The sequence below is a fragment of the Miscanthus floridulus genome, chromosome 8 (genome assembly GCF_019320115.1).
Source record: "Miscanthus floridulus cultivar M001 chromosome 8, ASM1932011v1, whole genome shotgun sequence".
NCBI lineage: Eukaryota > Viridiplantae > Streptophyta > Magnoliopsida > Poales > Poaceae > Miscanthus > Miscanthus floridulus.
In genome coordinates this window covers 209,725,067-209,797,155 of record NC_089587.1, presented here as the reverse complement: position 1 = coordinate 209,797,155, position 72,089 = coordinate 209,725,067, and the positions used below count along the sequence as shown (strand labels likewise).

General features: G+C 47.0%; 4 protein-coding genes across 4 annotated transcripts; all 4 read left to right on the top strand.

Annotated features, from left to right (window-relative positions):
• Positions 1-25,346: 25,346 nt before the first annotated feature.
• Positions 25,347-28,426, top strand: LOC136474796 (uncharacterized). Its single transcript, XM_066472359.1, has 3 exons — positions 25,347-25,722; positions 27,481-27,640; positions 27,789-28,426. Exons 1-3 carry the CDS (start codon positions 25,365-25,367, stop codon positions 28,003-28,005), a joined length of 735 nt encoding a protein of 244 aa, XP_066328456.1. The 5' UTR covers positions 25,347-25,364; the 3' UTR covers positions 28,006-28,426.
• A 25,491-nt stretch (positions 28,427-53,917) lies between these two features.
• On the top strand, positions 53,918-55,024 carry LOC136474795 (PLAT domain-containing protein 3-like). The gene is made up of 2 exons (XM_066472358.1): positions 53,918-54,119; positions 54,230-55,024. The coding sequence occupies exons 1-2, from the start codon at positions 54,030-54,032 to the stop codon at positions 54,698-54,700; spliced, it is 561 nt and encodes a 186-aa protein (XP_066328455.1). The 5' UTR covers positions 53,918-54,029; the 3' UTR covers positions 54,701-55,024.
• Positions 55,025-59,084: 4,060 nt separating this feature from the next.
• Positions 59,085-59,426, top strand: LOC136470571 (uncharacterized). Its single transcript, XM_066468373.1, has one exon. The coding sequence runs from the start codon at positions 59,085-59,087 to the stop codon at positions 59,424-59,426; it is 342 nt and encodes a 113-aa protein (XP_066324470.1).
• Positions 59,427-70,458: 11,032 nt separating this feature from the next.
• Positions 70,459-71,779, top strand: LOC136474794 (uncharacterized). The gene has a single exon (XM_066472356.1). The coding sequence runs from the start codon at positions 70,472-70,474 to the stop codon at positions 71,465-71,467; it is 996 nt and encodes a 331-aa protein (XP_066328453.1). The 5' UTR covers positions 70,459-70,471; the 3' UTR covers positions 71,468-71,779.
• Positions 71,780-72,089: the final 310 nt, after the last annotated feature.

Sequence of the window (72,089 nt, the reverse complement as noted above, 5' to 3'; positions counted from 1 at the left end):
TAGGTTGCCAGATGATCAGGCTACTCCATGGCATGGAAGGTATCCCACCATGCGCTTATGGACCCCAAAAGCTATTGCGTTGCAAAGCGCACCTTCTGCTCATCGGCCACGTCGAGCAGCAGAAACTTCTGCTCCAGAATGCGAAGCTAGTGCTCTGCATCCAGGGGCTCATCAGATGGGGTAAAGGTGGGTGGGTGAGTCTTGAGGAAGTCCTGGTAAGAGGATGGTTCCTCAGGATAGCGGGCACCACCCCCGTTCCCACCGTTGCCCCCGGGGCCTCCGAGGGCGAGGCCCACGACAGCTTGTGCCATTATATCCATGGCACGAGCTGACTCTTGGTGAGCAACCAACAACTCCACCATCATCTCAGCATGGGTCATCAGAGGCGGCAGTGGTGGAGGAGGAGCCAGAAGTTGAGCCCCATGGCTCTCCCCGTTGGGCTCATGGCCTCGGCCACTCTCGTCATGGCCCTCGCCAAGACCGTGAGCCGCCCCCGCACTGGTGCTCCCATGTCCAGACCTTAGATTTATCTGTAAGAGATATGAACCATCCATAAGAACACCCTCCCGGTTAGAATCAAGGGATTAGAGAAATGATAGCACAATTATTAAAGCATTCCTTTAGTTAGTCCTATCAATTTACTACTCAATTATACGTGAAGGGCGGATTTCAATTTGAGTAAGACACTATTATTATGATGCATGCTTCGGCCTATACGTTCACTCAAGCCAGAATATAGCGACATTCGTAAAACTTTTTGGCACATCGCGCACTCACTTTTCGTATACTAAGCGATTTCTTACGCAATGTAAGTCAGTGTACCTACAGAAAATTGATTAGATAAAACCAGTGCCGCTATCCTAGATAGACCATATTGCTAGGGCTTATACTTATTTAACTCAACTTAATCGCATCCTACTTTTTGCAAAGCTTTTGTTAGTCAAATTTTTAGTTTTTTTAAAAAAAATAATGAAACACATGACCATTATTGGCTCTGGTATCATCTGTGGTAGAACCGCCCAGAATAGCATACTTACGGAGGCGCTCGTCTTCCACCAGACACTAAGCACCCCGAAAGCAAGCTACAACGAGCGGTATCCATCGGGCACACCTCAAGGGAGAACTTGAAAGATTCACATGTTTCCCAAGGATCCAATAATGAGAATGAGTTACAATACTAGTCCATTTCATACATCAGAGTTTCTTAAAAAGTACATTATTACAATACCAAATATCAGAGTGCGGAATGATAAGCAGCGGAATTTAAAAATAAACATCTAGCGATAGGGACGAGGATTCATCTGAGCCCACCAGAAGCATCCTCCACACAAGGTACATCTCATGCATCACCTGCAACAGGGGTAAATAAACCCTGAGTACACAATGTACTCGCAAGACTTACCCGACTAGTGGGAATAATTTCCCAACTCCAAGGAATATGAGAAACTTTATGGCTTGCTGGTTTATTTTTAGCAGAAAGCAATACTAATAGTGAGTCCTTATTTAGGTTGTTATTATTGGTTGCGTTAAGTTATTATCTATGCAGTCTATATAAGCACTTATTCTACTTTCAAGCAAGAGTTGAGTAATCAGTTCTATTTCATCACCTTCCATCTTTCAGTTCTTACTACGATGCTAGAGGTAAGACAAGTCATACCGACTCGGCGGCGATTCATAAACCAATGTGCCCAGCTGGGTGCCCCAAAAACACATGCCCCGCTTATACCTCAAGCACAAGCAGGGCTAACTCATCACTCTCCTGTCCCGGGTGTCTACGTCCCCGTCCAAACTTGGACTACAAGCCCCCACTCCCGAGTCCTGGACTCAGGGTGGTGCCAGGACCTCCAGGATCTTCGCCTCCAATCAGTCAGTCCAGAAAGAGCTGGATCTACGATAAGTGAGTAACGAGTCTTCCCTGCTCCCATACCCAAGTATGCGCTCGGGACAATAGAACTATGACTTGCCTAGTGTCCATTGCAATGACCGGTCCTTAATCGACACGGACAGAGAAAAAGTGTAACCAAGTCATGCCCTATTGACCACAGGACACTACCCCTTACACCCACCAGTACCTAAACCATATCCCTACCTGGTCACCATTTTTCTTTCCACCATTTTATCATGAGTGATCATATTTTATCACCTATTTGCGAGTAACGGCAGGTTACTCATGCTACCGATATCCTGAGCATAGCAGCTACTCGACTTGTACTAGTAGGACTCATGGGTAGATATATTTATGCAAGTAATTTCCTATAAAATGCATGTAACTTAAATGCACATCACATATATATATTCAGTGATCATTAAAAATAGGAGTTATGCATCGGGGCTTGCCTTGGGCAGGCGATGGGTCAGTAGGGCCAGCACCAAACGGCTCCAGGGCTCCTTCCTGCATGAGGATCTCCTCCTCGTACTCCTCAATGACCTTGTCGTACTCCTGTTCGTCGACGGGCACGACTTCTACCAGCTCGTGATCTACATGCATGAAGTGATGATGCAATACTTAGTAATCTAGCAACAACAGCTCTTAAAATAAAGTACCTCTGTCTAACTACTACGCTGGTGCTACCGACCACGGTATTAAGGTATCTATTGCTATCAACAACAAGTATGAAGCATGGCATTTATCATTATCGCAACTACAGCTATCCTTACTCCTAATGTTGATTTACGCTATATACAGTAAATCAAGGATAATAGCTACTCTACTTATCAACCTACCCTAGGGCTACAAATTTTACAGCGAGTACCTACCAACGTAGCAAGCCTACTGTAAAATTCTTATATCTATAGCTATCACCAATATTCCTACAAATATTAACCTACATAATATTAGCTCTCTAGTTTTGAATTTATGACCCAACCCTTATCATAGCTAACTGCAATCTAATTGTACTAACAAGTAGATGGTATTTTTGTGAACCTAACAAAATTAGTCTCACTATTTTTGAACCACTACACAATTTACTACAAATTACCAAAGTTCAGCTAAAATCTTTATTGAATAAACACTTCCTATTTTACTGGAAATTGGAAAACGCCATTCTATTGCGTGGCCCACTGGGTTCAGCTCGGCCCACCCTGGCTTCCCGCTCGCGCGCAGGCGCAGAGACTGGTGCGGCCCGCTCGGTGTCACGCGACGCGGCCCATCGCAGACGACCCACAGCGGAGCCGCGCGTGGCTGGCGCATTTAGCGAATAAGCCCCCATTCTTTACCCTATTCTCAAAACTAACATGAGCACTATTACACTGAGTCACAGATTTTTCAACTGCCACCCCTCCTTTCCCTTCTTCACCGCGACGACGTCCCCTGGCACCCGTGCGAGCATCGGCGCGACGGCGTGGCACCGGGCGGCCACGCCGGCCACACCCGACCCCCAATCCCAACCTAAGGAGCCGATGCTCACCTTGACTTCAACGCGCAACGATTGGAGGCGATACGGCGAACAGGGACGCTGTCCCGAGCTCCCTCCCCGACGATGGCCCTTTCCCTCCAATGGCGGACATGTTCCCATGAGCCACAACCTCAACAGCGTGAACCAACTCATGGGTAGGCAACAGAGACTCACCCCGTGCTCACCGGTCACGGTGGCTTGACCAGAGACGGCTCGAGTGGGCCTAGCCACGTGCACCCGGCAGGCCTTGCGGCGGCAGCTATGGAGAGACTACGGTGGCAACGCTGGGCAGGCCGTGGTAGGGCAAACTAGGGCACGCACATGGTAGAGTGGAGCAAGGCGAAGGTGCAGTGACAAGCAATTGGATAGGGGTGGACGTGGGTAAGCGAATTTCACGGTGCGGCTGCGGGTCTTAAAATGACCAACGACGATGGAACGATCCAACTAAGCATGGCAAAGGCCGGCAACAGCAGTGAACACATTCGACATGTGGCTAAGTCCGCACTCCATCCTAAGGCACGAAATCTGTCTGTCTTTGTAGATGCTACGCTGCCTCGGCGCGGCCCGACGATGGCGGAACAGGGGAAGGTAGGCACGATGACTTGGCGCTATCGCCGCAGAGGCTGGTAGGGCAGAGGAGACAATGGCGTAGCATGGCAGCGGACACTAATGCACTAGCGAAGTAGGCAGCCGCCCCACACATGTGCAACTGCATGGCGTCAATGGCAATAGTGCCGAGCAGGCGGTGCTCGTGAGCGCGCCTGGCGAGTGGCGACACCAGCTCGACGAGCGGAAAGGCGCAAATAGATGCAACGGCGCAGTGCGCGTGCGTGTGCGCATGATGTGCCATGCAGCCACGGCAGCGCGAGCTACAACATGGGACCCGGCAGCTTTGTCGATGCGTGTGAGGGTAGGGCACGGGTAGGCGTTCAGGATGCAGCACTACAGCAGCGGTGGTGCTAGCTGCGCGCCCGCGCGTGGTGGTAGGCAGCCGTGGCCCATAGCGCAAGGGCCATGCGCGTGCATACACGCCTAGGTGCGGTAGTGGGAGCGCAGCTGGCATAGCACCGCGTGCTGGCAAGCCAGCAGTGGTGCCTGGTCAAGCAGGGGGGTGGTGACCGCACCCGGAGATGGACCATGTGTCGTGCACGTCTTTTAAAGCGGCCCAAAACTCACATCCGATGCTACAACCGCCCAACCAGTTGTTCTACACAAAAAAGGGTACCTAAGGCTAGCCAATCATGCCAAAACATCTCGCCACTTCTTAACCCAGTCTCTCTACAAACTTTGCCGAACATGGGTTCGTGGACCCCTTTTTAAACCTACGCGAAATGACTTAAACTTCGAACGGTTTCGCGTCGAATTCCAATTTTGACCTACTGGGTATACTAGCTAGCGAACCTCGCCCTTGACCACACCTATTTCATCGTCGCCTATGAAGTACGTACTACAAACTCTATCAAAGTTCGCATAAATGTGCTGTAGCATTTTTGTTCGATAAAAATTCGCTTAGAATACTAAACAACATGAAACGTAACATCAGTTTCTTGTTTCGGATAAACGTTTCAAGTGCTGAACATTGATTTATGCATTCTGTTACACACTATTGCACATAAGTATGATGCTCATGTAGTGTTTTAGCAAAAACAGTACAATCTAACACTGAGGGTGTTACAGTGGGCAGCCTGTCATTCTTCCAAACTGTCTGCAGACCCTGACGGGCAAGTGAATCTCGACCACGTGGAAGAAAATAAGAGGGACATTGCAGCGATACTCCTCTGACTCGTCCCTAGTGATAGGACTGAGATAGTACTGGAGCTCCGGAGCATCCCAAGGACACCAATGCACCTGAACATTTCATAATTGAGTTAGGCTGTGATATAGTGTAGATCGAACAAGACACATGTATGATAGCAAAGAGAGCGTAACCTAGTGCCGTGTCATGACGTCAAGACCATCCGTGTACTCCCTGTACTTACGCCTCGCATTCCCTCTAACTAACTCTGATTCTATCCAGATAAACAGAGCTGTAGGGAGTGTATCCTGCCCGTTCCATTGCTGCATTGAACATGATAATGAATTAGCCATTAATAAACTCATCATATATAACCATATCGAAGAATATAATGAACCGAAGTACTTACCGGTAAACCAGTACTAAGGGGCCTCCCAACAGGCCATCGTTCCCAACACCAAACCTGGAGTAGGTACGAGCAACCTCCAAGGTTCGCATACCCTGAGGTGCGACGACAGGCAACACATAGCTATCGATACGTCCATGCCAGGACTGCGTTGCCCCAGTTATACGCAGCTATGTTCTCCTACGACTGGCGTAGTATGTCAAGGAAGATCCAGCTGATGGTGTTGCTTGAGGCATCTAGGAAGAGGAAAGCACCAAGAAAGTGCCAGAGCCACACTCGAGCGAACCTATCGATCTGAGCCTCCTTTGCCTCTGGGTCCAAGTAATCAAAGCGCTCCATGATCTAGGACGACAAAACACCAGAAGTTTTCCTAAAATTTACCAGAGAAAATGAGACCTGATGGCTGCAGGAAAGCAATGCAAGTATTAAATAGGCTTCAATTTCTCACTTATTTTTCTTCGAAGCCACGTCATCTGGTGGAAGAAAGCCAGTAAACCGATCCACCAGCTCCCTCCAGTGATCATTGTCAACTATCCCTGTCACTGGAAGTCCCCCCAACCGAAGGCCAAAAATAGCCTTCATGTCCTGCATGGTCAAGGTCATCTCGCCATAAGGTAGGTGGAACGTGTGGGTCTCAGGCCTCCACCTGTTATAAGAATAGAACGATTGTTAGTTGCCTCAAATTTGTTACAAGAAAGTTTACGTACAAAGAATGCACTCACACCTGTCTATAGCTATAATAAGTAGTGCTGGGTCAAGGGGTGGAAGACCGTGGTTGACAACACGAACAAGCTCGAGGAAGCCGACACGCCGTATGTACGGTGCATAACGCTCGTCCCACTAGTATGCCCTGGTATACGTGCGGGGCCTCAAAGTAGGCAAGGCCACCTCTACGTCGTTGTCACTCAAGATGTGTGCTCGGTGTTGGTCGTCGTACTCCACCTCAATAATGGGGTACAACGGGTGCTGTGTGGGAGGGACCATCCTGTTATAAATTGATAAACTAAGCGTTAGAGTATTCAAATTAACATTATGTAGCATTGCAAAATTTGAACTACTTGTTATGAAATACGAACATAATATGAAATCACATGTATATATTCAAAGTAACATTAACAGACATATCACGCACTAGTAACATAAACAACTTCACTAGAAATATAAGCATTTGACGAAACTTCATGAAGTCATCAAAAGCGACGTATCACGCACTAGTAAGTACCAATATTTATAAACTAGTATCTATACCCAAAATCCCTAACTAAATAACTAACTATAAACTAAATAATAAATACCTAATCAATCCCTAAACCCAAAATCCTAACTATACTAGAACACACAACCTCAAACCTAAAAACTACCTACGTAAATCACAAACAAATTCACCAACCCAACTATCCTAAATTTGACAAACTATCATAAATCAATAACAATCATAAAACCCTAACTATCCTAAATTACTAACTATCCTAAATCACTAATTATCCTAAATCACTAATTATCCTAAAATAATAATAATCAAAATAACATGAAATCGAGAGGGAGGGACCTTAGGAGCAGGCGGCCTTGACGCGTCGGTGTTCGTGGCGCGGCCAGCGTGGGCGCTGCATGACGGGAGAGGCCGGGCGCGGCGTGGGCGGGCGGACGCATGCGGGCACAGGCGCGTGTGGGCACTGGCGGCGGGCGCTGTGCGGCGACGGGGCGCGTGCGGCTGGCGGTGGGTGATGCGCGGCGGCGGGCGGGTGGGCTGGGGTGCGTGCGGGCGGGCGGGTGGGCTCATGCGCGATATTTATTTGGCCCTACCGTGCCATGCTCCGTAGCGCGGCAGTGCCGCGCCAAGATCGGTGGCGCGGTAGAGCCCTGCCACGTCACCGGTCACGATTCTGGTCGTCGCCACGTTTGCCCACTGCCCTGCCACCATGCATGGCGCGGCACAGGCATTTGGCCGCGCTAGAGCAATTGGCGCCACCAAAAGTGTTAGTTTAAAAAAACAGACAGTGTTAGATTTAAAATTAGTTTTCAAAAAGTGTTAAAATTAAAAATATTCCCGTAAGGCAGGCGCATCACAGCCACACTCCCTAGAACAGTAAGATTTAGCTACTGACTAAATAATATATACATATAGGATATTGTTGACACAAAAATATGACAATGTGATCAACACATAGCAAGCCGGAAGATCTGAGTGGAACGAGACCAGAGATCTGCTTGGCTTCAACATAGAACCAGTCCATTCTGAAAACCCAATGATGTGATAGTCAATTTGACCTGCAATTGATAATGAGAGAAAATCTTATCAGTAATTTAAGGTGGAACATGTCAGTGTTGCACCAAACAGTTCCAAATATACGGCTAGATAGCCGATTCAATGAGGCTATAGACTAAATAGTCGATATCCAGCGTATCCATGAAAAGAGTATAACATGCGAGCAAATCGATTGTCTAATATAAATGAATCTACAAACAGTTTGAATATAATCTATTATCATCAACAGCGAGGTTTGATCGGATCGATGCAGCTATGATAATGATAACAAACTAAAGCCAAAAAATCTATATATATTGACAGATTCATGAAAACATGCTATATACGTGAGAATATAGGTAAATCGGCTAAAATAGCCGATGCTGCCATAGCAAACAAACAGAGTACATATCTTAATCATGAACAAGACCACTAATCGATAATTTCTAATCTAAAGTCTTACCAGTGAGGTTCGACCGGATCGATGCAGCTATGGTAGTGTCATTAGATTAGATCTCATTAACTAATGAGTTTATTCAAGATTGAAACGTGTCTTTGAATACATACTATGTTTGATTGGAATAGAAATAGAATAGCCGATCTAGCGGAATTAAGCCATCAATCATAAAATTTAAAGCATGACCAGATTAGAAGATGACCAATTAAGATGATATGATGTCGATCTATCTCTATCTCAATCAGGTGATTTTGTTATAATTAAGAAAACATTAATTATAACAAGATCGATAGCTGGTGAATCAACCAAAAACAGCAAGGAAATCCTACTAATCTTAGCAGATTCGATAACTGGTGGTATTGTATTAAACAATAAGTTATTTAACACAAGATTGATAACTTTGATCTATATTATGATTCATAAGAGATCAATCAGCTGATGCAGCCTTACAAACTACGATACAGATCGATAACTAACTTATATTATGGACCCTAATTTTCCTTGTTCATAGAGTCTGACGCATCTCTCTGGCGCCACTCAAGTATAGCCCATTGATACCGTCTACTGTCGTCATTCATAAAATAGCCGATCATAACATTACATCTAAATCAGTTGATACCGATTCTCATCCAATCGATTCCTTGATAACACAATTCTGGAAGCTTCGAGTTCCCGCATTCTTCTTCCCAAATTTTGGTGTAAATAGATATGAACACATATCTCAAGCACACTATGATCAGCCGCAAATAATCAATACAAACAATGATCACAATGCACTTGTTTCTTATGATAAATCATTTTGAAGCACAATATTTAAACTTTTCCATTTAATTTCTCCTATCCATGCTAGTTCATCAATCAAGGTGTGCTATAGTTCAAACCACGTTGCGAGAATCAAGTATATTTAGCTCACTACGCAAAGCACAAAACCTTGACTCAACGAGCAACTTAGTGAAGATATTGGCTAGTTGCTTTTCAGTGCTCACATGGCGAATTTTGATATCTCCTTTGGTTTTGTGGTCTCTCAAGAAATGATGTCTGATGTCTTTGTGCTTAGTTCTTGAGCGGCTTAGGGGATTGTTGGCGAGATTTATGGCACTTTCATTGTCACACAAGAGTGGGATTTTAGTGAAGTGACATCCGAAATCTTGAAGAGTATGCCTCATCCAAAGTAGTTGAGCACAACATGCACCAACTGTAATATACTCAGCCTTAGCAGTGGAAAGGGCCACACAATTTTGCTTCTTAGAACTCCAAGACACTAGGGACCGTCCAAGGAATTGACATGTCCCCGAGGTGCTTTTTCGATCTACTTTGCAACCGGCGTAATCGAAATCCGAATACCCAAGTAGATCGAACTTAGAGCCCTTAGATGCCACAAGCCAAAGTTAGGAGTGTGTACTAAATATCTCAAGATTCTCTTAACGGCCACTAAGTGGCACTCTTTCGGGTTAGCTTGAAATCTAGCACACATGCACACACTAAGCATAATATCGGGCCTAGATGCACACAAATAAAGTAGAGAGCCGATCATAGAGCGATATACCTTAGTATTCACGGCTTTCCCTTCATCATTGAGATCTAGATGTCCATTGGTTGGCATGGGAGTTTTGATAGGCTTGGCATTCACCATGTTAAATTTCTTGAGCATATAATGGGTGTACTTCATTTGGCTAATGAAAGTTCCATCCTTCACTTGCTTGATTTGAAATCCGATGAAGAACTTTAATTCACCCATCATGGACATCTCAAATCGCTTGGTCATGATCCTACTAAATTTCTCACAAAAAGAATGATTAGTACTACCAAATATTATGTCATCGACATATATTTGGCACACAAATATATTTTTGTCGACTTTGTGAATGAAAAGGGTAGGATCGGATTTGCCTATTTCAAAGCCTTGTTTAAGCAAGAATTCCTTAAGGCAATCATACCATGCTCTTAGTGCTTGCTTAAGCCCATAGAGCATCTTTTGGAGTTTGTAGACATGGTTGGAAAACTTATGATCTTCAAAGCCCGGTGGTTGCTCAACATAGACAAGTTCTTGAATAGGGCCGTTGAGAAATGCACTCTTCACATCTATTTGATATAGCTTGAAGTTGTGATGAGCGGCATAGGCTAGAAGTATTCAGATTGCTTCAAGCCTTGCCACCGGTGCATATGTTTCTTCAAAGTCTAAGCCCTCTACTTGAGTGAAACCTTGAGCAACCAATCTTGTTTTGTTCCTTATCACCACTCCATTCTCATCTTGCTTATTGTAGAAGACCCACTTGGTGCCAATGACATTAGTATTGGGTCATTCCACCAAGGTCCACACTTGATTTCTATTAAAGTTGTTGAGCTCTTCTTGCATGGCCATCACCCAATCCAGGTCTCCAAGTGCTTGTTCTAACTTAAGAGGTTTCAAAGAGGAAACAAACGAGTAATATTGGCAAAAATTTGCTAAATGTGAATGAGTTGTTACCCCCTTTCAAAGAATCCTAAGGATGTTGTCAATGGGATGATCCTATTGAATTATTTGCCTTAGCCTTGGATGCTCAAAGGTCTCTTGTTAATCTTCTGAACCTTCATCATTTTCTTGCTCAAATATGGGTTGTAGGTCTTGTCCATGAGCTAGAGTCGAATCAGCTGCTGCTGACTGTGTAGGTGTGGCACTGCCACTCTCAAGTGCGGCACTATCACGTGCAGGTGTTATAGCAGGTGTCTGTTGTTGTTTAGCATCAGGTACGTCAGTGGAAATAGGTGTAGCAACAACTTGAGGAACCTCTACTTCAGTGACTTTATCTTCTTGTGGTCTAATATCACCAATGGCCAATTGCTTTATTGCTTGACATGGTGGATCCTCCTTTCCTACAACACTTGAATCAACTTACTCTACTTGAGAGCCATTAGATTCATCAAATGTCACATCTACCACAATTTCAACTCTCCTAGAGGTTTTGTTGAAGACACGGTAGGCATGCTCATTTGATCCATAACCAAGAAGAACACCTTCATCAACTTTAGGTGCAAACTTAGAGATTTTGGGTTACTTGTTAAGTATGAAACACTTGCACCCAAACACTCTAGACACCTTAGGCTTGTTACCGGTTAGAAGCTCATATGAAGTTTTCTTCAACTTCTTGTGTAGGTAGAGGCGGTTGATGGCATGGCAAGTGGTGTTGACGGCCTCGCACCAAAAGATATCCAGCGTCTTGTACTCATATAGCATTGTCCTTGACATGTCAATGAGTGTATAATTCTTCCTCTCTACTACACCATTTTGTTGAGGGGTGTATGGAGTTGAAAACTCATGCTTGATACCCTCTTCATCAAGAAATTCCTCAACTAGAGTATTTTTGAATTCGGTCCCATTGTCGCTTCTCACTTTCTTGATGGGAAGACCGAACTCCTTTTGAGCTCTTCTAACAAATATCTTCACCTTCTCTTGAACTTGGCACTTGTCATGCAAAAAAAATACCTAAGTGAAATGGAAATAGTCATCAACAATAACAAGACCATATTTGGTACCCCCAATACTTAGGTAGGTGACTGGTCCAAAGATATCCATATTATTAGCTCCAATGGTTGCTTGGTGGTCATGATGCTCTTTGGTGGATGAGGTACGCTAACTTGCTTTCCGGCTTGACAAGCGCTACAAATTCTATCTTTCTCAAAGTGAACATTTGTTAGTCCATGGATGTGTTCATCTTTTAGAATTTTGGCCAAGTTCCTCATCCCAACATGAGCTAGTCGACGATGCCAAAGCCAACCCATGCTAGATTTTGCCACTAAACAAGTCTCAAGCTTAGCTTTACTTTTGTTGAAATCAACTAAGTAAAGGTTGTTCTTTAATCAACCCGTAAAGACAACAGAGGAATCCTCCCTTCTAAAGAATTTCACATTCTTATCCATAAAGAGACAATTGTAGCCCATCTCACACAATTGAGAAACGATCAACAAGTTATAACTTAACAAATCAACATATAATACATTTGTAATTGAATGCTCAAGGGTTATAGCAACTTTGCCGAGACCAATCACACCCCCCTTTGAATTGTCTCCAAAGACAATATTTTCATTTAAGTGCATCATCGGGGAATATGATGAGAACATATTCCTTTCTCTAGTCATGTGATTTGTACATCCGCTATCAAGCACCCAACTTGATCCACCGGAGGAGTATGCCTACAAAACAAGTTTAGTTGCTAGATTTAGGTCCCCAATTTGACTTGGGGCCTTGCATGTTAGTCACAAAAAACTTAGGACCCAAATAGAAGTATTCCTATATATGTTGGTTTCCTTTCCAACATATTTGGCAACCACTTTTCCACTGTTGTTGCTCTTCAAAACAAAGCATGATGTCAAGATTTGTCAAGGTGAATAGATCTTTGGTTGATAGGCATACTTGTTCTTGTTGCCCCATATTGATTCCTTAGGCTTTTAGAAAACCTGTTTCTGCTAGAACACCTTCTTCTTGGGCTTTGTTTGATCAGGAATAGAATTGGTAGCCTTCCCATTTTTGCGGGGTGTGGCACTGCCGCCCTTCACCGTAGCACTACCGCGGTCTATGTAGGCTGATCTATACCAATTTTTTCCTTCCTCTCAAACTGCACACACACTCATAGTCATTCACTATCCTTGTTCCATTTGTCTTGGCTCCTTTTGTGTGTCCAAGCCCATGCTTGATTGAGGGATGCCTTCCATGCTTGAATTATGGCCCTTTTGATTCATCATTCTTCTTGTCATTAGATTGGGTCTCACCCATCCACCCTTTTCCAATGATTTTATTGAGCCTAGCAATCTCCTTTCTCATAGCCTCCATGTTTGCAAGGTTAGTGGAATAGGCATTCAAATCAAGATTAAAACATTTTCCACAACCTTGACTAGTGGAGGGAGTAGAGGTTTCCTTTGCCTTAGGGAGATGTGAGTTGCTATCCCAAAGAATGCCATATTGCATCTCAAGTTCTTTGTGTTTTTCATCCAAGTCACAATACTTTTTCTTGAGAGCTTTATTTGCTTTCTTTGTAATAGCATGGTCCTCTTGCTCTTTGGCCAAAGCCTTGCGCAAGGATTCCACCTCACTTCTCTCTAATGCAAGAGCTTCTTTGCTAGCAATGTAGAGATCCTCTTATTGGATAAGAGTCTCTTCTCTAGATTCTAGCTCGGCTTAGACACTCTCTAAATCCTCCATTAGCTTAGTGATGAATAATTTGGTCTTTTCATCCAAATTTTTAGTTATCATGTTTATTTCTTCATCACTAGATTCATCATCACTAGAGCTATCACTAATATCACTACTAGAGTTACCGCTAGGAGGTGGAGGAGATTTGGCCTTTGATTTGGATTTTACCTTCTCACGCTTTGCCATGAGACAAATGTGAGGGGAGTAGTAGTTATCATCGGACATATTGTTGAAGAGCCTTGGTGTAGGGGATGACTTATGAATAGCAATGGTTGCAACCTTCTCATCCTCCTCACTTGTGCTCTCTCTAGTTGAGTCCCAATCATGCCCAATATGAGCCTCTCCCATATACTTCTTGCTCTTTCTACGGCCGGCCTTCTCCTCTTTCTTGTCCTTCTTGTATTTGTTGTCCTTGATCTCATATGGATACTTGGCAATGAAGTGATCGGTGCTACCACAATTGTATCATGTCCTCTTTTTATTGTTTGGAAAGTTTCTCTTCACTACCTTGTAGCCTTGCTTCTTTAGCCCCTTGTGAAACCTCTTCATAAAGAGAGCAACATCATCAACCTTCTCATATTGATCATCATCATTTTCACTTTCACTTGAAGATGATGTGGTTTCTACTCTTTCTTGGATTTGCTTGATTGCTTTGGGCTTGCTTGTAGAGACTTGCTTACTTGATTTGTTGGCCTTGAGAGCTACATCCTTGATCTTGATGTCTTCTAGCTCTACTTGCAATTCACCAAGCTTTTTCCTCTCATTTGCTTCTTCTCTTTGCATGTCAAAGGTCAAGATCCTTCCAAGTACATCATTTGATGTGAAGTACTCAAACTTCTTCTTGTCTCTAATTAGAGTCACTACGGTCTCATTTCTAGGTGAATAAGCCTCCAACATAATCTTGACAACTTTATGATCATCTAGCTCATCACAACCATAGCCTCTAATCTTGCCCACCATTGTCATCAACCTATCAAATATCTCTTGTGGCCCTTCTCCATCCAAGATTACAAACCGGTTGAGTTTTGACATCAACAAATCAATTCTTGCCTTTCTCACTTTGTCAACCCCTTCATGTGCTAGGTGCAAAGTGTCCCATATTTGCTTGGCAACATCAACTCCAATCACTCTGTTGTACTCATCACCATCCAAGACACTAAGCAACACACTTGTGGCTTGACCATTGAGGTGAATGATTCTCATCTCTTCTAGTGTTGGGTTCTTGGAATCAACCGATGGCTCAAATCCATTTCAAATAATCTCCCAAATGCCAGGGTGAAGACCTATAAGATAGGCTCTCATCAAGTGCTTCCACTTAGAAAAGTTAGTCCCATTGAAATGGGGTAGCTTGCCAGCGGGCACATTGATGAAAGACCTCCGATCATGGTTAGTCATAGGTATAGAAGAGTAGTTAAAGGATACAGCGGCATATTTGTTGTTGTTAGCTTTGCCCTTTCCTCTCTCTCCTTCTTGTCCCCCTTCAACACTTGGTAGGACTCATCATCATCTCTATCTTTGGAACTACTTGATATGTCACTTGATGATGCATTTTTTTGCCTTCTCTTCTTCTTCCTTCTTTTTCCTAGCTTCTCTCCTTCTTCTTCTTCTTGCTTCTTTTATGAGCTTTCTTTCTTCTTTTCTTTGCTTCTTGTCTTCTAACCGCTGCTGCTCCTTCTTCCTCTCTCTTGCTTCTCTTTTGAGCTTTCTTGCCTCCTTCCTTCTTCTTCTCTTATTGTCATTGAGAGCCCTTTTGGCATCGGTAGCCTCAAGATGTGGTAGCGTGGTGTTGCTTGTTGTTGATGCGCTCAACTCGCTACTGTCGGTGTCGACATCCACCGGCTTCACACCACTAGTTCCTCCTTCAGGCTCCATACCTCACACGGTGAAGCGCACACGAGGTAACCTGCTCTGATTCCATTTGTAGGATCTCTAGTTAGCCTAGAGGGGGGTGAATAGGCCTATCAAAACAAACACTCAAACTTTGATCAAATTCAACCTGTGGTACTACCGCTTTGACCTCGCGGCACTATCGGACAGCGACACTGCTGGGCCAGAATAGCGGCACTACCACACCTGTAGACAACTTCGAGTCATAGTTCAAAATCAGTGAATGTAAACTAGAATCGAAGGAATTTCTTAGCTTCCTACAGGTATGAGATTCACAGATCGAGAGCTAGAAGCGGTAGAAACACAACACACAAGTAGATCGACCACAAACTCTAGAAATCACCTCAACAACAATATGAAATGCAAATGATATAAATCAAGCACAAGGTGACATGATGATTTAACCCGTGGTTCAGCTCGCCATCAAGGCTTGCCTACCTCCACGTTGTTGAGGTTAGCCACTAAGGCTTAGGGCTTTGCAACCCTTCCTCGTTCTCAAGTCAAGAGACTCAACTCTTGAGATGAGGGGTGAGTTTACTAGCTTCAAGAGGTGGTTACAAACCACCCAGGGCTGCCACACAAGTTGGCAAGCTCCACGGGCGATGCTCTAGTCGTCTAGGAGCAAAGCTCCAAGAGTAATAAACACAACCGTCGGCCAAAATATGAACCAAGTGTTGTTTTGAGTTGGGAATCAAAGGATCTGCTCTCTAATTGAGTTTGGGACCTTTTTTCTCAAGGATTAATGGGGAAATCAAGGAAGAATGCTTGGGAGAGAGAGGTCACCAATGGAGGAGAGAGAGAAGAGCACTCTTCTATTCTTGGACGAGCTGAATGAGTAAGAGAGAGAAGAGAGACGTTGGGGAGGAAGGGAAAAAGTATAAGTACCCCCCAGCCCCAATGGTCACTTAAGTCACAGCAGTGCCGCGGCTTAAGTGCGGCAGTGCCGCACTGCGGTAGTGCCTCTCTCCAGGTGCGGCACTACTGCACCAGGCAAGACAGCAAGGGTAAGAGTGAAGTGTTGGTTGTCTTGGCTGAGTAACTGAGGATGTATGTGTAACATTTGTGATTGGGGGCTCCTCCGTTTCGTGTAACATTTGTGATTGGGGGCTCCTCCATTTCGTGTAATATTCTCGAATATAGATTCTCTGCTTGTCATCTCGATAAATCTCATTAGTTCTCTAATTGCGTGGTCATTATCACCAAAACCCATAATTATGGCTTGATTGCACTTTCATTATGTATTCTAGCTCGCTGCATTTAGTGAATAATAACCCCTGTGTTAAAATATGTGTGTGAATATTTCTTATAAAACTACATCATAACATACATGAATGGGCCTCCACTTATAGTTGGAGATACATGAATTTGAATTATTTTAAGCCCATGATAGGGGATATCTTTTGAAGTATGCTATTAAAGATCTAAAATTGGCATTAGAGGGAGAGAAAGCCTATGTTGAATGCCAAATATTATTTCCATAGAAGGAAAATGGTCTTAAGAGAAAAATATTCCTTGAAACTTGAAGCAAGAATAGTATCACGCACTAAATCAAACAATAGTTTGACTAATGCTCTTGTGAAGCATGAAGTGGAGCATATGCTAGATATTTTTGAAAATAAGAGGAGTAACTTGAAGTTATAAACTAGAAGTTGTGTTTACTAGTAGTGAACTAAATGTTGTATACTATCAAGCTAAAATCTACGGGGACGCCTGTGAATTATAGTTTAGTGTGTACTTGTTGGATAGAAATAAAATGAAACTCCTCCACTCTCATGAAGAGAACACCTCATGAAGAAGGTTAAGAACCTCATGAAGAGGATCATCATGAAGATGAAATCCAACACACTAAGCATGCGTATCATTAGTGTTGGGATGCAGAACAATAAATTATCTCTTGTTTGAGAAATGACAAAGAGATAGAATAATCTCACATTGTGAGAATATTGGAAGAAAATAATAGTTGTCGACAACGCTACCTCTAAAATTATAAATGTTTCTCTTATGAGAACCCAGATCCAAAAACAAAGTCCATGGAAAAGTTGCCTGTAGCGATTATATCGGGTCAATAAAGAAAGCAATTGAGGTTGAATCTCCTACTCAAATGAAATAAATGTTCTGCTATATATCTCTGGCAAATGAAATGAATGAATATTAAATATGCAGTTAATAAGTAGATTATGAAGATCCATATAGCTCCTGAAGAATATAAATCGCAACATATGGAAATTAAATCTCATACAAAGTATAAGAAGTCTAAGATATAATATATTCCTCAATGAATATTGAAGTCTCAAGAAGAGCATGTCCTAGAAGGAATAGTCATCGAATGACTTTGTAGCGAATAACACTATCTCAGTGTGTATATCACATAATAATCTCTCATGTAGTAGAGAATATATCTCATAGAAGAGAAATGTTATTCACTAAGAATGAGAACATCTTTGAAGGATTTAATCCATGAAGGGTTTACCGGTCGATTCTTGAAAAGCATCATTAATTCCTGAAGTGAATGTAGACCCAAGAAAAAGAAAATGAGAAATCCTAAATACCATGAAGGTGTCATACAAACACTCAGAAAGTGCATATTGAAAGGCTAGCAATGAAGTGATAATATCCTCTAAATACCATAGAAGGCATGAGAATATTGGTGATTTTGGCAATTGAATTATCCCCTAAATGCCAAATGCAAGATTGGATTTATTATTTAGTGGTACAATCTAAATTCTAAAGATTTGTAGAACATATATTATGAAAATCTACTATGGAAGAATTATAATTATTCAAACTCTAGCATGAGATTTGATGCACTGTCTTGAAGATATTTAATATTGTAATTTATTTACCCCTATAGTCCCCTGAAAGGATTTATTACCCTGAAGGATAAAAATTATTTGTTTTGCACAACTAATAAGTGGTTATTATGCACGAAGCATATTGCTCTTGTTTATTCCCATATAATTCATAGAAGAATTATGAGCCAACTTTTTAAAAGATATAGTATTGTGGTATTGCATACTGTCGATGTTTCACCACCAACCAATAGCCTGCCACGGGGGTACCCGGGGCAGTTTGTTCGGGCTTCAGCGTATGCAGAACTCGACGGTGAACGCAAGAGACAGTCGATTTATCCTGGTTCGGGCCCTCGACCGTGATCGAGAATAGCCCTACGTCCAGTTCGGCATTAGCCTTTGCATTGGATTGATTGTAAAGTGTTGTGTTGTGTTCTCTCTATTCTGTCTTTTTTCTCCAGGAACTCCGCCCTTCTTTATATAGTCAGGAGGCCAGAGTCCTAGTCGGTTTACAATGAGGTTCCTAGTAGGATCACAGAATAATACTACTACTAAGATTACAGGGAAAGAAGTCCTAGTTAGATTAGATCTTATCCCTTCCTTGTGGGGTATCCCGTGGGTCCTGTACCGACAAGCCACCGAGCACTTCATGGTTGAGCTCTGGAAGCCTCATCTTGTTCCTTCAGGTCTTGCCGAGCAGGAACAAGCGTCGTCCGAGTACTTTCTTGAGTGAAACCATGTAGCGCTTCTTGGGATCTTCGAGTGGTATGTGCCTTTTTGAAGAAAAAGTACATCCGTCTGGGTGTAGCCCCCGAGCCTCTTGCTATTTGGAACAAAAAGTTGGAGGGTCTTGAATCTTGTGTTGTTTGAAAACTACTGTCTTGAAGTAGTCTTCTTGGTGACGTGCGCTTTATTCGAAAAAAGTGCACTCACTGAGTGTAGCCCCCGAGCCTTTTGCTATTTGGAACAAAGAGTTGGAGGGTCTTGAATCTGAGTTGTTCAAAAGAGCTGAAAACCTCTACTGTTGCAGCCCCCGAGCATATATCTGGGTTCTTTTGTTCAGAAAGAACTCGGATGCAGGGTCTTGGCATATTCTCTGGTAGTCTGTTGTTGTCAGATGCAGTTGTATGGTGGTGGTTGAGTGTAAATGTTGTTTGTTCACGAGTGGTATAGTGTTGGTATATCCTTTCGAATATGCTTGTCCTTGAGTACTGTTCCTTCACGCCTGAGTCCTCTTTCACTAAATTCTGTCTTTTCACTTTGTCCTTTGTTAGATTTGTTCTGTTGGTGCTCCCGGTCCATGTGCACCGCTCCTTTGGTCTATAAATACCCTCCTGGTGTGCTGTTTTGATTTATCAAGCATTTTGTTGCGTGGTCTGAAATCTCCGTAGTCATGAATATGATAGTTTCTGAAGTAGAGCAGCCCCCGGGCATATTTTGTAGTTCTTGTATATCTTGAATGTACCAGAAATATTCTTGCCTAGGTCCGGGTTCTTGCTCCGGAGGTCCCTTTGTCCAAGATCGCGGAGGAAGCCGAGAGTCAAGAATATCTGGATGTCGTTGAAAAGGTGGAGCCTGAGGTCGAAGATTTAGCCAGGAGGATTGTGGATAATCTTAATATTGATATTTCTTCTCCTAATGACGATGCTTGATGTAATTGACCTTTGTACGCCAGCCTCTGTAATAGGATATTATACTCCTTTTTGAATGAAGATTCTTTATTTTTCGTTGATGTCTTCTTTGCATGGATGTCTTCGCCTTGTTTATTCTTCAAATGAGTTGTCCAAGTGATCAGAATTTTTTCTGAGTAGTCATTTCTTGGGCGTGGCGCGCATCCGCAGTTTAGAGCGGTCATGTTCTTTCATCCGTTGTAGGACAATTCCTTGATAGGTCGAGCGTTCATATGGCTTTTAATAGAGCCTTGACTTGTCGAGTGCTTATTTGGCTTTTATCTGCGCCGTGTAAACAACTCGGGGTATGAAGATCGTTGTCTTGTCATAGTCCCTTGATTTGTCGAGTGTTTGTCTGGCTTTCATCTGCGCCATGTAAACAACTCAGGGTATGTAGATCATTGGCTTGACAAAGTTTCTTGATTTGTCGATTGCTTGTCTGGCTTTCATCTGCACCATGTAAACAACTCGGGGTATGTAGATCTTTGCCTTTTTGTTCTTGTCAGTATTGAAAAGACTTAGGACCGGCGATCTCAAGCATCTTTAGTTTCTTTGCTTTCGTCCGGTGAGCTCAAGCATGTTTTCAGCTTTTTACTTAACTCGGGGTGTGGCCAGCATCTGGCTCTTTCCTAGGTTGTGAAAACAGCTCATGATCGGTTCGGGTGTTAGCTTATCAGCTACCCTCATCGGCGGGCTCAAGCATCTTTTTAGCTTTTTTGCTCTCAGCCGGTAGGCTCAGGCATAATTTCAGCCATTTTGCTCTTTGGTTCGGGTGTTAGCTTATCAGCTACCCTCATCGGCGGGCTCAAGTATCTTTTCAGTTTTTTTGCTCTCGGCCGGTAGGCTCAGGCATAATTTCAGCCATTTTGCTTTTTGGTTCGGGTGTTAGCTTATTAGCTACCCTCATCGGCGGGTTCAAGCATCTTTTCAGCTCTTTTGCTCTCGGCCGGTATGCTCAGGCATAATTTCAGCCATTTTGCTTTTTGGTTCGGGTGTTAGCTTATTAGCTACCCTCGTCGGCGGGCTCAAGCATCTTTTCAGCTCTTTTGCTCTCGGCCGGTATGCTCAGGCATAATTTCAGCCATTTTGCTTTTTGGTTCGGGTGTTAGCTTATTAGCTACCCTCATCGGCGGGCTCAAGCATCTTTTCAGCTCTTTTGCTCTCGGTCGGTATGCTCAGGCATAATTTCAGCCATTTTGCTTTTTGGTTCGGGTGTTAGCTTATTAGCTACCCTCATCGGCGGGCTCAAGCATCTTTTCAGCTCTTTTGCTCTCGGCCGGTATGCTCAACTTGGTTACTCTGAGTATGGTTTTTTTTGCTTCCTCGGTCGTGGCTTCCGTTTGGCCCCAGTCTTTCAAAAGCAGACCTCCTTTGACTTTGTACTTCTTGCCCGGCTGAAACGGCGGGTATTCTAGAGCGGGTCGTTCCGTCGTGTGCTTTTAAGGATGTTGTTCGTAAAAGTTCTCGGAGTCGCTCTTGTTCTTCATTGGGATGTGAAATGGCTTCAAGTTCTTCTAACACTTCTCGGATCTTATCATATGGAGCACTGTGTGCCCTGGCTGCTCGTCTTTCTCCGGCTTCTTGATCATATTTCTTCTTGCCGTACTTGGCTAATTCTGTCTCGTACTTGATCCAGGCTTCTTTGCGCTGTCTAGCGCGGCGTCTGCGACCTTCTTTTAGTTTATTTCTTCTTTCTCTGGCTTGTTTCTGGCCCTCAGACTCGCCATCGTATTCCAGGGCGTTGGGAGATATGTTGGATTCTGACTCATCTGAGGATCTGACATCTGGTGCTTGTGGCGGTATCAGCGGTGATTGTCGAACCATAAAAACTTCTCGGGCATGTACTGCTTCTATGTCTGCCTTGCATGAGTTGTTGATGTCTTCTGTGGAGGCATCGGTGTCGTAGAGCATACTACCTTTTTGGTAGGGTAGAACGGCTGTCTCATCAACTAATCGGGCGTTGCTACTTCTAGGAATAGGACCCGGCCAGTGGACGAGGCAATCTTGAGATGTCATGGTTAGTATGAGGCCTTCCTGTGCTCCGGTAAGCCGTAGCCTTCGCACTGGACCGGCTACTTCTTAGAGCGGGTCTTGGTAAGATCTTGCCATGTTGTTGAGTCCAATTGGGAGAGGACCTAACTTCATGGAAGGGTTCTGAAGTAAGCCTGAACTGATCTTTTGATGGATTGAAGCTGTATTCCGGAGTCCCATCGGAAAAGAACCTGGATTGCTGTGAAAAGATCCTGGATTGGATTCTGAGGCGGGTTCTGTCCTAGAGTCTGAATTGAATTCGATTGTCGGCGAGACCGGGGTTGATTCAGACATCATGAGACGTGAGAGCCTTCCGGCGAGTTCTTTTGTTGATCTCGTCGAAAGAGCGAGGTCTTCCTGGTCGTCTCGATCTTCAAGGAGACGTCCTTGGAGTTTGCCTTTGTCGTCCACCTCGTAGATCGCGTGGTAGAATCAGCGCGCGATCCTGACATTTTGCGCTCAGGAGATCCCAGTGGTTGTAACCCCCGAGCATCATCTTGCGAGTACTTGGACATGAGCTGTCGAGTAGTCGGTCACCACGGCAGAGTACTTGGACATGCGAGCGAGTAGTCACACACCGCAGCAGAGTAGTTGGACACCGCAGCTAGTGGTTTGCTGATGAAATTGGATCAGTCGCAGCATCCGGCTGAGTAGTTCACGGACTAGTCCTTGATCGACCGGATCTGTTCTAGACGTCCAGGTTGTTGGCATGCATCCTGCAAGTACACATGTATACAAACCTCAATGTTTAATTACCTTGCATGCCATGTTGGTCGGATACGCCTTCTTTTATTGCTACTAGTTGAGCCATTTCCTCGTGATGCAAAGTGGGCATTGTTGTCATAACTGAGACGGATAGCTCCAAAGATTAACTGTCGTGGACAGCCCCAGAGACGCAAGACGCATCGTATCCGAGTAGAAGATGTAAGGCGCATCTTATCCGAGTAGGAGTGCATCGAATCCATGCAGTCTGTAGCGGTGGCGCTCGTCGATAGGCTTGCTAGAGTAGGAGTCTCGTGCGGATGCCCCGCCTGTCGCGGTCGCTGGGGGCGGGATCCCGCATCCTGTGCTGAACGGAGTAGGACCGATCTAAATGAGGCGTCGGCCAGCTTCAACATGAGACGTATCTGGATGGATCACCGGAAGGAAACACGTCGCCGAATGTCAGAATTTGCCGCTTGATCCCGCACACCGAAACATGCCGGCGCGAGTTGCATCAAGGTGCCACGGCGAGTCGCGTCGGGGAGTTAGGTCCTGATCACAGGTTGCTGAGGGACGTCGCTGCTGTGATTGTCCTCGTCGCAGATCCAAGAGGCGAAAACGAAGGTGGTTCCCGCCAGGAAAATCATGATGTCGAGGTTCGCCGACCCCTTAGCTGTAAAGTCGTCGAAAGTTCCTACCTGGCGTGTCAGCTGTCGATGTTTCACCATCGATAGCCTGCCACGGGGGTACTCGGGGCAGTTTGTTCGGCCTTCAGCGTATGCAGAACTTGATGGTGAACACAAGAGACAGTCGATTTATCCTGGTTCGGGCTCTCGACCGTGATCGAGTAATAGCCCTACGTCCAGTTCGGCGTTAGCCTTTGCGTTGGATTGATTGTAAAGTGTTGTGTTGTGTTCTCTCTGTTCTGTCTTTTTTCTCCAGGAACTCCGCCCTCCTTTATATAGTCAGGAGGCCAGAGTCCTAGTCGGTTTACAATGAGATTCCTAGTGGGATCACAGAATAATACTACTACTAAGATTACAGGGAAAGAAGCCCTAGTTAGATTAGATCTTCTCCCTTTCTTATGGGGTATCCCGTGGGTCCTGTACCGACAGTTGTGAAACATACAGACTCTATCCTATAAAGAAAGAAGAAGAAAAAATCATAATCCTAGTCCGTTTGCACGTGGACTCTTACCAAACTCTTAGACATTGGCAGGACTATATATATGTGGAAGCTATATGTTGTAAATTGCCAATATATTAAGAGAAATAAAGAATAGTCTCCCTATCACTTGTGTCTATATATTCTACTTTTATCTACTATGTTGATCATGAGAGACGGAGAAGAAAATATCATAACCGTTGCCAACATGTTTTATAACAGATTCAATTGGTTTTAGACAAATAAAATATTTGGCAACTTGCCGGTTATATTATTGTGTAGGAGTAACTCATGAAAGTTGTTCACACTTGTGTGTGTTTGTACTTTCTAATGGTGATCGATGAGCCCGCATCCATACCTTTTTCTTTCAAAAAATGTCCATTTTACATCCATGAACAACCGTGGTAGTTTGATATTTCTCTTTAAACTCAAAAACCAGACATACTTACCTCCTAAACTCTTAAAACCGTTCAAGACCTTTCCGTCCTAGTATGTAGCGGTTTTAAAGGTGGATTTGTCCTTTTACCTAAAAAACGGTAAATACTTTAAAAGTTTTTTAGACCGCAGAAGACATCTATGAGCTTTTTTAAAGTCTTTTTTTTCTAATATAATTTTTTATACATATTTTAACAAATTAATAGGCATTTCTATGGGTTAAAAAATAATTTGAATGATTTTAAGAATTGAGGGTGTAAGATATCTGGTTTTAAAATTTGTGAAGAAAAATAAGACAGAGTGATACTTCAGGGAGGAAGAATACATTTTTTTTTCTTTTTGAAGTCTGAACATACTAGGTGTTGTGCAATAGTAAGCCCATATATTTCCACCCATCCAAATAGTAAGCCCATACAACCACGTATGGGCTTAGTATTCGTTTGAGAGAGGTCTGGTGGTACACAATTCAGCCCAACTAAGGCCCAATAATGCTCAAAATTAAGCCCGTAAAACACCTCTGTATTATACGCCATGAAATTTGCTATACTGACTTCCAGCCAGTTGACACGACGGAAACAACCAAAAAAATAGGAGACTTTTCCTGTGTGCCATTATAAAAAATCGTAATCTCCTGTGTGGCCTTGAAAAAATTCAGCGGTCTTCAGCGCCACTACTTCAACTTTTTCGTGTCATCTATGCCACTTCCGTCAGTTTTGGCTCTAACGCCGTTAAACCGCAGGTGTGAAAAGACGAAAATGCCCTTAAGTTCAAATATGTTATTAATTTTTTTTGAGCATCTTAACGACTTCAAATGAAAAAACTCAAAACTAGAAAGTTGTAGATCTCGTCGAGATCTATAATTTTCATATAAATTTTTTTTTTCATTTAATTTCGTAAAAAAAAATGATTTGATATGATTAATATATCTTAGAAAAATCATATTATTTTTTTTGCGAAATTAAATGAAAAAAAAATTATATGAAAATTATAGATCTCGACGAGATCTACAACTTTCTAGTTTTGAGTTTTTTCATTTGAAGTCGTTAAGATGCTCAAAAAAAATTAATAACATATTTGAACTTAAGGGCATTTTCGTCTTTTCACCCCTGCAGGTTAACGGCGTTAGAGCCAAAACTGACGGAAGTGGCATAGATGACACGAAAAAGTTAGAGTAGTGGCGTTGAAGACCGCTGAATTTTTTCAGGGGCACACAGGGGATTACGATATTTTATAATGGCACACAGGGAAAAGTCTCAAAAAAAAAAAATAGCCCAGACAATGAGCTTGTCGCTTCTCCAGGGCTACTCCTCCGCTGAGGAGGACGACGACCCCGCCGCCGGCACCGAGCTGAGCGAGTCCGGTGATTCGTCAGCCGAGGAAGCCGGATCGGACGGAGACGACGGGTCCGCTCCTCCAAAGCCGGCCCCCAAGCCCCGCCGCCGACCAAACCCTAAGGGGGGAGATGCCGGCGGCGGCGACGGGGACTCCTCGCTGCCCTCCGCGCTGGAGGCCTTTGCCGATGTCTCGGGACCACCGGAGTTTCTGAGGCACAGGATTGCCGAGCCCGAGGAAGGGACGGAGGCCCTCGGTGTACTCGATCGCCGTGGGAGAGAGGGGAGCAAGCACCCGCCTCCAGGTAAGTCCATTTAAGGACTCGATTGAAGTGGAAATTGGAGACTAATGTTTTTTTATCGTCGGGTTAGTAGCGGTGTATGTTTATCAGACTTGCATCGACTAAATTCCATGGTACGCTCTCCCTGTTTATTTTGGTAAAGGTAGAGCCATGGAGGTCGATTAGATTGCTACCAATGTAGTTGCAGGTCTTGCATTGTTAGAGAATTGGCGTAGTTATTTTACAGCAGTAACTGTAACGTATTAGATAACATTTCACAGACTCTGGATGAGATTTCAGTTCAGAATTCCCAAGACGGTGGAACTTAGAATAAGAATTAGGAAGAGGAGAATTTGATGTACTGTGTGTTATTCCTTTGCACATATAGTGATAGAGCTACCCTTTGAGCTATTATCTATTTGCTGAAATGTCAATACATGTTGGAAAAAAAGGCAATGATCTATCTTGGCCACAATGAAGCTCCACTATTGAAGATATTTGATCATAGAATTGCTTTGCTAATTTGCTAAAGCATCAGTTTTGTGTTCATCTGTTTTCAACTGCATGGCATATATCTTTGTACAATTTTTTTTGAAACGTGAAATCTTTGTACAGTCAGGTGGTACACTTCTAGAGTGGCTTTATTTTGAAAATAAAAATGCGTATTCTATACTCTATACTTGTGTTGGCAGTGTCTTTGGAGATAAAGTAGCATTAATTTATTATGTTTGTTTTGCTTTTGGAAAAAAGAAGACCCTGCTTATAAGAAAGCATATAAAGTTTTACAAACCACTGTACGCCTCTGCTGGTTACACCAGCTCTCAAGAAAATACGAGAAGCCGCTACTGCTACACATGAACTCCTCAGAAGAGAACCAACCAAACTACTAAAACACTAAAGCAAAAGCGTCCGCAGCGCATAACCTCCAAGGAAACAGAACATAACAAAAGATGCAATAATTATTGGTTCTGTTTGTTTGTTTCACCGTTGTGGTGGTTCTTTGATTCACAACTGCATTTGACCAAGTAAACATGGTTCATGGTTGTTCAGAAGAAAAATAGTAGGCATCACGCAGTTGAATGATGAGAAACGTTGCATATTGATTCAATTTGTTTTTCAGCATGATGTCTCCTATTGACTGTACATACTATTGTTTGATGATTGTTCTTAGGCTATTGTTACAACTTACAAGTTGTACTTATTTGTGCGCTATAATTATTGGGGCTAGTATTAACTTATCAAGCAATACCACGATACATTTCAGGATGATGCAATAATGACACATATACGGTCTTTGTGCTGTTACTAGTATAGAGATACTTAGTTGGCCTCACCAAGATAAGTAAATAGGATGTTACTTTTGGTGTCTATAGTTTTATGGTTTTACCTTTATTTTGAAACTTGGCGATTGGAAATATTTGTAAAAGCTGGTTTTCTCAAAACGTAATACACCAAAACATACATACATCATTCCATGTTCCTGTTAACTGTTCTGTCAACTCAATATTTCTGAGCTTGACGCTCAGATGATAGTAATGCAGGTTTGTTTTCTCAAAACACAGTACACCAGAACATGCATACATCAATAATCATCCCATGTGTCTGTTAACTGTTCTGTTATGGGTTACCACCACAATATTTCTGAGCTTGGCACCGAGATAATAGTAGAGCAGGTTTCATCTTGCTTGCATATGATGATATTCTGAGTATGTGCTCATGCCAGTTATGGAATTTTAGATATATGCTACATCCTTTATGATATAACTGGAAAATAATCTTCAGGTGCTGTTGTGGTGGCAAAACCGCAGTTAGTTGCCATCCACGAGCGAGTTACCACAACCGGAGCCAACCCCCCAGGTCCAGTGACATCTGGTTCTGTTGATGGGGAAAGAATAATAGGTGCTGCAAATCCTGGGCCAGAAGATGCAACTGATCTTCTGAGGTATGGTCATTTTTTTTATCAATGTCATAATGAAACAAGTATACCGAAATAGCTTGTGTACATATTTTACATGAACTCTAATAATATCTATCAGAATTCCTTATGATGCTATTAGTGGTCTTAACTGTGACTTCGCCTCATTGTTTAGGATGTGTCTCCAATGTGGTGTACCAAAGACCTATTCACATGGTAAGGGTATGGTTTGCCCTCAGTGTGGTGATAGACCGGTGCAGACAAAAGAGCCCGAAAAGAAGAAGGGTTCCACTGTCAAAGACAAGGAGAAGATCAAGAGGATGAGGGGTCAATCGTCGCATGCATCCTGGAAGAGTGAAACCGAGATGGCTCTTCGGCAACAGTTCGATTGATAACTAGTTAGCGTGGCCAATATTAGACTGAGTGCTGGGTAAACTGTACGCTGGGGAAACCTTTTTAGCCCCATATGAATGCCCCTTGTGCCTCACACTAAGTTCCAGAGAGCGAGCGCCATCGTTGTGTTTGTTGTACGTGCTGCATTTTCCTGCTAGGAACGGTTTTGTTTGCCAAGCTGTCAAAATTGAATCTTAGATGTCAGATTACGAGTTACGGTTTTGTTTGCCACTGTATAAGTCAGTTACTAGCTCTAAGCCAACCTCTTCAATAGGGTTAGCTCTTAGCAATGGCTCATAGTATGCCACATGGCATTATCACATGATCTTGTAATGTGTGTATGAGCCTAGATCAAGAGCTAACTTTTTTCACTCTTCTATTAAAATATAAAAAAAATGCTAAGAGCCAGCTTATGAGCCATGCGGGTGTCCTAAGCTAGACCCTGCGGCAAGAGCCACTCAGGCACTGTGAAGTGTGAGGCTGTTGCTGCAGTTTGTGGAATGCAACTGGTCACTGGTTACTGCGTCCTTCGTCAGACTTGCTGGCGGTCTTGGTTTGGCTGCTCTGGTTGATAGGTAGCGCGAGGTAATTATCTGTGTTTGATCTATTATTGGCAATCGATATTTTGGTTAAGGTCAAGAGAAGTTGAGATGGCTCACCACACTTGCCGCGATGTTAAGGACAGTCAAGTTGGGACGTTAAGGACAGGCAAGTTTGTAATGAGTGCTCACAAGTCACAAGAGAGCAACCAGAGGAGATAAACGCACCGTTAATATGCAGGTCGATCATGATTGCACTTGTAATACTTCCTCTGTCATAAAATATAAGCAATAAAAAATAAAAATATCAAATTATATAGTATTTTAGGTAAATTAATCTTTGCATAATCATTTATTAAGATCCTATACGCCAATTGCACATGTATCTACCATTAATGTATACTAGTATAAATGCACGTGCCTATATCGTGTTTTCTCATGCATTACGGTGACATAATTTTTGTATTAGCGGTGACACATTTATGTGATATAAAAATCATCTTAACCATTTATTACTTGTTTTTCAAGCAAATTCTACAAATCCTTCACTGACGCAATCTCAAGTAGGTTTTCTATGTTGTAGCCTTTATTTCAGATAACCATTAATTTGTTTTTGTTACTAAACAATGTTAAACAGTTAGGGTAGCCTAAACTGACGTAAAACATTGCCTCCATCTGACATGAGTTAAAAAGAGGTTTCAAACGAATTCCTTAGTTTCACCCACCTTCAGACCATGGTAAATCAACCTGTAGAAATCAGGTAAAAGTAACACAACGAATACAATAGGAATAGAAAACAATTAAAAAAGGGAAATTAGGATATATATATATATATATATATATATATATATATATATATATATATATGTGTGTGTGTGTGTGTGTGTGTGTGTGTGTGTGTGTGTGTGTGTGTGTGTGTGTGTGTGTGTGTGTGTGTGTGTGTGTGTGAATATTTGAAATTAGAAATAAAATCACCATGGTTAAGGGGCTTGCAGTATTCTTTTTGGAATCTAAACGAAGATTAATCCTTCTACATGGTCGAGGGAAAATCCATATCCCCCCTTTCTTTACGTAGTTTTTTACTATACCCGTTGACGTAGCATTATAGACCATATTGTTACTCTTGCTACCATCAGAATAGATCTGTCCCCTTCCTCGGTTTCCCCTACATATATGGGATACTTTAAGAAATGGGTGTCTTTTTTTTAAGCGGGATCAGGGGAAAGAATGGGAAAGACAATTTCACTATATTTCTTACCAGTTTTTCTTGCATAAGAATGAATAAATATTGGCTCCTCCTAGTTCCTATCACTTGACTGCCATCCTAGTTCCTATCACTTGACTGCCACCTTAATAAAATTGCAAAAAAAAACAAATGATAGGTGGAAGAGGCATATGTTGGCATTTCTATTTCAGTTGTGGATCGCCTTTTGAATGAAATATCAATTGTTTGTAGTCAATGTCATCTTTTTCTACCTCCTCCTTCTCCTAACTGTCAACTGAAACAATTTCACACTTCAAACCAGAAATATCGTGACCCATGAGTTTTCAAAGGCATGAAGTTATACCATTGCATCAATGGCACAACTCAGCAGAGCATGAGTTTTCAAATGCCTTGCTCTTACTGGATGTATAACCAGAGTGCACTTCCCAGCAATTGCTCTTACTGGATGTATAATCAAAGTGCACTTCCCACTTTTACAGTCTGCAATGTGCAAAAACAGCAACAGGCATGGACACACAAAAATCAGGCACTTGTACTCTTTAAATGTCAATAAATAGTTTAAATCCTAAACTAAAAATGGGTAAACAAGATCTTATGTGTAGGAAAGGAAAAAAAAAGTAACAAATTATCAGTAGAACAGAGGCAGATAGAGCATGATAATGTTTTTCTTTTGTACATGGTAAACTTCTTAACGCTGTGCTGCCACCTGAATTTGCAAATCTCTGTTGTAAAATTGAAAATAAAGCTACATGTGATGCACAAGATAACAGAAAAAAATGATGGATCTGAAACCATCGCTCACCCTAGATGCGAGCTGTCGCATCCTCTGATCCTGTTACAACGTGACCAAAAAATAATTAGCCATGATCAGCGTTAGTTCATTTACCTTCTCAAGCATAGAGCACTGATATTAGCCAAGCTTATAATGCTAAAGCCTCTAAAGCAGAACTGTACACATCCATTCTACAAAATGATACACCTAATAGCCTGAATAAAGTGAACAAACAAGCAGTGAAGCCCTCAGATCACACCCCAGGAACCTACACAGGAGAAGAACTACCTATTTCATTCTGAGGTAAAGTTAGTCTCATTTACACAGAACTTTAAGAGGCATCCACAAAAACCACAAATCAACACCAGAGCGCACACTGGAAAAATAACCAGACAAGTAAATAAGCATAGAAGACAAACATGTTTGTTCCCAATAGAACGATCAAAAAAGGAAGTAGAAATCTCCTACAGCTGAGGTCACCAATGCCATATCACAGACACAGCACATCTATAACCGCGAAAAGCAATTCTGGGTCACAATCAAAAGACGAAGAAGTTTGTACCTCGATCTAACGTGTAACAGAGGTACAGAGCCGCCTGCCTGCCTGCCCACGCCAAGATGCTGGCTTGCCCGGCGGCGGCACCAGGTCGCCGCTCGGCCAGTGCGGCTGCGGTCAGGCACAGGCGGGCGCCGAGCAGCGGGAGGGCGGCCGGCAGCGCCGCCTGGCGATGCGGGTTGAAGTGGCTGGGAAGGTGTCGAGCCGCTAGGAATTGGTCTGGGATCGCAACCTTGGAGGGGATGGGATCGCTGGATTGGGAAAGTGAGAAGGAAAGATTTCTGTGTTGGCTGATTGAGGGCTTGAGGGCTTTATGTCTTCAAGGCTTAACGATGGAAAGAGAGAGGCTTGGGTCAGGACTCGGGAGGGGCGACATGGGTACGGTGAGCGGGTATAGGAGAGCTATTTGGTGAAAAAAAAACGGTGAGGGAGGAGACGTCCGCCCCTCAGAACAGCAGGAACGCGCGTCAGACGCATGGCTCATCCAAAACGGTTTTATGGGTGAAGCCAAAGCCGATAAAGTCAGAAAAACTGGTTTTTCTCGCCTTCTAGTTCATTTTAACCCTGACTTACAAAACGGCTTCACGCTATAGTGCCTCGATTTACGCAAAATAGATAAAACCGAAGCCGGCATAAGCCGTGCTAAAGATGCCCTAAGATTACAGGTGGCCCACCATCAAATTAATATCTGCCATTAGATCTAATGACAAGAAATTATCCAACGATTCTAACTGGAGGTGGATATCAAATTTTGGGTGACATGTATTTTTCAATTCATTCGCTCTTTTATAGTATAGATTGTGAATCCAACCATCAGATAAAAAATGTGGTAGGCCTAATATCTCTTCGCATTAAAGGAGAGTTACATATGTTATTTGCTTTATCTCATGATCTTTCTTAAATTTCTAAATTGCCTTATATTTCAGGATTAGGCAAGGGCATTGTGAATCATGGACACGCCTCATCGCCCTCCCCTAAAATGGGACTTTGGTAAGTACTTTTCTGAAAGTGCAATCAAGCTCTAATGGTGGTTTTTGCTGATAATGACCACGCAATTAGAGAACGAATGAGATTTATCGAGATGACTCTATATTCGAGGATGTTACATGAAACGGAGGAGCCCCCAATTATAAATGTTGATGGCTTCGAATTCAAAGAAGGTTTAAATTCTTTTATATTTTAAATTTGAGTATAAGAAAAGCCGTACTATAAAAGGGGACACGATGCTTAAGTTAATATGTGCTACCAAGTGCACAATCTTACACATACATCCTCAGTTACTCAGTCAAGACAGCCAACACTTCACTCTTACCCTTGTTGTCTTGCCTGGTGCGACAGTGCCGCACCTGGAGAGAGGCACTGCCGCGACTTAAGTGACCGTTGGGCTAGGGGTACTTATACTTTTTCTCTTCCTCCCCAACGTCTTTTCTCTCTCTCACTCATTCCGCTCGTCCAAGAACAGAAGAGTGCTCTTCTCTCTCTCCTCCATCGGTGATCTTGAGCTCCCAAGCATTCTCCCTTGATTTTCTCATCAATCATTGAGAGAAAAAGGTCCCAAACTCAATTAGAGAGTAGATTATTTGATTCTTTAACTCAAAAGAGCACTTGGTTCATATTTTGGCTGACGGTTGTGTTTATTAGTCTTGGAGCTTTGCTCCTAGCCGGCTAGAGCGTCGCCCATAGAGCTTACCAACTTGTGTGGCAGTTCCGGGAGGTTTGTAACCACCTCTTGAAGCTAGTAAACTCACCCCTCATCTCAAGAGTTGAGGCCCTATTCGGCATGACTTATTGCTGATTTATAGGGCTAATTTGTTGTGAGAGAAAAACACTGTTCCATGGCTGAAAAGTAGAGCTGATTCTGGTTGATAAGCTCAAGCGAACAGGGCCTGAGTCTCTTGACTTGAGAACGAGTAAAGGTTGCAAAGCCCTAAGCCTTAGTGGCTAACCTCAACAACGTGGACGTAGGCAAGCTAAAAGCTCTAGTTTGGTTTTGGTTAATTGATGAAACCCTAAGTGCTAACCTAGTTTATCAAAGTGATTATGAGATAGGTAGCACTACTCCAAGTGATGAAGCAATGGCGAAGATCATGACGATGGTGATAGCATGGTGATGATCAAATGATTGAACTTGGAAAAGAAGAAAGAGAAAAACAAAAGGCTCAAGACAAATGTATAAATAATAGGAGCTATTTTATTTCGGTGATCAAGATACTTAGCCAGTGTGATCACATTTAGGTTAGATAGCCGTACTATTAAGAGGAGTGAAACTTGTATCGGAATGCGGTTATCAAAGTGCCACTAGATGCTCTAACTCATTGTATATGCATTTAGGATCTAGTGGAGTGCTATCACCCTTGAAAATGTTTGTGAAAATATGCTAACACATATGCACAAGGTGATACATTTGATAGTTGGCACATTTGAGCAAGGGTTAGAAACTTCATCGGCGCCCTATACAGAAAAGACAGGGGTTCACAGAGTGACCGGACGCTGGTGGTGCAGTGACCGGACACTGGGTTCAGAGTCCAGTCAGTGATAGCAGTAAGCACACGGTCTTGGTCTTGTGACCGGACGCTAGCGTGTAAACTGACCGAACACTCATGGTCTGAGTCCGGTCAGTGCTGATGTACGCTGACGTGAGGCGCACAGAGGGAACGTTGAGTGACCGAACGCCGAGTGAGTCCGATCGAGCATGATTGGACACGTCCGGTCGTGAAATTTCGCTTTTGAAACCTTACTGGAAACGTTGAGATTGGGAGATCGGCGTTTGAAGCCGATGACACGTGGTGTGGGGGGTACGACCCCGGATACCCACGGCAGGCCACATGGGCTACGCCTCCAGGGGCGGCCCAGCCCACGAGAAGGAGCCTTACAGGGTACGATTCTGCTCGGTGCCTCCCGCAAGGCATGGGGAGGATATCCTAAAGATGCTACGAAATCTATTAGGATACGTATGATCCCATGATTCTTGTAATCTATTATTACTTTCCGGTTATCTCTCAGATCTAACCAACTTGTAACCTTACCCCCTGGACTATATAAGGCGGGCAGGGACCCCCTACAAAATCACAGCAAATCATACGATAGCTAATACAAACCAACAGACCACAGGAGTAAGGTATTACGTCATACTGATGGCCTGAACCTATATAACTCGTGTGTCTCTATTGCCTTCTTATTCTTGATTACACGCTCCTCTGCCGATCAATCTACCATCGCGGGATACCCCTCGGTGGACTGCCGACGATATTCTGTCGATAGTTGGCGCGCTAGGTAGGGGTGTGCGTGCTGTTTCCTTGTCGAACAAGATGGCTTTTTCCGTAGGCTCTTCGTCCCTCCCGCAGCCCGGCCAGATCTTCACGGCCGAATCCATCACGTGGGTCATCAACGCCGATGGAGTCGGAGAGCTTCTCGAGCCGGTGCAGATCCGTTTTGCACCGACCACCCTCGCACCTGCGACTGTGGATCCAATCTTGGAACTACTTCCGGGGTCGACTTCATCAGCTACTCGCCGCTCGCTTCCTCGCTACCGGAGGAGGCATGTGAACAATGACGATCTGATCGAGTCTATCGATCGGGTCGGCCTAAAACTCGCCGATTGCCTCTCCATTGCTGAGTCGGCTCTGGACACCCTTGTTCAGCACCGACCACCATCCGATCCCGATCTGTCGATGTCCAGTGCTCGGCAAACTTCGGGGCTCGCCGCCCTGCCCTTCGGGCTCGCCAACACCGCCGCTACATATCAGGACGCCCTGAGGGGCAAATTCGCCGACCAGGTCACCGACCAGCTCCCACCAACCGCCAACATGCTACACGCCGGCCGGGGTCCTGGAACATCCCTCCAAACTATCCTAGAGGAAAATCCGGACTCCGAGTCTCAAGGCTCCATGAAACCCCTCGTCGAGACCCTCACCGAGCAACCCCCTCTCCTGCCTTTCCGGGGTGGCGCAATCTTCAACGTCAGCATCGACACCCCCCTTGGAACGGTGAAACAGATGAGGAACGCGCCGCCCGTGAAAACAGGAACGTCAACCACATGCAACGCCGTGATAATGAATGCGCCCTTGCGATGGCCGAGGCTGCTCATGATAACCAGTTCGACTCGCAAGGAAGGCCCCTCCATCACAACCTCGACGAAGAATTCCTCCGCGTTGACGGCCACGACGTCTTCAAAACTCCGAGCGCCAATCTAGCGGTGGCCGCCAACGAACTTGCACACCTCCCATAGACGCCCGAGCTCGCCAAGGTCGCCGCTATGCTTAAAGCGGCACACTGTCAAGTTAATGAGATCCGAGAGGTTCAGAGACCTTCATGCTCCACAAGCGCGATTCGCCGATCAGCTGATCCTAGATCCAATTGCCGCCCCAGTCAAAGCCGTTTCATCGACCAGTCATTACCTCCCCAGGGGGAGTTGGAGGCCACCACACCGAGCATCATCGCCAGCACGACCAAGAGGTCGAACAGGATGCCCGAGTGCACCTTAGTAACCTTCGGGATGCACGACGGCGTATTGATCAACGTCGCTTCGGGCGCCATGAACATGAAGTACGACGCTGCCAGGAGTACGAGCAAGAGTATGGTAATCCGGATGCAGCTCTAGAGCCGATCGTCGCTGGCAATAACGCTGATATCGGCCCCGACAACCCGGAAGGGCCCCCAGCGTTCACCAGGGTGCTCCGAACACTCCAGTGGCCCTGTGGTTTCAAAATCACTAGAGTCGAGCCCTATGAAGGAAGGATGAACCCAACTCAGTGGTTGCAGGCTTACGCCACCGCCGTTCACGCCGCCGGAGGAGACACCAACCTCATGGCGAATTATCTCCCTATCATGCTCACGCCAGCCGCCATGAGCTGGTTCACAAGCCTTGCCCCGGACTCCATCGGATCTTGGGAAGAGCTGAAGAAAGTCTTCACCGACAACTACATGGCCACATGCAGGCGGCCGGGCACCAAGCACAATCTCAACTGCATCACCCAAAAGCCGTCTGAACTACTCCGCAGCTACATCAGACGCTTCTCCGAGATGAGGAATTCTATTCCCAACATCACGGAAGCCGAAGTCATCACCGCCTTCGTCCGAGGACTTCATCACCGTGAACTCCGTTCTAAGTTCAACAGAAAGCCACCTACCGGCATCAGCAAGATGATCACAACCGCCAACCAGTACGCCGACGCTGAGGAAGCGGAGGTGCGTTTTAATGAAGATACGGGCACTAATCGCTCGCCTCGCCGCCACGACGACCGCACCGACGACCGACAGCACAATGATTGCTGCTATGACGACCGCAGTTTCCATCGGGACAGCAGACGTGATCGGCCAGATGGATTCAAACCTGGTCAGAATCACCGCCGTCAACCAGACCACTTTGTTGCCAACGTCAATGAGCCGTGCGCCAAGCGTAACTACGATGAGCAGTATAAGAAGATCCTCGACAGACCATGCCCCCTGCACAAGAACGCTAAACACAAGATGAAGGACTGCCTTGGTTTGGCTAAGGAGTTCTAGGAGAAAAAATACAACGACGACAATGGTGGGAACGGAGGACACCGACCTCCTAGGGATAATAATAATGCCTTCCAAGACCATGACAAGGTGGTCGCCACCATCTTCAGGGGTTTCGCCTCCAACAAGAGCAGAAGGGAACGGAAGCTCATCGCCCGACGAGTGCTCGCCGTCGTTTTAGAGGAAACTACCGCCAACCCCAGCTATCGCCCATTGTCCAAAGTCTCCATCACCTTCAGCAGGGCCGACCAGTGGGCGGACATACCCTACATAGGGCGTTTTCTCCTCATCCTTGACGTGACTGTCTAGAAGGTGCTCTTTAGAAAAGTCCTTGTCGACGGTGGGAGCGCTTTGAATCTACTCTTCGCCAGGGCCCTAAGGGAGCTCGGCCTCGGGCCAACAGATCTCACGCCCTCAGACTCTTTCTGGGGCGTGGTACCTGGCAGGGCATCCAGACCGCTTGGGGAAATTACCCTACCAGTACAGTTCGGCACGGCAACCAACTACCGAGTGGAGCATATCAACTTCTACGTCGCCGACTTCGACACCGCCTACCATGCCATACTGGGGCGTCCGGCTCTGGCCAAGTTCATGGCCATTCCGCACTACGCGTATTTGGTGTTGAAGATGTCTTCACCCACAGGAGTCCTGTCTCTGCGGGCCAACCTCTCCGTCGCCTACGCCTGCGAGACAAAAAGTCTTGCCCTCGCCGAAGCCACTGACCTCTCCATCCAGATGGCTAGCGTGGTCGCTGAAGCCAAGATGACGTCTGCTGACGACATGGAGATCCCAGAGCCTCCTTGTGCCTCCGCCAAGTCCAAGGAAGTCAAGAAGATCGGCCTCGGCCTCGATTGTAACACCCCAGGTGTTTGTCACCAGTTAAGCAATGGGTTTAAACTCAAACATGACATGTTAAGTGGTGATGAAAGTTTCAAGATCAAATCTACAAAATGAGCGACCACTTAAACATTGGACCATGCACCATTGCTTACATGTTGCCCTTTCCAAAAAGTATGCTTGAGTAATGTTGGATCTACTTCTTTCATGTGCCCCACATCAATTTCCACCCACATGGATGATTGGAAAAGTTTCGTGAAGTTTGGAATCAAAAAGTTACATGAAATGATAAGTTATAATCTTTCTTGGATTGCTTTATTAAGTGAATGGAATTATAGATCGTCAACCAAACCTTGCTACCTTGCCCAAACGACTCAAATTGAAATCTACAACAAAAGTCATGAAGGGTTCGTGTTGAGCGGAGGACAAGAAAATACCTCCATCGGTCTAAAACTTGGATTTAAGCTTTACCGCGATGCTACTTTGACCGATGTTGACCAATTGCTTATAGTGCTTGCATGGAGTTACACCTTAAATAAAAGTTGAAGTTTAAGTCGAATAGAACCAAATTTGTTTGATGCTCAAGAACTAGTTTGGTCCATAACCTAGTCAAACAGAGCTCACAAGATTCAATGAACTGCTGTTTTTGGAACCCTGAAATTTGGCTAAGTGTAGATGACGAACTTCCCGTTTTCAGTTTCAATGTACCCATATTTGGCGAATTTTAGTTTGCAAACCATTTCGAATTTGGGAAAACTCCTTTAAGGAAAGTTAGAGTACTCTTGTAGCCCTACACAACGGTGTAATCGGTGGAGCAAATAATCGATCGGTTTAGGAGATATGAGGGGAGAAAATGGGATTTCAGCTTGTATTTTCGCGGTGGAATTGAAATTTTGAAATTTGATGAACAGTAATGTTCATGGCCGACCGTTCGTTGCCGCGTGGCCTCCAGTGCCCGTGCCGTTCGCCAGCTCGCCTCCTTCCTGCTCAACTAAAAGACCGGCACACTCCTCACCACTCTTTGTCTCTCATTTCCCCTTCCCTCTCCTGCTCTCTCCAGCCAGTACAATGCCGCCGCGAGCTCGAGCATGGCCGTCGAGCGGAGCTTCTAGCCGGCCGTCGCAGCTCCTACAGACGGGCTGCACCCTTCCTTCGTGGGCGCGAGGCTAGGGCCAGCCGCACCTCCTCTCCTCCTCCCCAGCTCCTTTCCCGAGCGCCCTCTCGCCGTTGTGGCCTCGCTGCAGAAGCCGCTGCCGCCGGTGCCGCCTGCTCATGCGGCTAGCAAGCCACAGGCCACCCTAGGCCAAGTGGCGGTCGTTAGGAGGCGCGCCGGGAGCCAGGACAGCCGGAGCCAGCAATGGTCATCGCTTCGCCACCATCGTGCCCTCCCCTGTCGTGCCGCTCCGCCGCCGAGCCACGGGCTCGCGTGGCCGGGTCAACTCGGGCCGCCTCGGGCCGTGCCGAGCTGTCCCCTGGGTGCGCACGACTCCCCTGAAGCTCCACCACCACTCCACCGCCGCCGAAAAGCCTCCTCCGGCCGGATTCGACGAAGTCCAGTGCATCCTCTGCTCCAAATCCCGTCAGGGACCTCGTCTTAAAATTCGACTAAAGGGAAGGGCCTAAATGCGATGTCATTGACTCAAGTGAATAGTGCCTCGAGGGACCTATTTGTTGTAAATCGGGTGAAACTTTGGAAATTCATAGTAAATCGTAGAAAATTCGTAAAATAGTAAATGAGGACTTTTTGGAATCCTTGTGAAATTCTCTATGCACTAGATCTATAATATGTCAGGTTTTAGTTTAAAGTTTTATCTGTAAAAATGGATTTGTGCAGTCAGGGTTTGAATGCTAGTCTTACTTGTTTTTTTTATAACTGCAGTTGATGTGCTCAAATAAATGTGAAATTTTTGTGGAGTGCTACTAAGGTGATTGTTGTTGTCTGGTAAAAATTTCATGAGTTTAGGATTTATAGTTTAAGAGTTATAAAAATAACAAATGCCCTGTTTTGATTTGCTCCTATTCTGAACAGTTCTGCATGTTTGAATTAATTGGCTCAGTTAAGTTATGAATCATGATTTGATGACAATACATGAGTTTTAGTACTTTTCTTAAGCTTTCCAAAAAGTTAAATATCATAAATTTTGGTTAAGTATATCTTGAGTTATAATTGCTTGAATCTCAGTGGCTGTTTCTGCCCAAACCCAGATAGGGTTTCCTTGTTCTTACTGTGGGGCCTTCTTAGTAGTAGAATTAGCTTTAGGTGTTTACAACAAAGTTGTTTAGAATTTGCTAAGCTTTCTAAAGAGTCTAGAACCACATTTATTGGACCTGTATAACTCCATTTATAGCTGTTTAAAGTGGCATGTCAGTTTCTGTCCATATTTTGGACAGAGGTGCAATTATTGGATTAGTTGACCCTTCTAACTGTAGAATCATCTTAATATGAGAATAAGAAAGTTGTAGGTAACTTCCTAAGCTTTTCAAAAAGTTATGGTTCATGTTTGTTGGAGGTCTAGAACTCCAGTTATGCTTCTCTGATGATGCTATCCGTTTTCTATGCCACTGCTGTTGGGTTAGATTTGCAGTTTTGCTTGTGTAATTATTTTCATGGTGTAAATGATGTTTACTATAGTTTTGGTAAATACACAAGTTGTAGATGATTATCTTATCTTGCTTGTGTTAAATTTTTATGATCCCAAGTCTGATAGTGTAGGAGTTACATGACTTTTAAGTCTTCTAGCAAGTTTTGATTTTATTCTGAGCAGATCTGAAAGATGCTAGTGTTTGATCTAGTTAGGATTTGAATGAGCTTTTGGTGATAATAACAAAGTTGTAGATAATTCATGTATCTAGTTTCTGTTAAAATTTGGTGGTATTTGGCCAAGTAGTTTGTGAGTTATGCCTGTTTAAAGTTGGGTTCCAGAATTGATTACTCTCTGTCTTGTTTAGACCAGTTTCTATAAATGGGTATATTTGACTTAGTTAACTTGAGAATCTTGCTAAGATGATTAAATATGAATTGTAGATAATTTCATAAGCTTTCCAGAATGTCTTCTTGCAAGTCATTTGGATTTGTGTAACTCCAGTTATAGCTAAATCTTGTAGCTGTTGTTTGCACGTCCAGAAATTGATAGATTCCAATTATAGTTGTTTGCTTGTATATTGCTAAGTGTGGCTCATACCTTTGATGATGGTTGAGTTAGAGTACCTGAGATCTTGGGAAACTTGTGTCATGCTTGGTGTTGTCATCTTCTTTGCTATCGTGGCATGATAAATTGTGCGATATTTATAGTAAGCAATGCGAAGTGCTTGTGCATGTTAACGTAACCTTGTGCTTGTCTTACTTACTGCCTGCGATGCATTGTCTATTGCACTTCCATGTATTCATACACATGCATCTTGCATCTCATTTAGGTACGCTAGATGAACCACGTGAAGGATGTGATGTGGAGTCAAACCCGAAGACGGTGTTTGGTGGATCTATCCCGAAGATGGAAGGACTAAGCAAGTGCTAGGACCGGAGATGTCACCAAGTCGGTACAAGCTAACTGAACTGACTTGTGTCGGATCCCAGACAAGCCCCGGAGCATTTTAAGTCTCCTAGTATTTTACAAATGATTACTTAAGTACTTATGATTGATGCATTAGGTTATAAGAGTTGAATGGAACCACTTGATGCATATAAATTCCTTGTCCAGATATTACACCTTTAACCGGTATAGGTCTAGGATCGAATATATGCTTAGCCATGCTTAGACCGGTAGAAGTCGGGTGATATCCTGTCACCTGCGAGATATAGGTGGATACCGGAGCACGGTTGGCTATATTTGCTATCGTGGAAAAGAACCATGGGGTAAAAGTAAATCGAGGCCGAGCGGAGTCTATGTCTAGGTTGACTCATGTGATTCCATCTGTGTCGATTAAGGACCGTACCGTTGTTGGCGCTTCTGACAAGATTGAACGCATGCCTATCACTTAGCTGGCCGGATAACTCGTTTCGACCGCGAAGCCGAGTAGCTGAACTCAGGCCGGGACCCGTTCTGTTGTGCGCTCCTTGCGGGGGGCGATCAGACTGAGCCCAAGGGCAGGCTAGGCCTGAACGTCCTGGCATCTGGTGTCCCAGATTGTGCGGCGCGGTACGGACCCGCGAAATGTGTACCTGAGTTGTACCAAAGGTGACCTAAGGTGACCGTTGATCTGGTCTGCCTGGGTTTGTGTTAGGAATAAATTCCCAGCTGGTTGAAATCGATTCGAATCGCCGTCTCTCCCGGATAGTGAGAAACTTGGCTAGTCCCAACATCGTAGTAATTGGATTATGGAATGTGATGGTTCGGATAAACATGGAATTACTATACCTGCTATGGTTACTATTGTATGCTCTAAAAAGATATACCACATGTTTGGCACAGGATAGTTGCTAATCTAGAGATGGATAGTTCTAATTAACTTGATGATAGAATTATAATTGTATAATTGAGTTAATCGCTTTTTATGCAAAATGTTGTCAAGCTACCTCCACTTATAAAGCCTTGCATACTCCTTGGAGTCAATTTTATTTTTGGTTATGACGGGTAAGTCTAGCTGAGTACATTCGAGTACTCAGGGTTTATCCCACCATGTTGCAGGTGAGGTTTCGGCCTGTTGAAGATGGTGGCTAACTACCGGTGGGCTCGGTGACTCTATGTTTATTCTCATCTATATGCTTTTATCTGAGGATGTCACTTATGCTAGCAATGTATTTGGAACTCATATTAATGAAATCCTTCAAAAGCAATGTTGTTTTCACTAATCGGTTTTGAAATCCAAACTTGTATTATTATTTATGAATCTATATGTAATATTATTTCCGCTGCAACTTTGCGTATGTGATGTGTATTTGCTTAATCACGCGATCTTGGTTGTGATGTTGATTTACCGAGGTCCTGCGTGAGACTCAGTGGACTACCGGGTTTATATAAGTGAGAGTATGCGCGTGTCAACGTGTTAAGCGGGGACAGCCGTATTTGATCTTGTATAAATTGGGCGGTTCTGTCACATCGATGACCCTTCCAAGATGGTGAAAATTAGGGCTCACCTTGACCCCAAATAGGAAAGCACGCTCGTCTCCTTCCTATGTGCCAACGCCGATGTGTTTGCTTGGAAACCTACAGACATGCCGGGGGTACCGCGGGAGAAGATCGAGCACTCCTTGAATGTCTCGCCGACTGCTAAACCAATCAAGCAAAAACTTCGCCGATTCGCGCCGGACAAAAAGGAGGCCATTAGGGTAGAAATAAAACGGCTCTTAGCTGTTGGATTTATAAAAGAAGTGTATCATCTAGATTGGTTAGCTAATCCTGTTCTTGTTAAGAAAAAGAATAAAGAATGGAGAATGTGTGTTGATTATACTGATCTTAACAAACACTGCCCTAAAGACCCCTTCGGCCTGCCTTGGATAGATGAGGTTGTAGATTCCACCGCCAGCTGTGAGTTGCTCTCCTTTCTTGACTGTTACTCCGGCTACCATCATATCTCCCTCAAGAAAGAAGACCAGGTCAAGACGTCGTTCATCACGCCTTTCGGTGCATACTGCTACACCACTATGTCCTTTGGACTAAAGAACGCTAGAGCGACCTACCAAAGGGCTACCCAGACGTGCCTCAACCAACAGATCGGCCGCAATGTCGAAGCCTACATCAACGACATGGTCGTCAAGACTAAAACCACCGACAATCTTATCGCCGACCTTGAAGAAACTTTCTCCAACCTGAGCAAATACCGATGGAAGCTGAACCCTTCAAAGTGCATCTTTGGAGTTCCATCCAGTATCCTACTGGGCTACATCGTCAGCGCTCGGGGCATCGAACCAAACCCTAACAAGGTCTCTGCCATCACCAACATGAGACGGCCGATGTGTGTCAAGGATATATAGAAGCTTACAGGCTGCATGGCTATGTTAAGCCGTTTTATCTTGTGCCTTGGTGAAAAAGGGCTACCTTTCTTCAAGCTCCTCAAGGCCTCCGAGCTTTTTTCTTGGTCAGAGGAGGCAGACACAGCTTTCGAGCAGCTCAAGTTGTTTTTGACAAAACCTCCAATCATGATAGCGCCATGACCAGATGAAACTCTGCTGGTTTACATCGCCGCCACTTCTTGCGTTGTCAATACGACTATTGTCGTCGAACGCGAGGAAACTGGACACGCCTACAAGGTGCAACGTCCGGTCTATTTCATCAGCGAGGTACTTAATGAGCTCAAAACTCGTTATCCTCATGTGCAAAAGCTGTTATATGCAATTTTGATTACCTCACGCAAGCTCCGACATTACTTCAAATACTACAAGATCGCCGTGGTCACCGAGTTCCCTCTGGGGGATATTCTCCGCAATAAAGAGGCCAATGGTCGTATCATCAAGTGGGCTGTTGAGCTCGGCACTTACTCCATTGACTTTAGAAGCAGACCGACCATTAAGTCACAGGCGCTTGCTGATTTCATCGCTGAGTGGACCGAGATCCAAGAACCCATTACCGCCACTTGCCCCGAGCACTAGGTGATGTACTTCGATGGCGCCCTTAACATCAATGGTGCTGGTGCGGGCATTCTGTTCATCACGCCGACAAAGGATAAACTCCGATATGTTCTTCGCATACATTTTCCCGCCTCCAACAATGCCACGGAATACGAAGCATGTCTCCATGGTCTCCGTATAGCTGTCGAGCTCGGCGTTAAATGCCTCATGGTATATGGGGATTCCACGCTGGTTATCAACCAGCTCAATAAAGATTGGTCCTGTTCTAGTGAGAAAATGGACGCATACTGCGCCGAAATCAGGAAGCTTAAAGGGAAATTCTACGGTATCGAGTACCACCACGTGGTATGGGATCAAAACCAACCAGCCGACCAGCTATCAAAAATAGGATCTTCTCGCGCCGTGGTTCCACCGGGGGTTTCCGTTCAAGACCTCCTAACACCATTAATTAAAGAAGAGAAGGAAGTTGTAGAAGTACCCCCTGCCGAGCAGTTGGTACTCGCGGCACCTTCACCGGTCGCCGATTGGAGGGAACAGTTCATCAAATACCTCTCCAGCGACGAAGTACCCGCCGACAAAATCGAAACTGAACGACTAATTCACCGAAGTAAGCATTACGTGCTGGTAGACGGTAGCCTGATGAGGAAAAGTGCCAAGGAAGGGATACTGCAGAAGTGCATCATCCAAGACGACGGTGTGAAGCTACTTTCTGAAATTCACTCTGGTTCCTATGGCAATCACGCGGCTTCGAGAACACTGGTCGGCAAAGCTTTCCGAGCAGGTTTTTACTGGCCCACGGCCATCTCCGATGCAGAAGATCTCATTCGACGATGTGAGGGCTGTCAGTTTTTTACCAAGAAAATACATGTACCGGCACAAGAACTGCAGACCATTCCAGCTTCCTGGCCATTCGCATGCTGGGGACTAGATATGATCGAGCCTTTCAAACCAGCGCTAGGAGGTTTCCGGTATGTGTACGTCGCCATTGATAATTTCTCCAAGTGGATTGAGTACAAACCACTCGTCTCAGCTACTGCAAAGAAAGCAGTCGAGCTCTTTAAAGACATCATACACAGATTCGGTCTCCCGAACAGCATCATCACCGACCTCGGGACGTCTTTTACCGGCCATCATTTTTGGGACTTCTACGAAGACCAGTGCATCTCTGTTAAATACATTTCCATTGCTCATCCTAGAGCTAATGGCTAGGTCGAGCGGGCTAATGGTATGATCCTCGATGCCCTCAAAAAAAGGCTCTATCAGAAAGAAGAAAAGCATCCGGGCAGATGGCTCAAAGAACTACCAGCTGTGGTCTAGGGACTGTGCACTCAAGCTAGTCGTAGTACCGGCGTATCTCCATATTTTATGGTCTACGGCTCAGAAGCCATACTCCCAGCGGATATTGCTTTCCAAGCACCTAGAGTAGAAAATTATGATGAAGAGCAAGCCTCAGCTGTTCGGACAGAAGACATTGATCGGGCCAAGGAAGAATGTCTGATTACTTACGTTCGCACAGCCAAGTACCTCGAAGATCTGCGGAGGTATTACAACCACAACGTCAAAGGTCATTCGTTCATGGTCGGTGACCTCGTCTTACGTAGGAAACAAAAAACCAAAGGGCTTCACAAGTTGTCTTCCCCTTGGGAGGGCCCTTATGTCATCAAAGGTGTTACTCGACCAGGGTCTTATCGCTCATGTGACTTAGATGGACTCGATGTTCCTAACTCCTGGCACATAGAGCACCTTATATGTTTCTATCCTTGAAACAACACAGATATGTATTATTTACCTTCAGATTAATAAAGTTCTGGTCTCCATAATTTTCCTCCATTATAAGTTTCACTTACCGTTATCAGGCTACACGCCACTCCATGACGATCTCCAATACGCTCGCCAAGCACGCCGAACACGATTTCTCCAAATCGCCGAACACGTTAACTCCAAAAATCGCCGAACACGATTTCTCCAAATCGCCGAACACGTTAACTCCAAAAATCGCTGAGCATGATTTCTCCAAATCGCCGAACACGTTAACTCCAAAAATCGCCGAACACGATTTCTCCAAATCGCCGAACACGTTAACTCCAAAAATCGCTGAGCACGATTTCTCCAAATCGCCGAACACGTTAACTCCAAAAATCACCGAACACGTTAACTCCAAAAATCACTGAACACGATTTCTCCAAATCGCCGAACACGTTAACTCCAAAAATCGACGAACACGATTTCTCCGAAAATCGCCTACTATGTTTTCTCCGGATCACATAGGTTTTCCCTCCTAAAAACGACGATGATTTTGCGCTCCAAATTTCGTAACATAGCTCACCGATCGTCGAGCAACACACGTTTTTCTTTTCTGTTTTCTATGGAGAAGACCCAGTCTCCGATTACTTCCTACACGTGCTTAGGGGCTCCGCGCTCTGCGTTACGGATGGTCGGCTACGGTTCCTTGGTCATGCCTGTTCATCCTACACGTGTCAGGGTCTCTGTGCTCGACGTTATGGACTATGGGCTAGTCAAGGCCTAGATTTCAGGCATAAACTAACTGCTCAGACGCCACTTTAACTATTTTTCTCGCCAAGTTACTCAAATTGGCCGCTGGGCAGCATGTGTTTTGCTTTGATAATTATGGAGGACACCAAGGCTCTAATATCCCACCACACGTGCTATGGGCTACGTGCTCTGCGTGTTGGGCGGTAGGCTACGGTCCTATGATAACACTTGTTTTCCCAACATGCGCACGGGCTCCGTCCTCTGCGTTACGGATTACGGGCAAGCTAAAAGCATCAGGTTTAGTGCAAACTAACTGATCGAACACTGCTTATATTATGCATAACTGCATCAGGTTGTTAATACAAACGATTCTTCATCGCCAAATAAAGTAAGTGGTACAGGCGATAATATCCGAGTAGTTTGTTAAGCTTCGCCAACAGCTTCTATTTTGCCAAACAGGTCTATATCGCCGACAAGCATTTTTGCTGCATCTTCAACATCATCCTCCAGCTGCTGGGTTTGCGCGTCGCTCAGCCCATTGGTGAACCCACCACCTATTGACTGGATGTCGATAGACGGATAGTGGGACCGAACCACTGCAAGGGCATGAGTAGCGGCGGTCAAAACGGCGTCGCGGTTGAAATTTTTGAAATTCTCCCACGCTGCCTTGCATCTCTGAATGATGGTGTCTGGCCCTTGCTGCCTGCTGTCAGGACGGGGTGCCGGTTCAATGTCGACGCAGTCGAGTACTAGTTTTATGGCGGCGATTATAGTGTTGAAGTTGTCTTTCTGGACTTTGGCTTCCTACACCAGCACATCGAACTGTGCCTTGGTTTTATGGTGATAATCTACAATAATTACAATGGTTCGTCAGGCCAGAACAGTACTGCAACATTACTTCCGATCAAGGGGTATCTACCTTTTAGTTCTTCGACCAGTTTATCTGCTCGCTCCGACTCTTTTGCTTTCTCTTGTCGAATTTGCTCGATGGTCTGATGAAGCTAGCTGAGTTCTGCATCTTGCTCTACAAGCACAACAGTTATAGAAACAATGGATTGGCCAACTATTGCAAAGTACATTATGTGATAAAGCATACCGGATTTCTGCTTGGATACAACCTCGAACTGCTGGCACTTCTGATCGAGCTGCTTGGATTTACTTTTGAGTTCTCCGGTTTTCTTGCCCAATTGCTCGGACATATTTTTGAGCTCCTTGGATACAATCGCTAGTTGCTCAGATTTCTTCTTTAGCTGCTCGGATGCAGAAGTTAGTTGTTCGGACAGAGCCCCCTTCTGATGTTCAAGGTCCCGTGAGTTAGACTCTGCAAGGTCCCGCTCGTGCTGGGCCCTCTTAATATTCTTTTCCGAAAGATTTAACGCCTCCCAGAGTTTCTTGTTTTCCTCGGTGACTGGCTCCATCCTCTTCATCAGTTGGTGTCGTTGCTCGGCTATTCGAGCTATCCCCTGCGGATGAACAATGCTAGAGATAAACCTTGGTCTCCAACAACATATATCAGTGTTTCAGGTGTGGTACTCACCTCGATTTGAGTCATAACTCCAGCAACGGCATATTTTGACCTCTTTATTTCCCTGGTGGTGTTTTCTTCCTCGACAACTACCACCTCTTCCCCACATTTTCGGAGAATTCGGATGGACTGGGGTTTAGGTGCAGCACACTCGATCTCCACAACCTCGTCCTCCTCCGCCGTCGCTTGAGGCACCACTGGGGGACTCCGTGGTCGGACAGCTGCTCCGACCACTCCTGGCATCGCTGCGGGTGGTGAAGGTTGCTCCTCGGCCGTTGACGGTGTTGCATCCTTAGCCTCCGGTGCATCAACAACAGCTGCAGTTCTGCTTCCAAAGTATCGACCTTTTCAGTCGTAGCCTCAGTCGCGGTCGCCGACGCGCCTGTCGTGTGCGCCAATGATTCACCATTGCCAGGACCGCTGGCAGCGGCAGCTGGCCCATCCTCTATTCGCCGAGCACTCGAGGACTCCCGGATGGGAGCAGTTGGCATTTTTTCTACTGAGGTTATGGGCCTCAGTGTTGCCCTGCATAATATCGGCTTGTCAGTAACCAAGAGAATTCAAGGAACATTATTATTACTCCAAGGCAAATATACTTACGGTTTGGTCTTCCGATTAAATTTCTTGAACCGGCGATGCCTGCCTGATCCCCCAGGCGCTGCTGCTTGGTCTGTCTGATGGGAGGACTCATGCTCCTCTACAGCAGGGTGCCGCTCTGCTTGGTGCCCCGGGGCCCCTTCTGTGTGTTGCTCTACGGTTATCCCCTCTTGTTGCTCAGGGACTTTGGTCGTCTGCATCGCCGGGACTTCTGTCGCTGCCCGCACATAACTTTTCCTTGCTTGCTGCTCGGGGGCCTCAGCATCCGTTAATGGCTCCTTCGTGCTCGGTGGATGCGCTGACTAGTCCTCGTCATTGTCCGACCACTCTAGCACAGCGGTTCTTCGTGGTCGAGCGGTTTGGTCTTCACCAAGCGAGATGCCGCCCGATTTGTGTGCAGTAGAGCTTGCGGTTTTTCTCCTTTTTTGGACCGGCTCATCTACTGCCGGTCTTTTCCTACGGATCTTCTCCAATACTAGGGATGAACTATCCGACGAGGTGCTCGGTTCCTCCTCTTCGGGCTGTAGCGGCCGTCGAATGTCTACTCCTTTCGGCCAATCGGCTCTCGGCATGTTTGAAAAGTATATTGCCCTATCCTACGAATGGGTCTTTACATAAGTAAGTCAGTCCTTTGCTCGACAATTGATGCTTGAACAATGCAAAGTGAAAGGGTTACCTGAGGAGGTGGATTGGTGCAGTTGAAAGCCTTCGTTCCTTTTGGCTAGCTGAATGAGACATTGGAACTAAATAGGTCCATGGCACGGTCTATTACTTCTTTCTTCGTCAGACGGTCTGTGTTTTCTCGGGTACCGTCGTTGTCACCTTTATAGTCGAACGTCGGGTGGGCCCTCTCTTTGCAGGGCTGGATGCACCGCACTATGAAGCTAGCTGCAACCAGTTCACCCCTAAGCTCCACGCCCTTAATCAAGTCCAGAAGTTCCATTACTTGCTCCATGTCAGCATTGTTGGGTCTCTCCGACCAGTTACTATGGTTAACCGGGATGTGGTGGACGTCGCATCGAATCATTGGGTGACTTTGTTTGATATAGAACCATCTGGCATTCCAACCTTTCAGGGAGGTATTTAGCGGTACGCTGATGTATTCGTTGGCCATCCCATCCCTGAGCTGCAGGTACACACCACCGACCACCTTGGAACCGTTGCCCCCTTCTTCTTCAGACAGAACAGGTGCCTGAAGAGGTTGAAGTGTGGAAGAACACCGAGAAACACCTCGTAGAAATGGATAAAGATCAACACGTGCAGTATGATGTTGGGGTGCAGATTACAGAGGCTAATCGCCCAAAACTTCAGAAGATCCCTCAGAAAGGGGTGAACAGGAAACCCTAATCCTCGCTAGAAATAATCTTCAAATACTACAGCCTCATCAGTATGAGGTGTTGGGAAGGGCTCACCACTAGCCGGCCGCCATACGGTAGTGAGGTGGTCTGGGAGAACGCCCGCCGCCACCATCCTATTGAGATCCACCGCCCCTGTCTTCGACGGCACCCACTCCTCGTCGCGGCTGGCTCCGGTGGCCGCCTTCCTCGGCTTTGCGGCTCCTTTTTTCGGCGCCATTCTCTCCGGATTCGTACTAGATTGGAGGCGAGTGCTCGCGTTGGTGCGGAATGTGGAGCGTAGGGATTGCGAAGGAAGGAAGCAGGGTAGATTGACAGAGGTAGGAGGCGATGTATGTGGCAGCGCGGTTATAAAGCACTTCCCCCACCTTTCCTTGCATCTGAGGGTTTTTGGGAAACCGTTCCCGCGATCAGCGCTACTTCGACTCCACCAACGTGGTTTAATGGGCCGTGACTTGGGCTATCACGTAACAGTAGCCCACGTCGCTCATTTATCACCGCCAAATATTCACTGATTCCTCCACAATTTAATGAGGCTCAGTACCCGATACTGCACAGCCATTACTCCGATTTTTTCTCCACGGTTTGATTTATCCGATATCTTCGCCCGAAACATGGGGACTGGCTACTTGCAAGGCTGGTTTACTATTTTGTGAGCCTGGCACCACGTGACTACGTCACCTACTGTCAGGCTCGGGGACTAAGTGGGCACACTTCACCTTGCGGTGAATGTGTTTGTTTTTTCATCTCGAGGCTACGCTCGGGGACTGGCTGCCTGCTCGGCTGGTTTACTATTTTCTGAGCCTGGCACCACGTGACTACGTCACCTACTGTTAGGCTTGGGGACTAAGTGGGCACACTTCACCTTGCGGTGAATGTGTTTGTTTCTTCTGAAAGACTCTGAGCCTCTAAAAGCTAAAACAAGGTATCTTTAACCTCGTGGTCGGACTCTAAGTGGGCACACTTCATTTTACCGCGCAGGAATTTTCAATTTTGGACTTGAGCTCCTTACACCCTTATGTCAAGCCGTGCTCGGAACACACTGCTCGGCGATGTGGCACCCTGCTCGGCAGCTGCTCACAACTGCTCGGTGATTCATTATGGTGGTCATACCATGATTTGGACAGCTCGGTTTTGGTTCGCACCTGCTCGAAAAAGTTCAAGACGGCGTTGCACAACAGGTACAAGATGCTCGGGGACTAGCTGTGGGGGGTACGACCTCGGATACCCACGGCAGGCCACATGGGCTACGCCTCCAGGGGCGGCCCAGCCCACGAGAAGGAGCCTTGCGGGGTACGATTCTGCTCGGTGCCTCCCGCAAGGCATGGGGAGGATATCCTGAAGATGCTACGAAATCTGTTAGGATACGTACGATCCCATGATTCTTGTAATCTGTTATTACTTTCCGGTTATCTCTTAGATCTAATCGACTTGTAACCTTGCCCCCGGACTATATAAGGCGGGCAGGGACCCCCTACAAAATCACGGCAAATCATACAATAGCTAATACAAACCAACAGACCACAGGAGTAAGGTATTACGTCATACTGATGGCCTGAACCTGTATAACTCGCGTGTCTCTATTGCCTTCTTGTTCTTGATTACACGCTCCTCTGCCGATCAATCTACCATCGCGGGATACCCCTTGGTGGACTACCGACGATATTCTATCGACACGTGGCAAGCATCGGACGATCGAATGCTGGGGTCCTACGTCTGATCAAACTGACCAGAGCGTCTGGTCACCCGTGTCGTGCCCAGTGAAGGGGTACAATGGCTCTATTTCGTGGGGCTTCTATTTAAGCCCCATGGCTTGCTCAAGCTCACCCTCTTGGCTATTTGCATTGACATAGCAACCTTGTGAGCTTAGCCAAAGCCCTTCTACTCATCTCCATCATTGTTTCATCATCATTGTGAGATTGGGAGAGAATCCAAGTGCATTGCTTGAGTGATTGCATCTAGAGGCACTTGGCATTCGTGTTTCGCTGTGGGATTCACTTGTTACTTTTGGTGGTTGTCGCCACCTAGATGGCTTGGAGTAGCGAGGATCGTTGAGCGGAGGTTGGTGGCTGTCTCTGGCTCCGATCGTGGTGATTGTGAGGGGTCTTGTGTCTTCCCCGGCGGAGAGCCGAAAGGTAACTCTAGTGGATTGCTCGTGTCATTGAGTTACCTCATTTGAGGGTAGGTTTTTGCGGTGTCCAATTGTGTGGACGAGGTTCATGCAACACCTCTTAGTCGCCGAACCAACAAGTGTTGGTTGACACAACGGGGACTAGCGTGCCGGCAAGCACGTGAACCTCGGGAGAAAAATTGGTTGTCTCTTGCCCTTTGGTATTCTCTCGGTGATTGATTTAGTATTCATCTTGTGATTGATTTACTCCCCTACACGGTGATATAATCATCCTACTCACTCATTTATATTCTTGCAAACTAGTTGTAGCAAGCTGTTTAGTGTAATTAGAATTGAGAGCTTGCTTTGTTATTTTAAGTTCATCTAGTGGAGCTCTTTAGAGTAGCAAGATTGAGAGCTCTTAGTAAGTAGTAACATTGCAAGTTGTGTGCCTAGTAATTATTGCAACTAAAATTGTTGGATAGGTGGTTTGCAACCCTTGTAGAGCTAGAGCAAGTTTGTATTTCGCTATTTATCATACTAATCAAATTGCTCTAGTTGATTTGTAGATTTTAAATAGGCTATTCACCCCCCTCTAGCCATATTAGGACCTTTCACAAGCTTTGGTGGCGAGCTGAACCACGGGTTAAATCATCGTGTCACCTTGTGCTTGATTTACATCATTTGTATTTCATATTGTTGTTGAGGTGATTTTTAGGGTTTGTGATCGATCTACTTATGTGTTATGTTTCTACCACTTCTAGCTCTCGATCTGTGAATCTCATACATGCAGGAAACTAAGAAATTTCTCCGATTCTAGTTTATATTCACTGATTTTGAATTGATTCGAAGTTGTCTGTAGGTACGACAGTGCCGTCGTTCTTGCCCATCAGTGCCGCTATCCGGCACGGCCGTGAGGTCAGAGTGGCAGTGCCGCAGGTTGAATTTGATAAAAGTTTGAGTGTTTGTTTTGACAATCCTATTCACCCCCTATAGGCTAACTAGAGATCCTACACTTTCTCCTTCACAAATTATAAGATTTTTTTGTTTTCTAGATTCATAATGTATCCAGTAGACATACATATATCTAGATATATAGTAAAAACTATAAATTTAGAAAAATCAAAACGTCATGTAATATCAAACGAAGGGAGCAGGAGATAGCTCTTGTATAGAAAACAATGGTTACGGTACCGCCTGTGCTGGTCCTCTCCGTCAACTTGAGTTTGTTTTAGGATTCACCAGGAATGTCGGTGGACCCTTTTGCAAAAAAATAATTTCTCCTCTCCGCAACTTCTTTGACGGAGTTATTTTATGAGTTAGCGCTTGGCAAAGCTTCACCTAAGAAGCCAGAAGTCAGAAAAGTTAAACGGAAGTAGTACTAAACTTGAAAAAAAACTATAGTCGGCTCGATATCCAGCCTTAATTGAAACCCTTTTAAAAGTCTTGTTAAAGAGGATCTTATTCTTTTACAGTGCAATGTAAGTTTAAGGTCGGATTTTAGAAAATATTTGCTTGAGGTGTGTTGTGGGTACACCGTGATTAGGGAGTGTTCGGCTGATATTATCAGTCGGCTTATTTGTCGGCTTATCAGCTATGATGTAGTATTTTTTTCTCACAATAAATCAATCGTATAAATCAGCATTAGCGGCTTTAATATCAGCCAAACACTCCCAAGGTTTGTTACGCTATAATTCGTACAGAATGGTGAAGGGTGGCACTATCGTTCACACACAAACACCCGCTCTACTTGTACCTAGAGCAGGTGAGATGGCCACATGTGCCACGAATTTCTCCTTTGAATAATCCTCAGATCGCTCGATCGATCCGTGCCAAATGGGCGGACAAAATTGCGATCGGATCGGACCAGCGCCACAGTGATAAGTGGGCCCCACAAATGCATAAACTAGCTTCCGTCCTATATGATCCGCACCGCATCCGCTCCTGCATTCCCCGAAGCTCACACTCATCCAGTTGCCCCACACGCCGATTGGATTCGGATCCAAAATGGCCAAGCTCGCTGTCCTCCTCCTCCTCGCCGTGGCGGCGTCCGCCACCGTGCCGGCGCACGGCCGCGATCCCCCGACACAGATCAAGGTAACCTCCCGTCCTTTCATGGGTCTCTTGACATGCATCACCTGTTGGGTCAGTCAGTAGTCCATGCAGTGGATCCATGTGATTCCATCCCTGTCCCCCCGTCGTCGCAGCTCATCCGAGGCGCAGACGCCAGCGGCGTTGTCGGCGGCAGCATGGAGTGCGTGTACACGGTGTTCATCCGGACGGGGTCGATCTGGAAGGCCGGGACGGACGCGAACATCACGCTGCAGCTGGCCGCCGCGGACGGCAACGGCGTGGGGATCTCGGACCTGCCCGCCTGGGGCGGGCTAATGGGGCAGGGCCACGCCTATTTTGAGCGCGGCAACCTGGACATCTTCAGCGGCCGCGGGCCCTGCATGGCGAAGCCGCCGTGCTGGATGCGGCTGGCCTCAGACGGCACCGGCGCGCACCACGGCTGGTACTGCAACTACGTCGAGGTCACCGTCACGGGCCCGCACAAGGGGTGCGCGCAGCAGCTCTTCACCGTCGAGCAGTGGCTCGCCACCGACGCGGCGCCCTACCAGCTCGAGGCCGTCCGCGACCTCTGCAGCGGCGGCGGCGAGGGCGTCGCCGCGGCGTGACGTGGCCGGCGGCCGGCAGAGGAGAGTACACACGCGCGCCTGAATGGACCTGGGCGGACGGCAACGTTTGTTGGTGACGAGTCGTAATAAGTTGTGGGCCGCGACGCGACGCGCTCGTGATTAGCGTGCGCCACGATGCAAGCATGTATGATGATGATGAACTGAACTGGAGTCGTGCGCGGCGAGTCGAATAATCGCGAGCCACCTCGCGTGATGTGTAGCGTGTAGGTTTCGTTGTTTTGTAGATGGACGTGTTGCACCTTGATCCATGTTTTGGGAAATGGTAATCCGCGTTATCATGCGTGTTTCTTGCAGCTGCCAGCGCTTGGATTTGGATACCAACCGAAGTTTGTCCAAGATCCCAGTTTTTATTTTTTATCATCGTTGTTAGTCCGTGAGCCTACACTCCACGCCTGCCGGCAGACCACGCACGGAGACTGCTCACCACCCCTTCACTTCTCACGCACATTACAACATATGTAACATCCTAATCAATATGCAACATCTTGATGTACTTTTACAACATCTAAATAAAACACTTGCAACATACATCTGAAAGAGCTGAAACAATTACAACATGCATAAGAAACACATGAAAAAACATATAAAAGCCATTGAAAGCATATGCAACATCCATATAAAACATTAAACACACTTGCAACTTACGTCTGAAAAAACAGATGAAACATTTGGAACAGACGCTTGTAACATATATATATATAGCCGTTGCAACATATACAACATCCTGATACTTTTGCAACATCTATACGAAATACTTACAACATACCTCTGAAACATCTACAACACTTAAGCATACTGTTGGGGGCCTAATAGCGGGGTACCCAATGAGGTGGAATTAATAACCATCGAACGTTAAATGCTTTCGGTCAGACAAGAACACTAGTACACTTCTTGCCCGAACGATGGTAGATTGGTTCCACCTCGCCCGACCCCCAAGGGCTAGCTCCACCACGCCCGACGTATGAGGAGCAGACTTCGCCTCGCCCAATGGCTGAGGGCTAGCTCCGCCTCACCCGACGTCCGAGGACAGACTCCGCCCCGCTCGACGGCTGAGGGCTAGCTCTGCCTCTCCCGACGTCCCAGGGCAGGCTCCGCCTCGCCGACGACCGAGGGCAGGCTTCGTCTCGCTCGACGACCACACCCTGCTCCTTCATAAAGATGAGCACAGGGTACGACAGGACATTCGAGTCAACCACAGTACCGAGGGCCATGCCCTGCATGCCTACAGGAAGGTACTATGAGAATACGACGGGACGGGCGCTTTAGGCCCTTTCTCCCCTACAGAGCTCGAACAGTGTTGTAGGCGCTGACTTTTATTCCACAGTGTTGTAGGCGCCACCATCAGCCCTCAGACGTAGATACTAACACAAGCATACGACAACCACTACGATCCAAGACACAACCCACATTATCCACAGTGACAGACGCATGGTCGCTTCCCCGTCTACTCCCCGAAGGGTCACAGCTTGGCTCTCTCTGGCACACCGTACCGTCCGTCGATGTAGGATGGGACGTACCCACTTGCTAAAGGAGGCCAGGGCACGACCCTATAAGGATCAGCGAACATGCCATCCCTGACATGGTCTACCATGTTAGCAAGGCAGACACAGGGGAAAAGGAAGACCCGGCTCCCTCGAAGGACCTTCTCTACCTTTGGTTTTTTCTTTTTTCTCCTATCTGTAACCCATGCTCCCCCTTGGACTATAAAAGGGAGGGCAGGGCACCGCACTAAGGGGACCGATCGTTTTTGACACACAAGACACAACCAAGCAGCAACCGAGCTCTTAGCGTCCTTTCGACCTTTCCATCAGAGACTTGGGACCCGTCCCTCTCTCGACCATTTGTACCCCCTACTACGAACCTTTTTGGTACTAATAACATGAGCAGCAGTAGACTAGACATAGGGATGTTCTACCCGAACCAGTATAAACCTTATGTCCTTTAGTACACCATCCGAGCCTAACGCGCAACAATTATAAATTTACTAGCCGGTGTTTATTCGAAACACTGATAGTTGACGCGCCAGGTAGGGGCCTTTGTGCGTTCCAAACCAAGCCTCGGATGGCTAGCCACGCAATCAGCTGGGTCCCAGGCGCACACGTGCATTTCGGTGACCTAGACTTCATCGTCACGGTGGGAGGAGAGTTGGCGTTGGCCCACGTCACCGTCTAGTCTCTCCCCTCCGTCAGCTTCAACTATGGGAGACTTAAGAGCCAGCCCGACGTCTCCCTTGGACCCCAGCCGTCTAGGGAGGACCCACGCCGCCTCACCCTCTCTCCAGAACACTCTGCACAGAGCATCCCGATGGGGCTCCTGTTCAGTCTCTGCAACGCCGCGACGACCGTTAGCCACCTTATGGCACAACGTACGATCCTGTCCCCCACGAATGACGAGTTTGTGGGGATGATCGAAAGTGTCACGGAATCCCTCCATGGCCTCCTCGCGAAGGGGCCGGGGTCGGACTCTGGCTCTGACTCTAGTAGGGGGAGCCACCACCCCTCCCGAGAATGTTTCATGGCAAAAACCCCCGAGGGACACGTCGAAAGCGTCTCCATAGAGGAGACTACCCCGGCAGGCAACCTCGGTGGTGGAACCAAAGGGGGGACAATGGCCCCACCTCATGTAGGGGTGGAGCAGCTGAGAGCCTGAAAGCGGGAGATAGACAAAGCCGGACAATAGCTTGTTCGAGAGTACGTAGAGGTTGATCAGGAGATCGAACGCCACGGAGACGGTGGGCGCGCACACACCGTGGCCTGTGATGTGAACCGAAGGATCATCGCCGATCATTGTCGATGATGAAACCCTTCCTCGCTTCACTCGAGCAAGCCAAAACATTGCTATCGCAATGGCCTTGCTCCACGGCCTTCCAGAGGTCGCAACGTCCGAGGATCATCGGGCCCACCACAAGATTCGCACGCTGCTCGAGCATGCGGTGGCGCAACAGGCAGAAAGCTTGTTGTCTCGGCGACGCGAGCTCAACACCAGCCAGAGTACGCCCTCAGTGTGCCCCGCTAGGGACGCATCGGTCCACCAAACACCACAAGGCGGCAGGCAGCGCGCTGTGGCCTAGATACATTAGCGTATCGGCTGTAATCACGACGCACACAGCACCATCGACGCCCGTAGATGCACCTATAGTGACCCAAGGGAAGGAGCCCGCCGCGGCTATCATTCTCGACGCGGTGGACGCTACGACAGCGGCAAGGACCGGAGCCCAAGCCCTGGCCTGCCAGGGCCTCAGGTCTTCAACCGGCACATCCTCAGTGCTGCATTCCCACCAAGGTATCGACCACCTACCAATATCCCTAAATACTCTAGGGAGACAAACCCCAGACTTTGGCTTGAAGACTATCGGCTTGCCTATCAAGCCGGTGGTGTAGATAATGACGACTTCATTATCCACAATCTTCCACTGTTCTTGGCTGATTCGACACGAGCGTGGTTGGTACACCTGCCGTCCAACGCAATCCAGAGTTGGGTGGATCTAAAGGAGATCTTTGTGGGGAACTTTCAGGGCATGTACAAGCGCTCTGGGAACCTATGGGACCTCAAGAACTATCGTCAGAAGGCCTATGAGACCCTTCGCGGGTACATCTGGCTCTTCTTCTGATAGTGCAACGAGCTCCCTAACATCGTCGACGCCGACATGATAGGAGCCTTCCTGTCCGGGAGGACCTATGAGTCCTTGGTTCATAAGCTAGGACGCAAGGGCCCACGAACCACCAAGGAACTCCTGGACATCGCCACCAGCCATGCTTAAGGAGAAGAGGCAGTCGGAGCGATCTTCGATGGCCTTGAGGGCGAAGCAAGGCAGAATGAGGGTGTCGGTGAAGGCACCTCTAATCGTTCTACCAAAAGAAAGAACAAGAAGCAACAGCGCGAGGACTCGCCCGTGGCCACTGCTGATCGTAAGGGTGGTCAGAAGCCCATGGAGGGCACTTCAAACCACTTCGAAAAATTACTCAAGGGGTCATGCCCGAACCACACCTTTCTCGTAAAGCATCTGCTCAAGGACTGCAACCTCATGCGAAAGTTCTTGTTCGGAAGCTCCAACAAAGGGGAGCAGGGGAAGGAACCTACCCCCACTGCGGACAATGCCGAGGAGAAGGATGATGGCTTTTCAACGCCGAATGGCTGCCTTATGATCTTCGGAGGCTCAGCAGCCTACGACTCCAAACATCATTAGAAGGTCGCACGCCACAAAGTCTACATGGCCCAACCGGCCACACCTTCCTTCCTCCGGTGGTCGGAATTGACCATAACCTTCGATCGGACTGACCATCCGGATACCATCCTACACCTGGGGAGATATCCGCTTGTGATCGACCGGATTGTTTGCCCAAAGTGACTCACCAAAGTACTGATGGATGGAGGTAGCGACCGCAACATCATGTACGCCAAGACGCTCAACATGATGGGCGTCGATCAGATGCGCCTCCACCCAACCCGAGCACCTTTCCATGGCATCATGCCTAGAAAGCAGGCCATGCCACTCGGGCATATCAATCTACCTGTTACCTTTAGGGATCAATTCAATTATAAGACTGAGATCCTCACCTTCGAGGTGGTTGGGTTCTTTGGAACCTTCCACGCCATCCTAGGACGACCATGCAACACGAAGTTCATGACCGTCCCCAACTACACATACCTCAAGCTGAAGATGTCGGGCCCCCATGGGGTCATCACCGTCGGCACCTCCCTCTAGCGGGCCTATGAGTGCGAGGTCGAGTGTTGCGGCCACGCCACAGCAATTGTCGCCTTCGAGGAACTTGCCACCCTCAAGGAGGAGGTTGTCGAAGAAGCACCCGACACGAAGAAATCGACCGAGTCATTTGAATCGGCAGAGGGCTCCAAGGGGGTCCTCATAGATCCTAGCAGCTCCGAGGGTAAAACGGTATGCATTCGTACCACGCTTTCCTCCGAATAGGAAAGCACGCTCGTCGACTTTCTCTGCGGCAGCAAAGACATCTTTGTGTGGAAGCCCTCGGATATGCCAGACATTCCGAGGGAGGTCGCCGAGCATACCTTGAAAATCCATTCAGGCTCCAAGCCAGTGAAGCAACGCTTGCGTCGCTTCGATGAGGAAAAGCGTAGGGCCATCGATGAAGAGATAGGAAAACTGTCGGCCGCTGGATTCATCAGAGAAGTACACCACCTAGAGTGGTTAGCTAATCCCGTTCTTGTACGAAAGAAGAGCGGAAAATGGAGGATGTGTGTTGACTATACGGGCCTCAACAAAGCATGCCCAAAGGATCCATTTCCTTTGCCGCACATAGACCAAATAGTCGACTCTACCTTGGGGTACGAAACCCTCTGCTTCCTTGATGCGTACTCCGGCTACCATTAAATCATGATGAAAGAGTCCGACCAGCTCACGACATCTTTCATCACCCCCTTTGGATTGTTCTGCTATGTCTCAATGCCGTTCGGTCTGAAGAACGCTGGGGCTACGTACCAGCGCTATATGCTCAAATGCTTCGAGAGCGGACCATTGAGGCATACATTGATGACATCATGGTTAAGTCCAAGTGGGCTGACCATCTTGTTGCCAATCTTGAGCAAACCTTTGTGAAACTCCGAGCGGATGGTATCAAACTCAATCCCAAAAAATGTGTTTTTGGGGTCCCGAGGGGCATGCTGCTCGGCTTTATCCTCTCCGAGCGTGGCATTGAAGCCAACTTGGAGAAGATTTCAGCCATCACAAGGATGGGCCCGATTTAAAACATAAAGGGGGTTTAGCGAATCACATGGTGCCTCGCCGCCCTCAGCTAATTCATCTCACGCCTCGGCGAATGAGGTCTCCCCCTTTTTTGACTCTTGAAGAAAGCCGACCACTTCAAGTAGACGTCCGAGGCCCAGGAGGCGCTTGACATGGTCAAACTGCTTCTGACAAGGCCTCGATCCTAGTTCCTCCGAGCAACGGAGAATCCCTCCTGCTATATATAGCGGCCACCACGCAAGTGGTCAGTGCCGCCCTAGTAGTAGAGCGGGAGGAAGAGGGGCACGCCCTGAAGGTGCAGCGCCCTGTGTACTTTATCAGCGAGGTACTATTCGACTCCAAAACCTGCTACTCCCAAATCCAGAAACTCCTGTACGCCATCCTCATCACCAAAAGGAAGCTACGCCACTAGTTTGAATCACACACCGTGACAGTTGTGACATCGTTCCCCCTCGGTGAGGTAGTCTAGAGCCAGGACACAAATGGAAGAACCGCAAAGTGGGCACTCGAGTTGATGGATCAAGGCATCACATATGCCTCCCGAACGGCGATCAAGTCCTAGGTGTTGGCTGACTTCATCGCGGAATGGATTGAGGTCTAGACACCACTGGTGGTCGTCGATCAAGAGTAATGGATGATGTACTTCGACGGACCGCTGATAAAAAAGGGCACCGATGTGGGACTGGTCTTCGTATCACCCCTCAGGGTCCGCATGAGGTACATGGTTCGGCTCCATTTTTCCTTATCAAATAATGTGGCTGAGTATGAAGCGCTCATCAACGGCTTATGAATCGCCATTGAGTTGGGCATCCGACGCCTCATCATCCGGGGCGACTCCTAGCTGGTCATCAACCAAGTCATGAAGGGAGTCGAGCCACCACGATGTCAAGATGGTTGCGTACTGCTAAGAGGTCCAATGACTGGAGGACAAATTCGATGGCCTCAAACTCAATCACATCCCAAGGTGCCTCAACGAGGCGGCTGACACACTTACAAAAGCGGTGTCCGGTCGAGAGCCGCTGCCAATGGGTGTCTTTGCCAACGACCAACATAAGCCCTCGGTATGCTACGAAGGGTCAGAACAAGCCGACAATGGCCCATCTGATATAGCCCCGGGGGCTGACCAAACAACGGCTCCCTTCGGCCCTGAGGTCATGGAGCTTAAAGAGGATCCAGCGATAGAGCCCAACCCTCTGGACGATTGGAGAACACTCTACCTCGACTACCTCCTTGGTGACACGCTGTCAACGGACAAGACGAAAGCTCGATGGCTCGCACATCGTACCAAGTCCTTCATTCTTGTAGAGGGCGAACTCTACAAACAAAGTCACACCAGGATCCTATAGCTCTGTATCCCCATCGAATAGGGGAGGCTTCTGCTGAGCGATATCCATGGTGGGGTCTACGGTCACCACGCCGCGCCTAGAACCTTGGTTGGGAATGTATTTTGACAGGGCTTCTACTGGCCCATTGTAGTAGCTAACACCATGCAGATCATACACACCTACGAAGGGTGGCAGTACTATGCTCAGCAGACACACCTCCTAGCCTAGGCACTCCAGATGATCACCATTGCATGGTCTTTCATGGTCTAGGGGCTCGATCTGGTTGGACCTCTCACAAAGGTGCCCGGGGGCTACACCCACTTGCTTGTCACCAAGGCCGAGGGAGACCTCCCATGGGTCCTCTCCACCACTACCACGGTGCCCGAGGACCCTTCGGCTATGTCCCCCTCCGTTCGGCCTGCCTTAGGCTTCGTCGCCAGGGCTGCCAGAGGCGCGGATTACGCCGCCCCCTCGGACACCACCGTGGCTATGTCCGGTTGCTCCTAGCTTGGCACAGTTGCGGCCACCTCTGCTTGTGACACCGGAGCCTTGACTTGTGGCGCCATGCCCACCATAGAGGGCGCCACAAGCATGGGCGGTAGCCCCATCTGCTCCAACTTTGGTGGCGGTGTCACCTCCACCGTCGTCTGCTCGGTGACCTGACCGGCTGACAAGGCCGCAACATCGGTTCCGCTCCTGCCCAAAACAGGAGTGACGTCAGGCGATGGCACCCATACCACCTAAAGAGCAACACTCTTCTTGGGTGCCAATGCTAAGGAACAGCCCCGTTGTAAGAGTCTACAAGAGGTAAAAGGCATAAGGCCAAACAAAAAAATAGAAAAGCACGAAAAACAGAGAAATCGGTGACTTACTCTAGCGCTGTTGGGCGGTAGGAACATTTTGGGGATGAACCCCTAGGTTCCTGCTCTGACTCGTTCGGGCGAGACCGCTTCAAGCCTACCCCCTGCTCCCGGGCAGAGGGTCTCACCTCCCTTATCTCTAAGGGTGTGGCAGCGGAGCCATCCCTCTCTATCGGTACCTCGGGCATAGCGGTAGATCCGCCTCCCCCCATCGACCGATCCTCCACCGGCACCCTGGGTGTGGTGGTGGATCCACCGGTCCCGAGGATGGGCCAATGATTTGGCCCGTCACTACCAGTCTCACGGACTCACTTTCCCCCATGTGGAACAGGAAGGGTCCCTGCGTGGACAATTGGGTGCCCGTCAGTGACTCCTCACCCTCCAGGACATCCCAATCCATATCGGCAACTACCTCATCAAAATCCTCATCATCATCGTCGTCACTGCCTGTCTCCTCTCCTTGATCCCATGCTTGCTGTTTCCATAGCATCTTCTTCTTCTTGAGCTCCCTCTTCCTCCTATCCCACTCGATCATGGTGCGATTCGCTGTCGCCAGGATCCAGTCCTTTGGTAGTGGAGCCGGGCTATCCCAGAGAACGAGTCTCTTTGGCTGGTCCCGCTACCTTGAGGTGAGCTTCAAGGGGTTAGAAATTCAAGTGAAGAGGAGGCACGGGAAAAGGGAACTTACAAAATCGATGAACCCTGGTTCCGGCCGCATTGGGGGATGCCCCTGCAATGGATACACGAAATCAAGGACAACGTTGCGCGCTGTCCTTCGAAGGCTCCATCGCCTCCTTGATGCACTGCGCCACTTCGGAGGGGGACGCTTCATTGACAAGCGTCGTCCCTTCAAGCGATGCTCCAAGCCCCATCAGGTATAGGGGAGCGCGCGGCTCATCAACGGCGTCACCCTCCACCTATGGTAGGCGTCGATGATCCCCGATCCCTTCACACCCCTCTCCTTTAGAATTTGGAGGGCGGTGAGATGATCCTTGATTCTCTTCTTGTCTTTGTCCGGGACACCCCACTTCCATGACCCCGGGACCTCTTTGATGATGCGCCCGTAGAACACCGGCAAGGGGGCGGCAACATCGTCCTTGACATAAAACCAATGCGAATGCCACCCCTTGTTGGAGGTCGATAGATGCATCGATGGGTAGTCGTTCACCCGGTTGTTGCATAGATGAATGCTAGCACATCCCATCGGCATGCTAAGCTCTTGCTTCCCAACCTGCTTCTTTGATAGGTTGACAGCAAAGAGATACCGCCACAGATTGAAGTGGAGACTAATCCCTAGAAACCCCTCCCATAGGGCAACAAGCGCCGCAATGTGCTGGACCCCATTGGGAGTAAGATGCTGCAACTCCACCTGGTAGTAATCCAACAGCCCCTGAAGGAACTTATTAGCAGGTACGGTGAATCCCCGCTCGTGGAAGTGAGCAAAGGACACGACATATCCTTCGGGCAGCGACGGCTCGTCCTCATAACCGGGCAACCGCCACTCCTCGACAGTGGTCAATGGGCAAAGGAGGCCACGGTGAACGAGGCCCTCTAGGCACTGAGGGGTGATGTTGGATCTGCACCACGGCTCCATTGAATGATGGGGAAGGGGGTAGATGCAAGCTTGATGGCGGCAGCGATGCGGGCGCGAGAGGCTCAGGCGATTGGCGGCGGAGGTTGTAGTTGCGAAGGCGAGGAGGCGAAGTATGGAACCCTAGGGGCGAACCCTGTGGTTTTATAGGGGCAACATATGCAAGAAGAGCAACCGTCTGCCTCGGTCTCCGAGCCTACCACGATACACCACCATGTCATGTCACGGGATATGCGCCACGATCCCTATCCTTTCCCACCAAAATCACGCTAGGCGTTTTACCTTCCCAAGCAGACCAGGACTCTTTTCCCACAGAGGGGATACAGGTCAAAAAGCTTCTTCTCTGGCCCGCCTAGGCCTAGGAGTCCAAGGGCTAGCCCAACAGTCTCGATGGTCGTCTCAACGAGGGATGGTCCCACGAGCAACTAGGACTCAGGCACACAAGCCTCAAGGGAGCCTCGATGCGTAATCAAGTCTCAACCAGGCAAACCCTGGATGAATCCCCACGAATAGGATACCAGTGTTTCCCTTCAAACTATCTAGTTGAAAAAACCAAATCTCACAGCCATACCCGCAAAGGATCCAAAATTACCCCCTAGGCGATTCTATCCGAATCACCTAGGGGCTCGGGGGCTACACTCGATGGGTGCACTCGCGCGCACTCTCTAGCGAATCAAAACACCCCCGAGCAATTCTGCCCGAATTACCCGGGGGCTCGGGGGCTACACCCGTCGGGTGCGCTCGCACGCACCCTCTGGCAAGTCAAAATACCCCTCGGGCGATCCTATCCGAATCACCCGAGGGCTCGGAGGCTACTGTCGGGGACCTAATATCAGGGTACCCAATGAGGTGGAATTAATAACCATCAAATGTTAAACGCTTCCGGTCAGACAAGAACACTACTACACTTCTTACCCGAACGACGAAAGACTGGTTCCACCTCGCCCGACCCCAAGGGCTAGCTCCGCCTCGCCCTACGTCTGAGGGTAGACTCCGCCTCTCCAATGGCTAAGGGCTAGCTCCACCTCGCTCGACATCTGAGGGCAGACTCTGCCTCGCCCGACGGCTGAGGGTTAGCTCTGCCTTGCCCGATGTCCGAGGGCAGGCTCCGCCTCACCCGATGGCTAAGGGCAAGCTTCGCCTCGCCCAACGACCACACCCTGCTCCTTCATAAAGACGAGCATAGGGTACGACAGGACATTTGAGTCAACCACAATACCGAGGGCCATGCCCTGCATGCCTACAGGAAGGTACTGTTAGGATACGATGGGACAGACGCTTAGGCCCTTTCCATCCTGACAGAGCCCGAACAGTGTTGTAGGCGCCGACTTTTGTCTCATAGTGTTGTAGGCGCCGCCATCAGCCCTCGAACGTAGATACTAACACAAGCATACGACAACCACTACGATCCAAGATAGAACTCATATCATCCACAGTGACAGACACATGGTCACTTCCCCGTCTACTCCCCGAAGGGTCACAGCTTGGCTCTCTGGCACGCCACACCGTCCGCTGGTGTGGGATGAGACGCACCCACTTGTTGAAGGAGGCCAGGGCACGGCCCTATAAGGATCAGCGAACATGCCATCCCTGACACGGCCTGCCATGTTAGCAGGGCAGACACAGGGAAAAAGGAAGACCTGGCTTCCTCAAAGGACCTTCTCTACCTTTGGTTTTTTCTTTTTTCCCCCATCTGTAATCCCTGCTCCCCCTTAGACTATAAAAGGGAGGGTAGGGCACCCCACTAAGGGGCCGATTGTTTTTTGACACACAAGACACAGCCAAGCAGCAACCGAGCTCTTGGCGTCCTTTTAACCTTTCCATCAAAGACTTGGGGCCCGTTCCTCTCTCGATCGTTTGTATCCTCTACTACGAACCTTTTTTGGTACTAATAACACGAGCAGCAGCAGACTAGACGTAGGGACGTTCTGCCCGAACCAATATAAACCTTGTGTCCTTTAGTACACCATCCGAACCTAACGCGCAACAATTATAAATTTACTAGCCGGTGTTTGTTCGAAACACCGACACATACTCTTGCAACATGTCTGGAGCGACATTCTAGTGCGCGGCGATCACCATGTCAGGAGCGCTAAGGAACTCGATAATCGCTTTGATGGGCAAATCGGGGCTGAGAGGCGGCGGAGCGAACAACACTTCGGACTTGGCTGCTGTGAGCTTCTTTTGCTAGGGGCACCGAGCCAGGGCACAAGGAGCCTTGAGGCGGGCATGAAGTACGGCCCAACTTCGACGCCCTCGCTATCTCTAGTTGCAGGAGGATGTAATGAGGAGGACGCCGATGTCGACATCGGCAATGAGGGCAGGGGTGGCGGGAGGCGTGACTCCAGCGGCGGAGCCTAGCCTCGCGGAGGTGGGCGAGGGCCCCGGGATAGAGGAAGCAGAGGTGGTCGCCATTGGCGGCACCGGACAAGGAGCGGAGATTGCGAGGCAGAGTGGGAGATTTTTTTGGAGGCGACGTCTGAGCGGACGGATGCCCGCAGGGCAACATTACTGCTTTATCATTGACAACACCGTCCTTGATTTTCATCCTAGTTGAAGAATTATCAAGCACATGGATGATACAAGGATGGCGAAAATGCTAGGTTTATTCAAATAAATTGGGTGGAGACATATACTACCTCCATCTACAAAAGAACACAATTCTCGGATTTTGAGGAGTCAAATGGTCTGAACTTTGACTAAATTTACATAAAAAATATAAATATTTTTTATACAAAATAAGTACCATTAGATTAGTTATAGAATATATTTTTATAATAAATCTATTTAGAGACAAATGATAATACTATTTACTATAAATTTGGTAAATTTGAGCTCAATTGACCAGCACGGATACTACAATTGCATTCTTATGTGAACCGATGGAGTAATCTAGTATTCGGAATTGGCACAGCACATCCTTGGATCAGGAGATTTGTTTTTCTTTTTTCTTATAAGAGGTACCGAGTGGGCACAAAACTTGATACTTGAATTGAATCAGTAGCATCTTTCGGGTGAGTTTGAGTAGCATTTCTGGTAACTCAAAATTCTCAAAACCCTTATTTTTCAGATAACCCGAATATCCAAGACTTTTTTTTAGGGGAACCCGAATATCCAAGCCTGAGAGGTATAGAATGGAATTTTTTTTCTTTTTGATAATAATCGAACATACAATTTTTTTTTAGGGAAATAATCGAACATACAAATGACAACAAGCAAGCCTAGAGGCCTTCTTTCGGAACATTCGAAATAAAAAGGCTCATAGCCCCAGTAAATAGACAAGCCCATTTTTGTTCTTTTTAGCGGATACAGGCCTACCCAAAATTCCAGATGTACCTCATGCTTAGACTGGATGAGATCAGGCCCAGAATTGTCTAACAAATTTCTAACGTAGGCCCAGAAGCTTAGGTGCGTTCCTCCGCCAATCGAGGAAAGGCTCAGCCCAGACGCCAGTTCTTGCGCGCTTCTCTCTCCGTGATGGATGAGAAAGAGCATGGCGCTAAAGAACAAAAGAAGTGGTTCGGACGAGCCTCCATGGAACGATCGGGACTCGCGAATTTCGTGAAGAGAAATCGATCTGCTTTTACAAATTTTGCCCTTTTTTTCTTTTTTTGCTAGGCCCCAAACAGCAAGGAAAGGCAGGCAATGCAAAGCATCACGCAAGCAATGGCTAGGGGCTAGCGTGCCGGGCTGCGGAGCAAAGTGACCCCGGCACCGCATGCAACGAGTCTCCATGGCTTTGGGATTGGGAATCTTTGTGAGTGGACGGTAGGGGCCAGGCCAGGGCCATCCGTCGGGGCGGGAGCTCTCAAGTGCATCGTCCCTTTCTTCACCCGTTCGCTGGATCGTTTCCGTGGACTGATGTTATTATGTTATGAGAGAAAAATATTATATCATAACTGATAAGCATGACTGATACAATCAAGTGAAAATGGTGCATAATGGCGAGCGCACCTTCTTCTTAAACGAGGCACGGCTCCTCTTTACACGTCGCCGCGCTCTCTCGCTCGCCCTCCCGTCAAATCAAGCTAGCGCAGCAGCCCATCCCTCATCATTGGCACGCGGCTAAACAACAACAAGCAATTGCAATTTGCAGCGAGCGACGCGACGCCATTAGCGGTGATGATTTGGTGGCGCTAATCATACGAGAACGGCCATCATTAGGAGCGTTGATGGAGGGATTAGTATATAGTAGGAGTAGGTAACAAACGCGCCGCAAATATCATACACCCGCAGGGTGGCTCTGGTTTTGACGGATATTGTGTATGTATATGCATATATATTTATGTGTCATGTGTGCGTCTTTGCCGCTGCGGTTAGTGTAGCTTTTCTTTCTTTCTTTTTGAAAATGTGGTTAGTTTGGCATTGAAGCTTCGTGGCCGGGCAAGTGGCTGTGAGATGCGGCAATCGTAAGCGTTGTATGTCTCTCTCTCCGGGCGGGCGCCGGGCGGGATGGAAATTCATAAGAAACAAAACTGCCTTGCCGCATGGGCATTTTGCGGTTTGGCGCCGCGCCGCCGGCCACTACTCGCCTAATTTGGAAACTCCGGCGGCATTCCCGACTTTTTTCTGGATAGATAATCCATGAAGATATCATTCTAATTGTCATTATATTTCTTAGTGGTGGGTTTTCCATCCCCGGATTTTGCTGCCCTCGCTTCAAAAGAGCCCTCACTTTGCCGTGCACTCGCCACTCGGAGATGCCGTGACTGTCACTAGGTGCTGGGCGGCGTGAGTTATGGGCCTGTACGCGTTTCATTGATTGGGCACCACCAGCAAGTAGCGCAACTGTACGTGTAATACTGCCTACAGCGTCGCATGTCCACGCACCAGCGGGCATGGTCCTTGCTGCCAGAATCTAGGTACCGTCGGTATTGTTATCCTCTACCACTTATAGCATCGGTACGATGAGAAGCAATTCATGATTCATCCATCCCAAACACGGTACGTTTTCCCCCCTCAGCCCTCACTAACAGTGTCCAGAAAAAAAAGCGTAATTCTAGTTTTGAATCTGGATATGACGTGCCAGATTCAGAGCTAAAATTATGTGTTTTTTTTAAAGAGGGAGTAGAGCTTTGTAATGCCTTCCACGGTACGCAGCCCATTGCAAGCACGAATCTCAAAGCCGTTCCATCCGCAAACGGCTGTTGTCTCGAGTGGTTCTGTATTTCTTTGTTTTCTTCTTATTCTTCTTCTTTTCCCTTGGTGTCTCCTCGTAACGCAGAGGCTTGGGCTTGTCCCGGATAAGACGATCACATTCACAGCTAGCGCTGTACAAATCCCATTGAACAAATCTAAGGCAAGATCATGCACGGGCGCACGGCAGAAGCATGGAATTTACTAGCCTAGGTGCGTGCATGCCAGCCTTGCCTTGGCTCTGCACGTACGCATCATGGAAGGTACACCAAAACCGTGCGCATTTGCCTATTTTTTTCTTCTCCAGTTGCTCCCTGCAGTCTGCAGAGTATCAAGCCAATCATGTCAACTGTTAAGATCTCGTCTAAATACCCTCTAATAATCAGCACCTGTTGTTATTACGATGGCCACATATATATATAATACTAAGCCGAGCTCCTGAAAATTTACATATACTAGTAGAACAAAGCGTACTTGGCTCATTGGCTCATTTCATAATGACGCACTTTGGCATAGAGCAATTCTGTCCTATATGCTATGCAACAATACAAAAGTACTCTTTTGATTGGATCGGCCTAAGCTAGTGGTGATGGATGATCATATATGAACTACCTAGCTTTTATTTTTTTTAGAAAAAAAAATTAATCTATCTAGCTTCAAAGAGAAACCAGTAGCAGATTATATAATCTTAAGAAAGTATATTCATAAAAAAGAGCAAGGACCACATAAAGGACTCTCGTATGATTAGTTCTCCCAAATCCGAATAATTTAGCCTCTAAACACTACACCAACACATGAACCGAACACCACGCTGATCTCGATGTCACTGCAAACGTGTCCAAGCAGCATACCGTTGTTTATTAGAGTACAGCCCCAGCATGGCAACTAACACACACATCATTTTTGTCGACACGTCAGCATCACGACGAGATTATGCAGCTGTGAGTGCATGTTCTGGCATAAGCTTTTTCTCCATGATGACGCTTAGTTTTTTAAGCGCTGGCTGGCACCAACTGAAAGCTGGAGGCCGGCCGCCTGCTTCTCTTTTAACAAACACCTAGTATAAACAGATCATCATCACTCTCCCCCTCTCTCTCACACGCACACAGACACAGCACCATGCTTCACAGGAGGAGCCGCACGCTGGGAGGGAGCTCCGATCGAGCTGCTGCGCGCCGAGCTGTCGCGACGATGAAGGGCGGGAGGGGCAGCAATGGCGCGGCCACGGACCTGCTCGTCTGCTTCCCGTCTCGGGCGCACCTCGCCCTCATGCCGCCCAAGGCCATCTGTAGCCCTAGCCCGTCGCGCCCGTCCGCGTCCGAGCCGGTCAAGCGCCGCCACAGCACCAGCCGGGCGGGGCCGATGCCGCCCAGCGGGCTCTACAAGTCGGCAACGGCCAGGAACCCGAGCCACCGCGGCGCGGCGGATGTCCCCGTGGACAACGAGCCGACGTCGCCCAAGGTGACGTGCGTGGGGCAGATCAAGGCCCGCCCGGCCAAGCCCAAGGGCCCCGGCGGCGGTGGCGGTGGCGGTGGCGGTGGGAAGAAGACCAAGAAGGCCACGTGGCTGCAGGCGCTGGGGATCAAGAAGGATGCCATGGCGCTCTTGGACGCCCTGCACGGCGCTTTCAGGTTCAACGTCGCCGGCTGCTTCGGCAGCTTCCCCGGCGCCGTGGGAGTGGGGTACACTTCCGGGGAGGATGACGACGACGAGGAAGACGATGCGCCGCGCACCGAGAAGGAAACAGAGCACGGCACGGCATTGGCCCGGTGGTTCATGGTGTTGGAGGAAGGCAAGAAGCTGCAGGGACAAGAACTGGAAGAGAGCCAGGAGGAGGACAAGGAGGAAGACGCGGCCCCGCCGGTGAACGCTCTGATGCTGATGCGGTGCCGGTCGGCGCCGGCAAAGGGATTAGTGAGGAGGCTAGAGGCAGAGGAATGCGAGGATGTGAAGAACGCCAAGAAGACTCCAGAGGAAGAGAAGGAGAAGAAGGAGGGCCTAGTGCTCATGACGTACTCGCCGGACTTCTTCAAGGTGTCCCTTGACATTGCCAAGGAGACTTGGATCGTCGGCGGTGATGACGCGGTCCTGCGCTGCCGGAGCTGGAAGAGATGATCGCAATGATCGTACAACAAGGAATGTATGTGCCTTTTGTTTACCTTTTATTTACTCCTTGCTTGCTTTTTTTCTTCTCCTCCTTTTTTCGCCCCTCTTGAGAATTCTACTACTCTGCATAAGGCTCGTGTGAAGGATATGATCAGCACACAGCAGAATTGGTTTAGCCAAGGCCACTGTATTGGCCTCTCTGCAAAACATTTCTGCTCTGTAAATAGTGCTGTAACGTCCCTTGTTAAATGTTACCCAGGTATACTTGGCCGGTGATATGCCAGACTGAACAGTACTGGCCTGTATGATGAACTTGACAGCTCATCCTTTCGTGCTAGTAAAGTTTCTCTTTGGCATTCAGATAAAATTCTCTAGATGCTTTACTCTGGCCTAATGATGGACCAGAATCTCCATGATGAACTTTTCAGAATATCTCGTCTTTCTTCCTGGAAACCGAATGCTTTGTTGGCATGGTTCATTGGCTTGCCTCTATTCAGCTCATATGAGCTGTGAGGAAACGTCAAGACCAGGCCCTTTTACGGACAGAGCCTACAGAGATGTTGGTCTGTCGTATTTAGCTGGAGCTTTCATTTTACCCAACAAGGCCATGCTCCATGTTCCAACAAGAAGT

Coding starts and splice junctions, on each gene's coding strand:
- LOC136470571 (XM_066468373.1), top strand. CDS start 59,085: ATGGATGGAGGTAGCGACCGCAACATCATGTACGCCAAGACGCTCAAC.
- LOC136474795 (XM_066472358.1), top strand. CDS start 54,030: ATGGCCAAGCTCGCTGTCCTCCTCCTCCTCGCCGTGGCGGCGTCCGCC. Junction 54,120..54,229: donor ATCCCCCGACACAGATCAAG/GTAACCTCCCGT, acceptor CCGTCGTCGCAG/CTCATCCGAGGCGCAGACGC.
- LOC136474796 (XM_066472359.1), top strand. CDS start 25,365: ATGAGCTTGTCGCTTCTCCAGGGCTACTCCTCCGCTGAGGAGGACGAC. Junction 25,723..27,480: donor GAGCAAGCACCCGCCTCCAG/GTAAGTCCATTT, acceptor AATAATCTTCAG/GTGCTGTTGTGGTGGCAAAA. Junction 27,641..27,788: donor GATGCAACTGATCTTCTGAG/GTATGGTCATTT, acceptor CTCATTGTTTAG/GATGTGTCTCCAATGTGGTG.
- LOC136474794 (XM_066472356.1), top strand. CDS start 70,472: ATGCTTCACAGGAGGAGCCGCACGCTGGGAGGGAGCTCCGATCGAGCT.